The sequence below is a fragment of the Meles meles genome, chromosome 4 (assembly GCF_922984935.1).
Source record: "Meles meles chromosome 4, mMelMel3.1 paternal haplotype, whole genome shotgun sequence".
Classification (NCBI taxonomy): Eukaryota; Metazoa; Chordata; class Mammalia; order Carnivora; family Mustelidae; genus Meles; species Meles meles.
Window position 1 is genome coordinate 87041922 of NC_060069.1, and position 59615 is coordinate 87101536.

Consider the following 59615-nt stretch of genomic DNA (forward strand, 5'->3'; position numbering starts at 1 on the left):
ACCACAGACATTTGCCTGTGCATTCATCTCCCTGGAGCGAGTGGGCATTGTTCTGTACCCCGTGGCAGGATTAGAAATACTGCCAGGGAACAAGTACACAAGTTGTTATAGAAACCAGAATGCTTCAGCTCAGAGTTATTTACGGAGAACTTTCAGGATTACCACATTCACTAAAATCAAATCTGTTTTGCTTCACTGTGTGCCAGTACATTCCAATCACATCTCTATTTTGAAGGGTCCTTCAGTCAGCTGCACTGAGTGAATAGATTCAAGAGTCCTTGGATGATGGTCACATCACAAAAGTATAATTTATGTGTGGCCTTTCTGCAATACTTGTTTGGTGCTTGTTCACACTTGCCCCAACCATTGTCAAGTTTGCTAGCTTCTGTACTATAGGAACAAGGGGCTGTTGCCTGCCATTGGCGGGGAAAACATTTCCGCCAATATAGCTGCTGTCTGTGTTGCCCAGTACTCAGATAGCAGGACTTGTCTCTTCACATTCTCTCAGCTCAACTTTCAAACTAGATGGAAACAACTGCCTCTGGCCATTATCTTTGTCCATAATTGTGAATTTGAATTTTTCCAGCTACCCAATTCTTTGAAAAAAGTTGGAGGGTTGGGGTATTTTGTTCGTTTGTTTGCTTGCTTGCTTCGTTTTGTTTCTTGAGAGAATGAGAATTTTCATAGCCTTTGAGGGATCTTTTGAACCATTTGATGTTGCAACAGATGAAACTGTGGAAGCTGTCAAGCTGATGATAAAGGTATGTACTTTGTCCCCAAGCCACTAAGATGTCTACTAATTTTAACTACGCTCTGGCTTTAAACTATACATGGGGTAGAGATACTATTAGGTACATTTTCAGCAAAGAGGAAACTAAAACTATTTGAAAATATCATTATTTGCTTACACAACAGTTTGATAAGAAGATAGTAACCATGGAGGTGTTAGACAGGAAGCAAACTGAGTCAGTAAATTCTCAGGAAAAAAAAAAATTTGACTTCTCCTTCTGAAGTGTGTGGGTTGTGCACTGTTCTTTTGTTCTTCATACTCTAAACTAGCTAAGTAGCTCATGCCGGTTGTTGGATGGTACATTTGGTGAGCAAGCAACTGTAAAGATACAAAGGATTTTGGAGGTGGAGAGGACTTCAAACAACCCTGAACTACAGCCTCATTATGCATGCAGGGAGACTGAAGCTCAGAGAGGTTGACCAGCTTACCTACAATTACAGAACCGGAATAAGAAATAATTTGGATCCAGTAGCTTTCTCATAAGGAAATAATACAGGAAATTAAGACAAATATTTAGGTCTTGACTCTCAGATGGTATTTAACTTGGAGATGATCATTTCCATCTAGTAAGGTGTGTTTATTGAATCACAGTTACATTAGTTAATAGAGATTACTGTGATTACTGAAACCTAGATCTTCTAACACAGAGGCTCTTAATCTTTCTATGTCTTGAATCCCTTTGGCAGTCTGGTGAAACCTATAAACTCCTCAGAATGTCTTCAAATGCGTACAATAAAATACATACAAAGAAAAGAAAACCAACTATATTGGAAAATAATTTTCAAACATTAAAAAACAAATTTGTGATATAGTACATGTAGGCTTCTTTATTTATACATTATCAAACTTTAGCAATGTATCTAATAACTTGTAATTTCAAAGTAGTGATCTAAGTGATCTAAGATTCAAAGTAGTGATTTGAGATTTTTGCAACAACTATAATGATAGAAAAATAATCTGTGATTTCTACGAAGTCATAGGCATAGCCAACTACTGCTTCTTTAGTTTGTTGCCTACATACATAATCGAAAGAAAATCTCAGTTTCTTTTAGAGTTAATAAAAACAAAACATAGTTTTTTTCCCATCTAAACCCTGTTCATAACCTTCTGGAGAATCTATAGGCACCAAGTTAAGAACCCCTACCTCATACTTCTTCATCTGTCCAAAACACTTTTATAATGCTCAGTGGAAAAAAATGTAAAAGAAGAGAGATTATATTACTGGAGGTCTAGTAACATTGAGATATACTGTTTTCATAATATGCTATTGATTTTTAAGGATTATTTCCACATTCCTCTCTCTGAAGATGAACAAGGCAGGTGGTATCTGGAGCTAATATATGCTGGAGCAGCCCTAAAGGACAGCTGGAGTCTTGCTGATGTTGGAATATCTTTTGGTTCAACTCTCAAATGCTTTGTTAAGGTATGATGATCAGAGCAATTATTCTAGATATCTACCTCATTTTGAATAAAGTTGTGGATAATTCAACAAAAGTCATTTCATAACTTAGGAAGAAGTTTTCTCTTCTTGCCTTCTCCTCTCTTCCATTTGTCTAACGGGTCTTATGCATAATTTCTGATGTACTGGGAAGTAAGGTGCAGAGACTAGAGGGAGTTTCCCTTGTTAACTCCTTATCTCCCTTCCTTCCTCTGTCCCCCTGTTGCTGCCCCAAACTGTCATCCCAGAATATCTCACAAACCAATGAGGGCAGGGGTGGAACTGAAATATTGATGTTGAAAGAAAATTCAATCACTTCCTTGGATCCCCAATGGATTAAGGGCAGGGCAGTGAGGAGAGGTAAGAAATTCTCAGCAACAATAAGAATGAAAGGGCAATTTCTACATCCAAATCCATCCAGAGTAGTCATTCATGAATTAGGTATACATACCTACACCTGGAGACAGCCTTTTCCATTTATAGTCTCCTTAATTAGTGGTGTTTAATTGGGGGTCCCTGGATGGGTTTTAAGAACTTTACAAAACCCTAAAATTACAAAATATGCAAAATTATGTGCCTAGAGATTTTCTGGGTGGAGGATCCTTAATTTCTGAAAATTTCTTTTTTTTTTTTTAAATTTCTGACAATTTCTTAAGGAGACAGGTGACCTGAAGAGTTTAAGAGTTGATTTCTTTTTTTTTTTAAGATTTTATTGATTTATTTGACAGACAGAGATCACAAGCAGGCAGAGAGGCAGGCAGAGAGAGAGAGGAGGAAGCAGGCTCCCTGCGGAGCAGAGAGTCTGATGCGGGGTTCGATCCCAGGACTCTGGGATCATGACCTGAGCCGAAGGCAGAGGCTTTAACCCACTGAGCCACCCAGGCGCCCCAAGAGTTGATTTCTAAGGAAGAAATGTTATTCAATACTAGTTCTTTATTCTATATGAAAACATGAGATTCAAGGAACCAAGTAACTAAGTACACATTCTCTGCTAAATGGGGCACTAATTTTCTCATTTTAGCATTAAAAAAATTTTTATGATAGCCAAAGCTAACTTTTTTTGTTTTTTAATATATTTCATTGATTGACTAAGTGGGAAGTCTATATTTCAAAAAAATCTAAAATAGTTATTACTAACTAGCAAAAACAGGACAGAAAAATTTGCATTGTGTGATTCCATTTAAGTAGATAAAAATAACATATTTTCACATGTGTTTGTAATGTTTTATGAGCATTTATTCATGTATTATTGTTATATTCTTGAAGAATGTTTAATTATCAAAAAGATAAAGACAACTCTGATTTCTTCTTTTCTCCTTCTGACACTAAGAAAATTATAGTATAATACTCCTTTAGGTAGACTAAATTCCATCTCATTTCTTTTTTTTAATCTCATTTCTTAAATGTCTTTCCTTATGTATTTAAATATATTTATATATTATGGTTTTGGTACTGTATAGGATAAACCCTTCAAAATATCCTGGAATTTCCCAGTGCCAATAATGATGTTTGAGACTTTGTTGCTTGCTTACCTGGAGATAGTGGCACAAGTTTATTACTGATATTTGAGAAGCTGAAGGGATGGGATTGAGCCACAGCTATTCAGGGATGTAGATAATGTGTGTTAAGAGTATGAATGGTATACTATTATTTAACTCACCACTGGCTTTCTTTCCCTTAGTTTAAAATTCTAACTTTTATTTATTTTTGAATAGGCAGTACTTTCACATAGATGACAAAAGATATAAAGTATATACAGGAAAAAGTCTTCCTCCCACCTCTGGCCCCCAGTTTCCCTCCCCAGAGGCAACCTATTTCATAGTTTTACTTATAAAAGTATTCCATAAATTCTGCCAATTAAACATCATCTATCACAGTGGTGCAAGCTGTCTTTGCACTGAACTCTGACCTTTCCCTGGAGTTTAAACTCTCAGTGGAAAAAAATAGAGTATAGAGGTAAAATGGGTTTAGTCAAGAGAGGCAGAATATAATTACGCATCACAGAACTGGCCAACACACAGGGTTTAAATAAAAACGTTTATGCTCCATGGAAATCTTAGTGATCTTAATCTTCACCTTTTCCAGTAGAATCACATTTAGAAAATTTCATGTGACTGGCTTTGGGAAGAAAAACAGTATCTTGAATCTGAATGAAGAGAATTACCTGCAATATTGGTTTTTCACCCTGACTTAATTCCTGTTTAGATTAGATGATAAAAAGAGGCCTATTTCAAAAGTCCACACTATTTACTATGTATAGTAGTCCAAAATGGGATTACAATGACAAAAATACCTCGTGAAAATATCCCATGCCTCAGAGAATGCAGTCAGACCAGTTCTAAGCCATCTTTTTATGTAATAAAAGGCTGCATTCTAAGTCATGTTGTTGTTTTATTGCATAATTAAATATACACAAATTTAAGTAGTACCTTCCCTACTTAACTATGCTACTTCATGCAGTTAGTTCTACCTTCTGAGAATCTTGGAAAGTTAGTCTCTTCATTTATTTTGCACAACTTAGACATATCAAGATGTAAACAATATGCTTTTGCAAAGTTTAAAAATTTTCCAAGTAAGCAATTTTCTTTTTTAAAAAATTGTAAGTAGATGGGAGGCTGGGTGGCTCAATCAGTTAAGTGTCTGCTTTCAGTTCAGTTCACAATCCCAGAGTCCTGGGATCGAGCCCACGTTAGGCTCCCTGCTCAGCATGGAGTCTGCTTCTCTCTCTCCCCCTCTCCCCACAACCACCCCCTGCTTGTGTACATGCAGGCCCTCTCTCTTTCTCAAATAAATAAACTCTTTTTTAAAATACAAGTACACATTATGTGATGCAAAATAAATCCAAAGTATTTGGTTTCTTTATTGTGCTTAACCTTTGTGTGAATTACATTTTGCTTGTGTGAAAAGAGGAAAAGACTTTAGATAAATTAAGAGATGACTTGCTCCTAAATACATTTTTTAAATAGTCAATATATCTTCCAGCTTCCCTGTGTATTATGCCTTCTCTTTTAATAGTAATGTAGAAACATCTGGAAAAGTGAACGGGGGCGCAATATGAGAATAGGGGGGAAAGAATATTGCATTATTTGTTCCTTCTCAGGGGAAAAAGTTCTATAGAAACCATAAGAAATATCTTCTATAAGATATATATCCAAGTTCCATTAATGCAGGAGTCAATCCTGCCCATTCATTGCTACTGCTGCCACAGACTGCTATGTTCCTATAAGCCATGGCATGATGCAGTGGAAGGACCCAGGTTATTGCTGGGCATGCAGAAGTACTATCCCATTTGCCTCCTTCATTCTAACAAGTGTCACTGTGGAAACTATTGCTTGAGTTTTGTTCACTGTTGACAACCAGTGCTGAAAACAGTACCTGGCATATAGTAGGCTCTCCATAAAAATGTGATACATGAATAAGTTGACAAAGGCCCTGAGAGGTGGAGTTTGAAAATTAACAAGAAGGTATATGTTGGATATCAGAAACATCATAACAAGGTATCAAGATGCATTTCAGGGTTAGGATTTCCTCCCTTACTGGGATATCTCTCCTCCCTCTGTATCCTCAAGGCTAGGTGCTCCTACATCCTTGCCCTTTTTCCTTTCCAGCATCAGGTTCTTAATTGCAAGCAGCAGTGGAAACAAAGCCTGGACAATTTAAGCAGAAAACAAATGCACCGAAAGGCTACTCTGTAGTTGACAGTCTTGACAAGAAGACTAGATAAGCAGGTTCAGAGAGTATGCAGCCAAAAACAATGTCTTCATCATGCCCCAGAACTAGTCCAAGAAGGCCGCAGCAGCAGACACCTCCGAGCCCTCAAAGCCAGCACTGGACCCTGCCTCCAGCCCTGCTGCCAGACAAGCAAGGCTGCAGATCTGCCACTGCCAGGGACGAGGTCCTGTGTCTGCTGCTTCTCTGCCTTACTGGCTCCTAATTCAAAGTGGGGCTGGTGAGTAGGCCAGCTTTGGAGCACTCTGGTCACATATCCAGGCCCTGCTACAAAGAGGGCTAACAAGCAACTCTCTGACAGGTCATGCCTTCTAAAGTGTGAGGTGGGGGACACTTGGGTGGCTTAGCCAATTAAGTGTCTGATTCTTAATTTCAGCTCAGGTCATGATCTCAGAGTTGTGAGACTGAGCCCTATATCAGGCTCTGCTAGATGTGGAGTCTGCTCAGGATTCTATCTCTCTCCCCTTCCCTTTTTTCCTCCTCTTACCACTCATGGGTGCTCTCTCTCTCTCAAAAAAAAGAAAGGAAAAAAGAAAAATGTATAATTTACAAATGAGAGATGCTTGGCTGGCTCAGGTGGAGGAGCATGTGACTCTTGATCCTGGGATCATGGGTCCAAGCCCTACATGGGGTGTAGAAATTACTTAAATTAAAAAAAATTTTTTTTACTTAAAAACAATGTATAATTTACAAATGAAAATATGTTTCCAAAAACATCATATCTCTCAATAGTTACCTTGAATGTTAATAGGCTAAATGCCCCCAGACACAGGGTATCAGATTGGATAAAAAAGCAAGACCCATTTGCTTTTTTTGCTATCTGCAAGAGACTCATTTTAGATCCAAAGACACCTCCAGATTTAAAGTGAGGGGGTGGAAAACCACTTATCATACTAATGAACATCAAAAGAAAGATGGGGTGGTAATCCTTTTATCAGACATATGAGACTTTAAACCAAAGACTGTAATAAGAGATGAGGAAGGACACTATATCATAACTGAAGGGTCTAACCAACAAGATCTAACAATTTAAATATTTATGCTCCTAACATGGGAATAGACAATTATATAAGCCAATTAATAACAAAATCAAAGAAACACATCAACAGTAATGCAATAATAGTAGGGGACCTTAACACTCCTCACTGAAATGGACAGATCATCTAAGCGAAATATCAACAAGGAAATAAGGACACACTGGACCTCATGGACTTCACAAATATATTCAGAACATTCCATCCCAAAGCAACAGAATACATATTCTTCTCCAGTGCACATGGAACATTCTCCAGAACAGATCACATCCTGGGTCACAAATCAGGTCTCAAGTGGTACCAAAAGATTGGGATCATTCCCTGCATATTTTCAGACCACAATTCTTTGAAACTAGAGCTCAACCACAAGAGGAAATTTGGAAAGAACTCAAATACATGGAGGCTAAAGACCATCCTACTAAAGAATGAATGAAATTCATTCAGGAAATTAAAGAAGAATTTTAACAATTCATGGAAACAAATGAAAATGAAAACACAACAGTTCAAAATCTTTGGGATGCAGCAAAGGTGGTGCTAAGAGGATCTAGATAGCATTACAAGCCTTTCTCAAGAAACAAGTTCTCAAATATACAACCTAGCCCTACACCTAAAGGAGCTGGAGAAAGAACAGCAAAGAAATCCTAAACCCAGCAGGAGAAGAGAAATAACAAAGATCAGAGCAGAAATCAATGAAATAGAAACCAAAAGAACAAAGAACAGATCAATGAAACTAGGAGCTAGTTCTTCAAAAGAATTAATAAGATTGATAAACCCCTGGCCCAGACTTATCAAAAAGAAAAGAGAAAGGACCCAAATTAATAAAATCATGAATGAAAGAAGAGAGATCACAACCAACACCAAAGAAATACAAACAATTATAAGAATATATTAAGAGCAACTATATGCCAACAAATTTGACAATCTGGAAGAAATTGATGCATTCCTAAAGACATATAAACTATCAAAACTGAACCAGGAAGAAACAGAAAACCTAAACAGATCTATAACCAGCAAGGAAATTGAAGCAGTAATAAAAAATCTCCCAAAAAACAAGAGCCCAGGGCCAGATGGCTTCCCCAGGGAATTATACCAAACACTTTAAGAGAATTAATACCTATTCTTCTGAAATTGTTACAAAAAAATAGAAATAGAAGGAAAACCTCCAAACTCTTTTTATGAGGCCAGCATTGCCCTGATCCCAAAACGACAAAGACCCCACCAAAAAGGAGAATTGCAGACCAATATTTCCGATGAACATGAATGCGAAAATTCTCACCAACATAATAGCCAATAGGATCCAAAAGTACATCAAAAGGATTATTTGCCATGACCAAGTGTGGTTTATTCCTGGGCTACAAGTTTGGTTCAATATCCACAAATCAATCAATGTGATACACTACATTAATAAAAGACAGGACAAGAACCATATGACCTTCCAATAGATGCAGAAAAAGCATTTGATGAAGTACAGCATCCTTTCTTGATTAAAACTCTTCACAGTGTGGGGATAGAGGGTACATACCTTAATATCATAAAATCCATCTATGAAAACCGACAGCAAATAACATTCTCAATGGGGAAAAACTGAGAGCTTTTCCCCTAAGATAAGGAAGACAACAGGGTTGTCCACTATCACCACAGTTGCTCAACATAGTACTAGAAGTCCTAGCCTCATCAATCAGACAACAAAAAGAAATAAAAGGCATCCAAATCAGCAAAGAAGTCAAACTCTCACTCTTTGCAGATGATATGATACTTTACATGGAAAACCCAGAAGACCCTACCCTAAAACTGCTAGAACTCATACAGGAATTCAGCAAAGTGGCAGGATATAAAATCAATGCACAGAAATCAGTCGCATTTCTATACACCAACAATAAGACAGAAGAAAGAGAAATTAAGGAGTCGATCCCATTTACAATTGCACCCAAAACCATAAGATACCTAGGAATAATCTAACCAAAGAGGCAAAGGATCTGGACTCAGAAAACTATAAAGTACTCATGAAAGAAATTGAGGAAGACACAAAGAAATGGAAAAACATTCCATGCTCGAGAATTAGAAGAACAAATATTGTTAAAATGTCTATGTTACCTACAGCAAACTACACATTTAATGCAATCCCAATCAAAATACCATCAACTTTTTTTCAAAGAAATGGAATACATAATCCTAAAATTTATATGGAACCAGAAAAGACCTCAAATAGCCAGAAGAATGTTTAAAAAGGAAACCAAAGCTGGGGGCATCACAATTCTGGACTTGAGGCTCTATTACAAAGCTGTAATCATCAAGACAGTATGGTACTGGCACAAAACAGACACATAGATCAATGAAGCAGAAGAGAGAACCCACAAATGGACCCTCAATTCTCTATGGTTTACTAATCTTCGACAAAGCAAGAAAGAACATACAATGGAAAAAAGACAGTCTCTTCAACAGATGGTGTTGGGAAAATTGGACCGCCAAATGCAGAAGAATGAAACTGGGCCATTTTCTTACAGTACCACACACGAAAATAGACTCAAAATAGATGAACGACCTCAATGTAAGACAGGAATCCATCAAAATCCTTGAGGAGAATACAGGCAGTAACCTCTTCGACCTCAGCCACAGCTACTTCTTCCTAGAAGCATCACCAAAGGCAAGGGAAGCAAGGGCAAAAATGAACTATTGGGACTTCATCAAGATCAAAAGCTTTTGCACAGCAAAGGAAATAGTCAACAAAATCAAAAGACAACCAACAGAATGGGAGAAGATATTCACAAATGACATATCAGATAAAGGGCTAGTAGCCAATATATATAAAGAACTTATCAAACTCAACTCCCAAAGAACAAATAATCCAATCAAGAAATGGGCAGAGAACATGAACAGACATTTCTGCAAAGAAGACATCCAGATGGCCAACAGACACATGAAAAATTGCTCAACGTCTCTCGGTATCAGGGAAATACAAATCAAAACCACAGTGAAATACCACCTCCCACCAGTCAGGATGGCTAAAAGTAACAAGTCAGGAAATGGCAGATGTTGGCAAAGATGCAGAGAAAGGGGAAGCCTCCTACACTGTTGGTGGGAATGCAAGCTGGTGCTGCCATTCTGCAACAGTATGGAGGTTGCTCAAAAAGTTGAATATAGAGCTACCCTATGACCTAGCAACTGCACTACAGGGTATTTACCCCAAAGATAGAAATGTAGTGATCCAAAGAGGCACCTGCACCTCAATGTTTATAGCAGCAATGTCCACAATAGTCAAACTATGGAAAGAGCTTGGATGTCCATCAACAGATGAATGGATAAAGAAGATGTGGTATACACACACACACATACATATATGCACAATGGAATATTATGCAGCCATCAAGAAATGAAATCCTGTCAATTGCAATGACATGGATAGAACTAGAGGGTATTATGCTAAGCGAAATAAGTCAATCAGAGAAAGACAATTATCATATGATCTTTCTGATGTGAGGAATTTGAGAGTCAGGGCAGTGGGTCATGGGGACTAGGGAAGGAAAAAATTAAACAAGATGGGATCAGGAGGGAGACAAAAACATAAGAGACTCAATCTCACAAAACAAACTGAGGGTTGCTGGGTGGTGGGGAGGTAGGGATAGGCTGGGTTATGGATATTGGGGAGGGTATGTGTTAGGGTGAGTGCTATGAAATGTATAAGCCTGATGATTCATAGACTTGTACCCCTGGGGCAAACTATATATTATATGTTAATTTAAAATATATATATATATACACACACACACACACAACAACAACAACAAAAAGGCTGATGAATCACAGACCTGTACCCCTGATACACATAATACATTATATGTTAATAATAAAAAAAATACTCAGAAATAAACTGTGCTCAAACAATACAATTCAGTCACAAACAAACAAAAAAAAAAAAGTAAGACATGTACCTCCCACCATGTTTTCTTGGTTTATTTGTAAAAGGGAAAGTCTAATTTTATATATTTTCAAAGATGATCTTTTTTTTTTTTCTTTTTTACAGATTGAGAGAGAGAGAGAGATTACAAGTAGGCAGAGCAGCAGCCAGAGAGGGGAGGAAGCAGGCTCCCTGCCAAGCAGAGAGCCCGATACGGGGCTCGATCCCAGGACCCTGAGATCATGACCTGAGCTGAAGGCAGAGGCTTAACCCACTGAGCCACCCAGGCGCCCCCAAAGATGATCTTTTTAAAAAAGATTTTATTTATTTGACAGAGAGAGAGCGCACAAGTAGGCAGAGAAGCAGGCAGAAGGAGAGGGAGAAGCAGGCTCGCCACTGAGCAGGGAGCCTCGATCTCAGGACCCTGGGATCATGACCTGAGCCAAAGGCAGCCGCTTAACTGACTGAGCCACCCAGGCATCCCTTCAATGATGATTTTTGACGGTATTATTTATTTAATAACATCTGGCTTCCTTGAGTACAACTACCAGTGTTCCTTATTTAGAGTACTTGAGGAGAGGTATCACATAGATAGAGATATGCCTTTTATTATGTGCATAAGGTGAGTTGACAAGTTGCTGTTAATCCCCATCAACGTGCTCCCTCTCCAAATAATCAACGTGAAGAAATGTCTCCCAATTGGTGTGCCTCATTAGAACTTAAAACGCATTTTCTCACAAAAGTGAGATTTATAAAATGGTGGATAGAGTTACAATAGTAGAAAGGGAACTATGTTCCAGATACATCATAAATTAAATGGGCTTGGGAAGTCCCTGAGGGCAAAAAAAAAAAAAAAAAAAAAAAAAAAAAAAAAAAAAGAATAAACTCTGTAGGTGCTAATTTTCTTGCAATTTAAGAACATAACTTCATTAATAACTAATATATTTTCTTACTTGCACTATTGGTTTCATCTAAACATTCCCATATGTTTTGCAGTTCTCCCTTATTACTTGTTTAAGAGTTTTACATATACCTAGTTATAGATGCTTATGTTTATTTGTATTCTGAGACGCTCCTTTTGAACTTACTTTTTTAACATCATGTAGTTGCTAGTTCACTATGAAGAGTGACTTGGGTCTTTGCTACTTTGTTTGCACATTACACATTTAATTTTAAGTATAAATTAGTAACCATACCAAGGGCTAACAAGAAATCAGAGTAACCATCAAAGAAATAAGGAAAAACTGTTTCCTAAAATATAATTTGTCTCTCCACCCCGCTATCTTTCTATTTAGTTTTTGTAGGAATTTCTTCCTGCCTATAAATACCACATGGATTTAGGATGGACTTTAATGGAGCCATAGGAAAGCACAAGCATATTGAAAGGGAAAGAGTGAATCCTATGTCCTTCCAATTTTTATTGAGTGAGTTTATGAGAAGCTGTTGAGAAAAACTGTCCTAAGCACCTTAGACTCAGGAAGCAGAGGGCTGGAACCTGCTTTTGGCGATGTGAGTCACTGAAATGGGCCCCAGATCAAAGCACCACAGCCTAAACTGCAGCTGTAACATTCATTACTCTTTAAAGGCTCTTTCAAAGAGATCTGCATGTTGATTATGTTATGGCAATGTGTGATCTGGGAGGAGGGGAATGAATGTAATGTATTACAATTCTGTAGCAGGGAGGGGGCTCCTGGGGGAATCTGGAGGCAAATTTTGATAGGAGAAAGGAGGAGGATGGAATAGAGCTGAACAAGAGAAAAATGACTGGCTAGGAACGCCCCCCCCACCCCAGTCCTGAAAACCCAGAGGTCTGATGTCCACTTGTGAGTCTTGTTTAAGGCGCCTCTCCAAGACTCCCACATGACAGGGGCGGCTCCAAGCACACATATCTGCCAAGCCGACAAGAGGCCACTGAAGACAAACACGATTGCCCTGAATCCAATGAAGAGGAAGTAAACGCAGTTTCATTTTTTTGGTTCGAAAACTGAAAATGTTAATAGTCTTCTCCTCTCTGCCCCCTTCCCATTTTCCTGATTTGCCGTGTTTCTAGTTTTGGTGTGTCTTGATTCATCTGTTGTTAACAGGAAGATTAATATTTTTCCCAAACTTTCCATTTGAACTTGACTTGAGATGTATCAGTTTCACTTGCTTTCCTATTTATATTGCAAAAGAAAAAAAAAAGGAAAATTTTATCACTTATATTTAGAACTTCCCATTTTAAACAGTAAAAGTAAATACATATTTTTAGGTCAGACCATACGGAAAATGAAAAGCATAAAATGCTAAGTAAAACATCCCCCCTACAACATTGAACTCAGTTCCACTCCCCAGAGATAACCTCTCAGAAAGGATTTTAAAAGTTGACTGAGGGTTTAGAAACCATAGTACTTCCAAATCAGAGCCCAGCATGATGGTAGAGTTGTTTCTCAACGAACACCTCCGTAAGTGCAGCGGGGATATAATTATCAACACTCCTCTTGTGTTTCTGGGTCTGCAGACTAAGAAGAAATGTCGCAAAACCCTGCCAAGCCTCCTTCATTTTACTCAGAGCAGGAGGACTCCTTAATAGTCTCAGGACGGAAGAACAGGAGTCAGACCAGGAGTCGGGAACTTAGCTGGCCTTCGCTTTCATCCTTAGCCCCCATGTCGTGGGAGTTAGAGGCACTCAGAGCCACCCTCCAGAATGTTTTCCCTTGTTTCAACCCCTAGACAGTGCTTATTCCCGAGCTTCCTCCTTTCATTTTCCCTTAGGAAGAAGACAAGCCAACTCTCTATGTGTTTAACGCTGTGACCCAAGAGACAATGCCAATGATGGAGAACATTTCCCTTCTTGGTCAAAAAGTATCTGATCTGAGAACCCTGGTAGCTCTGAGATGTGGCTTCCCTGTGAGTGTCTTCTGTCTCCGGACCCCAGAAGGACTGGAGATGTATGACTGCAACAACCTGAGGGACTACCAGATAGACATGGGTACTGCCCACCATATTCAATACTAGCTACTGCTCAGCACTATGGTTCTTTGGTACCAGACTGGCAAAAAATGGAGGAGTTCCTTCCAAACTAAAACTTCTGAAACCTCAGTGGGGATGTAAATGATCCATGCCCCTCTCTGGTATTTGGGTCTTTAGACTAACAAATAAGAAATGTCCCATAGACCTGCCATGTCTTGTTCTCTTTACTCAAAGCAGGATAACTGGTTAATATCCTCAGGCTAGAAGAGCAAGACCCAGACCAGTTTATGTTTTTCGCTTTCAAAATATATTTCAAGAATACATAGAAGCAAGTTCAAGTATGTATCCTTTTTCTTCCTTTGAACACAGTGGTAGCATATGATACACACACACTGCTTGCTTTATGCAATCTCATTTTAAAACACTATTGGTTATATTAATATTTTAAATAGTGCAAGTGGCTACTGTGCAGTATCCCCGATGGACAGATTAGTGAGTTGGCATTCATCCCTGATGGGCAGATTACAACCTTTCTTTAAATATTCTACTTCCACGTTGTGTCTACTGTAGCCATACACCCTTCAAACAAACTCAAAGGACTGTCTGATTGTTTTAACCCTATTGGAAAATGGTTCAGACTTTACAGAGATTCTTGCTTGAGGTGAATGAATCTTTGCTGACCATCAGCAGACATTAAGGTGATGTTGTGCTGTCACATTTGTTGCGATGGAATTTGAGTTCTCCCAATTTATAGTCGAGCTTTGTAAACATTGTTGAGTTAAGCACTTTTGCTTTTTACAACTGCTAAATTTGCATTTATTGTTACTTCTCCTGTTATATTTGTTTATTCTTTCATGATATTTTTAATTGAGGCTCTCAAAACTTTGACATCATTTATCATCCCTGCTTTTGATCAAAGGAAGTGATGTTCTAGGATTTGTCCCCACAGTACCTCACATAAAGCACATACTGTTTTGCATGCTTGCCAGGGAATCAGCCCTGCCCAGAACATGGTGGGGACTTATGTGAGTAAGGACACACAAGAGGCATTTGTCCTCAAGCAATTTATGATCTATTTTTTTAATGAAACACAAAAGAATACATTAAAAAAATTAGGGTGATGGCTCTTTAGGCCTATGCTGCTCAGATCATGATGTAACAGTTTACAGCTAGAGCTAGAAGACAATATAGAAATGGCTTCACCCAACCCCAAATTTTTACAGATGTAAAGAAAGCAAAAATGTTCCAGATGGTTAAGGGTGTGTGAAGGACAACACACAGGCCTCCTAAAATGACCCTCTAGGAATGAGGGCTTTCAAATATCAGGTTAGAGGCTCAAGCATGACCAGAGTAGACTGCTTTGGCCACCATGAGCATAGGGCATAGGAGGAAAGGCAAAGAAAGAAGAGCTCAAGGAGAAGGGAGGAAAAGTCTTTGGCTGGCTTCATATCTTTGCCTAAAGCATCCCTATCATTCCTCAAGCAGCCAGTCCACCTTTTTTTAACTAGAGGGTAAAGAGGTTCTTGATCAGCCTACCTTCCAAGTTCCCTCTTTCCCAGTCAATGAGTCATCCCTGGTACTATCAGGATTTGAAACTTGACCCCTCTCCAAAAGCAGTGGAAAGTTAGAAGGTATCTGAGAAGCAGTCAAGCTCATATTGAAAATCAAAGACTTGGGGCACCTGGGTGGCTCAGTGGGTTAAAGCCTCTGCCTTCGGCTCAGGTCATGATCTCAGGGTGCTGGGATCGAGCCCCACATCAGGATCTCTGCTCAGCAGGGAGCCTGCTTCCCCCTCTCTCTCTGCCTGCCTCTCTGCCTACTTGTGATCTCGATCTCTCTCTCTGTGTCAAATAAATAAATAAAATCTTTAAAAAAAAAAAAGAAAATCAAAGACTTATGCAGCTCAGTTAGTCACTACATATATTAGCTCATATAAAAACACACAGAACCGCCTCTGCACTCTGAGCATTCATGATAAGGTGGTAGAAATAAGGCCTGCACATATACTTAGTTCTAATAGTAAGTCAGCTCAATGAAGGCTGAAGGGCTCAAGGAAGGCATTCTGGAGAATGCTGGGCATGAGTACACAAAGAGGTGGGAAATATGGTCATATGAAATATGGTCATTCCAGGCTTCTAAGCCGGGAGAAAAACACAAGCCACAGGTTCATGAACATGGGCTTAATCCAGGGAAGACAAATATCAGGAGACTTCTGAAAAGCAGAGGAGACTCACTGAGACCAATCAGAAACACAACTGGGGTCAGATTGAGAAGGGTCTTAGGGGTGAGGCAACAGAGCACAGGCTTCACATGCTGGCAACCAGAGCTATGCACATGCTGGAACAGAAGTGTTTAGCAGAAGTTTAATCTGGCAGCAAGCAGCATAAAATACAGAAAGGAGCTAGGAGAAGCAAGATGTTATGCCAACAGGCACTTTTGAGAATTCCGGTATTAACTAGCTCCACCAGCAATGGAAGAGAGAGGCAAATCTGAGAAACCCAGAAAGTAGAGACAGGATGTCAGGCTTAATCACATTTAAGAGGAGGGAAGCACCAAGGCTCTGATACTAGGACTGTGGTGGTGAAATTGGGGAAAGGAGCTTATGTTTTGGGTCCTAAACTTTAGGTATAAAGAAAGGCAGAGAATGTGTGCTTTCTCTAAAAGTTACTCTGCTAATTAGTGGCAAAGCTGTTAAGTCCAACTGACATCTTCCAATTCTCCTCCACGACAAACTTGGAGTGAGGGCTTAGTGGTGGGTTTGGTTAGTAGATGTTGCTGTAGGCGTCCTGCCATGGAGTCAGGAGCTAAGCCCTATGAGAGATGCTTTGCTTTGAGAGTCTATACAGAGAGGGACACGTCAAGGGCCAAGGGCCAGTAGTCAGGACATGCTGAAGTCAGGGCAAGTAAACAGCTAATAGGAGTCAGAAAATGAGACATGTAAAGCTGTCAGAGGTGGAAGAAAAGGTGGGACTTTGCATTGTCACAGATGACAAAGAAGAGATAGTTTTTACCATGCTGGTAAAAGACCAAAGACAATGTCTGAGAAAAACCTTTTGATTTGGCTTAAGAGTCATTGGTGAACCCAGAAAACAATTTTAATAAAGTGGTTGGAGACAGAAAGATTGCAGGAATTGAGAAGATGAGTAATAAGAGGATAAAGGGATTTTTTTGGTGGTAGAATATTTAATGATTAACTTGTCAAGAATTTATCAAAGCTAAACATTCCCTACTACATGTGATTTTGTGACTTGAGGCTTAGTGGCCCATCATATAGGTCCAACACACACACACACACACACACACACACACACACACACACACACACACACACCTTTTTCTTTTATCACTGTATATGGGACAAATGTTCATTTTAGCCTCATTTCATGTTCTTAAATCTCTATCCTGCCTTTTGTTTTCCTCTTGCTTATCTACATGCTTGTCTGCTAGTTACTCTGTCTATATTATCTATATGTTTGAAAACTGACATTAATCCTTTCTGGAACGAGGTGTGCCTAACAAATGAATGAATGAATGAATGACTTCCCTTTACAGAATGCTGCCACTGGTATACCCCAATGGTAAATGCCTCATGGCATATATTCATGGCTAGAATGAGCAATCACAATCAATCTGCGGGCAGAGTCCTGGGAGTTCAGACCCTGCAATCTCAGCTGGTTCCAAGGCCCTTCTACCAGTCCTTAGGCCCCTTGGAGATCTACCATGCTGTTTTAATTCCTTTTACTAGTGAGGAAACAGGCTCAGAGAAGTTAAGTGACCTGCTCAAGGTCATATTGCTAAGAAATGGTAATCACACACTCAGGATTGGGTTCTTTCCAACAATTTATAGTGCCAACCCAGAATGCTTTTATCAATATCCCAGATGGGGTATTAAAGCAGAATAAAATACAGAGCTTGATGAGAGGTGTCCTGCTGCTGATGAGGATTTAAAACATATAGGCTTCTCTGTAGTTTTCAAAATCAGGGTTCATCAACAGTGGACAGGTTGAGCTAGGAAGAGCTGAGATCCTGAGTCTAGATGACCACTTAGGGAAGGGCAGATGGGCCAGGAAGAGGCCAGGAAGAGGGAAGTTAGTCTCAAATAAGTACTGCTGGTGGGAGCCCCAGGATAGGCAGGCAGATCAGTCTGCAGCTCAAGGCAGGAAGCCAGAGGGAAACCTCAGGGAGATCCAGCAGGGACTGGTGGGTGAATCATAGCATAGCATCAAGGTAGCAAATGAATAAATAAATGACATAAGAGGTGAAAAACTAGATAAGCTGGTTGTTGACATCAGAGGCTCTGACAACATAGAACAGAAGTCTAACCCCAGAGGTCAGGGTTCAGAGTAGGAACTTCAGTTCCAGGCTCAGAGAACAGATGAACCTCAGTTCTGGAACCCGAAAGGTAGAGTAGGATACAGGCACTCATATTCTGGGGCACAAGGTGGGGGCTTGGTCAGGAGGAATCGGGCAAGTTAGTAGAACTGGGACAATATCCAAGCAGGATGAACAGGAACACCAACTTCCCGCCTGAGCCTGGAATCTTAACATATTCCCTCTCAGTGAAATTAAGATTATTCTCTGGGCCTAAAGCTTGGCTGGTTCTTCAAAATGGAGGCTGTGTGGCCTCAGCTGTGAAAGACAAAGGAGGCTGGGGTACAGTGCCAAGCAAGTTTTCAATACTCATCTGTGGGTAAATTTTATGGTAAACTACAAACAGCAAATCACTTTTAAATCAAGAGATGAAATAAACGCAATTTGAACATTGTTTAAAGTCCTTTGCTTCCCGTGCTACCCACAGGAATCAAACCTTTAAATAAGAAAATTAAGTAAAACAAGAAACTTTAGAGAAACTAAATCTATGGTGTCAAGGATAGTAAATACCAGAAAGGATTTATTATGAACCTACTATGTGTCTGAGCCTTGTCCTACTGCCAACACCATCATATTGATTCAAAGGCAGCCAGCCAATCTACAGATTGTTCAATGACATCAGCCAATTAAATTCTTGTTTGGAGAAAAAGATAACATAAAGGATAGGAATGTAGGCACAAGAGCCAGATTGCCAAGGTACAACTCCTGATTCCACTCCTTACTGGGTATATAAAACCCAGGCAAGTTACTTAATCTCATAGGGACTCAGTTTCTTCAACTGTCAAATGAAGAGACTAATACAAACCACACTTAGGACTGTTTTAAATTTTAAAGATTATTTATTTATTTATTTGACAGAGAGAGAGAGATCATAAGCAGGCAGAGAGGCAGACAGAGAGAGAGGAGGAAGCAGGCTCCCTGCAGAGCAGAGAGCCCGATGCGGTATTCGATCCCAGGACCCGGGGATCATGACCCGAGCCGAAGGCAGAGGCTTTAACCCACTGAGCCACCCAGGCGCCCCTGTTGTAAATTTTAAATTAGCTTATTCGTGTAAAGTATTTAGAATAATGTAGAGCATATAGTAAGCATTCAGTGAATATTATTTATATTCAATATATTATTATTATTAATTATTATTAGTCTTGTGAGTTCAAACTGGGAAATATAGAGAGACAAAACTGGTGACCAGTATGGCAGAAAATGCATGGTGCCATGAAGAAAGGTTGGGTCGTGGCAAAGCAATGTTGCATGAAGACCTCATTTACAGTAGTAGAGAAACTGTAAGGGAGCAGCAGGGCAGCCTGTCAGCAGAGAAAGGAAGAAGACACAAAGAGATATAGAGGGCTTGAGAGAGAGAGATCCCAGAGCCCTTGGGAGAGATGGGGAGTCGCCCATCTGGAGAGGTGTCTTTGTTCCTAATGCACAGCAGATCTGGTCATTGTCTCAGTATAATAAATCCCATTTTCTTAAGGGCCTCCTTGCAACCCGAAAGCATAACTAGAACAGAGTCCACAGGCTGGATGAGACATGATGCTTGAGCTGTTTACAAACTAGCAATTCCAAAACAGAAATGCATTTTCTTTTTTTTTTTTTTAAAGATTTTATTTATGTATTTATTTGACACGGAGAAGGAGAGAGAGAGCACAAGCAGGGGGAGTGACAGGCAGAGGGGGAGGGAGAAGCAGGTTCCCCGTGAAGCAGGGAGCCCAACTCGGGACTCCATCCCACCTAATGTCCTACCTAAGGTAGAAGATTAACCAACTGAGCCATCCAGGCATCCCCAGAAATCTATTTTCAATGATCAAGAGTTTCAACATACACCATGGTGGCCAGTTGAGCTATTCCTTTAACTATTTGCAGAGGTGAAACAAGGACATAGTTAAGAAGAGCTTCCCGGAGGAGGTGATACCAGTTTACGTTGCATCATAAACTATTAGAAGGAGGGTGTGGGGAAGAATCACAAGAGATCAGACACCAAAAGAGCAGCAAAAGAAGAAGCCCGAAGGCCAGAAATAGCCTGATGTGTATCCAGAAGTGCAGGAGAGCCGGCTGGGTTGCTAAGGGTTAGGAGGTCAGTACATGGTCAAAATGGATTTGGGGAATAGGGTAGAATTTCATTCAACAAATATTTACTGATTATTTACCATGAGCCAAGCACCATTGAGGAAAGTGGGCCTTTGAGCAAGAGCAGCAAGATGTCCTAACCTGTTGAAGTTTGCAGTTTGGTGGGAAACATAAGCATCAACAGAAAAATAGTGAATTTTAAGAACGCTAAAGTATAAGAAACAAAAACAGGACATGATAACAGAGAATTATGTGGTAATATAGATGGAGGCTATTTTAGATGGTTAGCCAGAGGAGGAGGTGACGTTTGAGCAGAGACCAGAAGAAAGAGATGGGGAGGCTGGTTGTTGGCAGCTTCCAGAAGTAGATGTAGGTGAAAGATCATGGAGGTCTGAAAGAGGGGGGGAGCTGGTAAGATGGAGGCAAGGAAATGGTTCTTAAACCTTGACGAGATAAACTTTACAGGCCTTAGCTATTGTACAGATATAGGGCACGAGAAAGGGAAGGATAAGGATCAACTCTTAAATCTCTAGCTGAGATAACAAGGAAGATATGGGTTCACAAACTGAGATGAAAGATGATGAGTTGCCTTTCGGAGCAATGGGGTCATAGGGCAATCCCTTAGATGGTGATGTCCCCAGCAGGTGGAATCTGGAGCTGCAGCAGAGGCCTGGAGTGGAGGTTTGGACTTGGGAGTGAATGCCATGTGGGTGGTCAGTGAAGCCAGTAGGGTCACTGAGATTGCCTGTTAGTCAGCCAACGAGTATTTAATGAGCACTTACCAAGTGCCAGGCTGTGTGGCAAGTCTTTTCTTTTTTTTAAGATTTTTATCTATTTACTTGACAGAGAGAGACACAGTGAGAGAGGGAACACAAGCAGGGGGAGTACGAGAGGGAAAAGCAAGCTTCCCGCCCAGCAGGGAACCCAATGTGGGGCTCCATCCCAGGACTCTGGGACCATGACGCAAGCCAAAGGCTGAAGCCTACCGACTGAGCCATCCAGGGGCCCCTGTGTGGCAAGTCTTGAAGGAGATTTCTTTTTAGTGGGGACATGAAAAAAAGATCTCCGAAAAAGAAAAATGATTTCAAGTACTGATGATAGGAGCTGGGAAGAAGTTAAAGTAAGGTTATAGGGTAAAGAATAATGGAGTGGGAGGAGCCAGTAGCGGCCAAAACAGTCTTCTGTAAGGACATAATGCTTGAATTGAAAACTGAAGAAGGACATTGTCCTGTGAAAATCTGGATGAAGACTTACGAAGCAAAAGAAAGTATGTCCTCAGGTCTTGCGATGGGAGTGGACTTGGTGTATCTGAAGGACAGGTGAAACGTCAGAGTGGCTGGAATAGAATGAGTGAGACAGGCTGGAGGGAGGTGAGAGGTGAGGGTAGGCCAGATAGGAAGGAGACTGGGTTTTATCCTGAGGGAATGCCTAGAGAAAGAAGAGAAGGCTGAGGAAAGAAGATTCCTGAAAACAACACCCTGAGGAACAAAGGGAATGCGGTGCCACAGAGGACAGACAGACCAGGAGAAGGTAAGAGATAAATTCTCCAGCAGAAATGAACATATTACTTTTGTGTTGTTGCACACAATGGCTATCTTGCGATGATAAAACAAAAGGATCAGGGGTAACTGATTACCCCTGTCGGTTACCCAGTCGGTTAAGCATCTGCCTTCAGCTCAGGGTCATGGTCCCAGAGTCCTGGGATGGAGTCCCACATTGGGTTCCCTGCTCCTTGGGGGCCAGCTTCTCCCTGTCCCTCTGTCTGCCACTCCCCCTGCTCATGCTCTCTCTCCCTCTCTCCTTCTCTCTCTCAAATAAATAAATAAGATCTTTGAAAACAAAAAAACATGAAAGGATCATTTAACTCCACCCATAGCCCGTTTGTGAGCTACAGGCCCCAAAAGCCCATCGGTCCTGCCAGTTTCTTTAGTTTCCTCTTCCAACATAACAGTTTGAGTTTACATGGTGATGTATATATCAGCATGGAATCAATGTCCACAGGACTGTTTTAAGATAACTCCAGAAAATATTTCAGCATTATATGCAATCACCATGCAGATGAGAAAATGGAAGGGCGCAGAACTTAAATGTCTTCTGAAGTCGATGAAGGCCTTAGCTGAAAATAGCATCCCAGTCTACTTATTCCAAGGTTACTTTTCAGTTTGCATCTAGCTTATGCCTCTGGTTGGAAAAAGCTATCTTTAGAAGTTTTATGGATTGCCACACCACAGGGATGGACGGGAACCATTAACGACCTCTCTTGATCCACAGGCACGACACTTCATTTGGATGTCTGGGATGGATGGAAGGAATTTCTGATGGGTTGTCTTCTGGGACAAAAACTTAAAGTGCAACGCTATTTATCGAATGAAGGACCAGTACTCAAGTACGGAGATAGAGCAAACGCTAAATTAAGTACTTTTTACTAAACTTCTATAGGACGTTGAGTCTGCAATTCACTCTGTGGCTGGGTTGCTGCACTATGCTGGTTCCACTGAGAATGTCTCAAGCAGATGTTCTTACTGAGATATTTGCTGGGATAAGATAGCAGGGATGTCACCAGGGCTGACAGCCTTTGGTGACAGACTGCAGTTCAGGCAGACTTTCCTCAAGAAATGCTAACTATTTCAACGAGTGACTTCAGTTTGGTTTGGAAATCAGACTTTTTGCAGAGCTTCTGAAGCCTATCAGAAGAAGTACCTTGCCACCCTCATATTCAATTATTCTAAAAAGCACTAATTGCTAACTGATTGGCTGAAAATTCTAGCTCCCTCTTCGTAAGCTGCCAAGTAATTTTTCAAACTTTTAATACAAGCCTTTTGTACATACTTTTTGTACATACTTTTGCCGTACACGTGTGGCTGGGGCAGTGGGCAGTAGGCTCAGAGAAGCACATGGTCATGTTAGCCTGACTCTGCCATCAGCAGCATCCCAAACATGTAAGCTGCATTACTCTTACGGTTTTAATGCACTGGTATTTTTGGACAGTGCTCCCTCCTAGTGATTTAATCATGCTTTACAGAAACCCACACATGCACCAAGAGCTCTAAGGGCTCTAAGAAGTGACAGATTAGAAAACCAGTTTTTGTAATTTTACATATTCTATTTGGGGATAGTAATAATTCCCTTTTTCCAAGCTCTAAGTCCAAATAAATTGTTATGTTGCATTGGTACTTTAAATTGTGCATATTTATTGAGTACCTTTTAACATGACGCTGTGTTACATGTATTACCTAATCTTATACTTATGACAATTTTACAAGATAATACTCTTTTATCATGTTTTACAGATAAGGAAACTGACATTAAGAAATCTGACCAATGCCACACAGCTAGGCAGGTCACAACTGCATGTGGAATCCCAGTAATTTAACTCTAATGCTCAGATGCTTAACCATTCCACTTGACTTAACATTTTGATAAAATCTTAGGAGCATGAGCAGCAGGGGTGTGCCCTGTCCCCAACATGCACTCCTGCACCCAGCCCAGCTGACCCACCGAGGCCCACGTGCTCACTCTGCTCCAGGCCTTTTCAGCTCTGGTGATCAGTTCCCAGCCTAAAATCTTCCTGCACACACTATCCGTGTTTCTCATCATGCTTAAACACACACACACACACACACACACACACACACATACACGCATGCATGTATGAATAGAACGGATAGAGGCACAAAGGGAGGAGGGGAAAAATATATCAAACAGTTCAGAAAATACACATGAACAAACTAAAAAGCTCCTCTTATTCTATTCTGCTACCCAATCAGCAAATACTTATTGAGCATGCACTATGCCAGATCCTAGGTATATAGCAAAAAACAAGATATGGCCCCTGCCTTCTGCAACCTTGCAGTCCAGCAGAGGAAACAGAAAACAAGCAATCGATTCTTGCAGAAGCAGAATTGCAAAATATTTAGGGGCACAAACTCCAGGGTCCTTCTGTCTAGGTTCAAAGCCCCATTCCTGTTTAGTTGTGTAAACTTGGGCAAGTTATATAATCATCCTGTATCTCAGTTTCCTCTTTGCTAAAAAGGGAATAATAATTGCATCTATCTCATAGAACTGCTTTAGAGATCGCATGACATAGCAATCACAGGAATTTAGAAGGGCGGCTGGCACATGGTAAGCAGGACATAAATGTTAGGTGTTGTTGCTCTTACTAGTCAGTGTGAAAGTGTTAGGACACGGACATAGTGCAAGATGATATGGGAACGTGTGGTGTGGAAAACCAACCAGACTTATGGGTTCAGGTGAAGTATCCTGAAAAAAGCAATTGATGAGATCTAAATGGTTGAGTAAATGGGAGGGAGAAAAAAAAAAGATATTCCAAAACAGATGGAACCACACGTACAAAGTCCCAGAGGGCAAGAGAATAGATTCAAGGAACTGAAACAAGTTCTACATGGTAGATCACCGAGTGAGAGGGAGCTAGTGGCCAGAGGCTAGAAGGATAAGAAGAGGCCAGCTCTTACAGCTACCCATAAGAATGTAAAGGAATTTGGACTTTATATTTTAAATGTTGGGAGGATATTTAAGGTTAGAAAAGCCAGGATGAGATCTGAGTTTTAGAACGTTGGCCCTGGTTGCAGTGTGAGGAAAAGAGGCGGCAGGAGAAAGGTTGACCGTGATGAGGTTGACAGTGGCCGGAACTAGGCTAATGACAGCAGAGGTAGGGCTAAGAAAACAAACTACAAAAAGGTACATTTGGGAAAGAGCATCAATAAATCTTGGTGAAAGAGTGCCTCTAGATCCCATAACTTCAGTGCTAAGGATGAAAGCAAAGGCCAGTTAGTTCATCCAGGAGGGGCTCTTCTCCCCAAATCAAGAAAACTGATCCCATCCAGAAATGCTGATTTGCATTAATGAATTTTGACAAAAACTCATGTGTGAACCAACATGCCAGTGTATTAATGTAATCGCTCTAATTAGTTATAATCTAACCACCACAATTCTAATCTAACTGTAGGTTCCAGAGACACACATGTTCTGGGCAGGTCATCTTCCTTACACAGGAACCCACATACACATCAAAAGATGGTGTGGTGAGCATATAATCTGAGAGAGGAGAGTCGGTTATTTGCAATAGATTTCGGATGATAGCAGGCAAGCTTGTCTCCGTCTCTACGATGGGGTCAGAGATCCAGGCCCAAATATATCCTATATTTATATCACTATATACCTAGCCGGACCCTATCTAGGTTTGCCTCCCTAATTCTTATCTCTCTAAACAGCCTGCACCAGTCATTCAGCTTATGCCTTACGGGGTATTGTAGGGACAGAAGGAAGGCCAGTGTGGCTCTAGTGCACTGACAGGGAAGAGGGGTTGTGGGAACGGGGGCAGGTGCCAGACTGTGAGAGGCCTTGTGAACCAAGGTGAGGAGTTCGGATTTCGATTGCAGTGTGAAGTTATTTGAGGGGAAGAAGAGGAGCTCCAGGTAGGAGACTGCGGCACTGGTGGTAGTGCTGGTGGGGACGCGACCTAATGGTTTCAGTCAGAATAGCAGTAGAGACTTTGAGAAGCCCAAAATAAACACTATTGTTAGAAAAGACAAAACAAATGGATACACAAAATGCTCAAATTTCTATGTGCTGGATTTCTTCCAAAACTTTCCCACTTAATATAAAGCTTGAGGGGTGCCTGGGTGGCTCAGTCATTTAAGGGTCCAATTCTTTGATTTCGACTCAGGTCATGATCTCAGGGTTTTGAGATCAAGTCCTGTGTCAGGCTCTGTGCAAGGCTAAAGATTCTCTCTCTCCCTCTCCCCCTACCCCTCCACCCTCTCTTTCCCTCCCTCCCTCTTTAAAAAAAAATTTATAGGGGCGCCTGGGTGGCTCAGTGGGTTAGGCCGCTGCCTTCGGCTCAGGTCATGATCTCAGGGTCCTGGGATCAAGTCCTACATCGGGCTCTCCGCTCAGCAGCGAGCCTGCTTCCCTCTCTCTCTGCCTGCCTCTCTATCTACTTGTGATCTCTCTCTGTCAAATAAATAGATAAAATCTTTAAAAAAATTATATATATATATACGCACATATATAAATATTACATTATATTATATACATATATAAATTTTTTCTTTTCCTGAGCATTGAGTTTCATAAGAAAGAAAACCACTCTAACTAAGAAAAACATTTTGAACAATTTACCTGTGCATAGTGGGATAATGTGGCTAAGCAGGACCTGTGCAGTTTATTTTTTTTAAGACTATTTATTTGAGATAGAGAACATGTTCAGAGGCTGAGGGCAGAGGCAGAGGGAAAGGGAGAAGCAGACCCCCTGCTAAGCAGGGGGCTCGATCCCAGGACTCTGAGATCATGACCTGAGCTGAAGGCAGACGTTTGACCAACTGAGCCACCCAGCTGCCGCAGTACCTGTGCAGTTTAACCTGTATATTACCATATGCCTTTTCTGAAATGTTTTACTTAAAAGTTAGGAAGAAATAAACATTTTAACTAGCATGCTCTATGGTTATTTAGTGTAACTACATTTATCCATTTGCTGACTTCCTAAACACTCACTTCTACTTTTTTCATTCATTCAGGTATCAGAAAAAGGTAGCCCTGTACATCGCCGCCTTTTATGGGTACATTGAGCTCACTGAATGGGCCCTGAAGCAGGGTGTGCGGCCCGAAGAGGCTGTGGGTGTTCACCCCTGTCGAGCATGGTGCCATGAAGCCCTTCATGCAGATGTCTCTAAATGCCCCATTCATGCAGCTGCAGAAATGGGCCAACTGTTGATTCTGAAGGCCTTTGTCCACTGCAGCGTGCTGTGCCTGGAATGCAAAAATGCAGCAGGACAAATTCCCCTGACCATCGCCTTTAAACACAAGCATAAAGACTGTGTATTGTATTTATTGAGTAAAATGTGGTCCACGGTTTCTTTTCCGAAAATTTCAGTCCCCATGAGGATTTATATTAAAATAAAACAATGGGTCCTCAGAGCCCAGAGTCACAACCTTAATAAAAGCCAGCTTTGCAGAGCAAGGGTCTCTGGGGCAAAAGTCGGAGACACGGTGATGGTGGATGGTTTTAGCACACCAAAAATGACCTCCAAGAGCTGGTACAAGGCTAGGTACCTTGAGGATTCACAAAGCACCATGGCCAAGCTACCGCCTCTCAGGGAAGAAACTGCAAGCCGGAAACCTGTCAATCCTTTGGCAATTTCACAGCACGACACAAAACAACAAATCTTGAAATTGCCTCCACTGGTAGATGCAAGTACATTCTCTGAATTACAAAGACATCGACAACAGCATCAGAAAAAAATTACTGCCACAGTTAGGAAAAAAGAAAAGCTCATAAAAAATATGTATCTCCCTCAAGTCCCCCTCCCCCCAGTTTCCAGAGTGGGCTACTCACACCCATCTTTTTACTGTGCAACACCCAAAGCAGACTTTTTACTCAAATCCTCCTTGGTGTGTTTCTCAGAGCACAGTGGTAAGACTCCAAGGGAGAATGCCATCTACTGCTTAGCTGTGGCCAGGTAATGTTTTCTTTTTAAACATACAAGGGCAAACCTTTAGTAGGGCATGTCTTTGGCAGGGAATGGTCCATGAAGCCCTACCATGCCATATAATGTAGTACAGGTTGTTCCAGTGCATCAGTATCCGGCTTCAAGGACCTCATCTTAGCCTTGTGTCTAGGACCAAATAAACCCATTTTACTGGCCAGACCAATCTGTGTAGCACGTGACTCCTCAGGCTTTCAGAAGGAAAGGAGACACCATGCAAAGAGTTGTATCAAATAGCAAGGTCCCTTGCTTGTTCTTTTTTTTTTTTAACTAATAAGAAATTGTTAATTATAATTAAAAGGAGAAGGGAGAAACTTGAAGTGTGGGAGAGAGGCATCAAAAATGTCATGGAAGACTGGATGGTGATGAAAGTGGAAGGAGAAAAAGAAACAACTATGAAGACTTCAGTTGACTTCTTGGGCAAGACATACTGGTTGGGGAAGATCTATACTGGACAGTGTGATAGAGTTGATATTAATATTTTAGATCATTTTAAAAAGTAATCCATTGTCACATTTAAAGCCAGAAACAAATGTATCAGGAGTGGACTTTTCAGGCATATTCATTTCATAAGATAAACTTTTGCATATCGGTCATCAGAGTTCACTGAAAACACAACTCTGATCAGATCTCAGGTTCCATCCATTACTTATGAGGTATTATTGGATGCTAATATTACAGTAGAAATATAGATTTATGAGTGGCTTTTCCCCCTACTCAGCATAATGAAAAGGAAAGAACAAAACTAGGCGAGATTGTTTTCGTTGCCTCCCTGTATTGGTCTTTGGTTCAGCTCTACTTTATTTCCCCTAAACTGTTGCCACCTAGTGGTAAGAGAAATTTGGGTTCTAAAAACTGAAAATTTAGGACTGCACCAGATTGGTAGAAGATGAAGAAACTGGTTACCAACTTCAATCTTTGTAATTTGTGATATACCTCTGACTAGAATGCATAAAAAAGAGCTATTCTAAAATTCTAGAAAAAGACTAGAAATTGATTGGTTGAAAAAATTACATAGCCATCTTAAAATCAGGTTGTAAATGTAAGAAAAGAAATACTGATTAGTTTTATCAACAGATGCACATTGGAAAGCAAACAATGTACTTTTAAAACATTCTAAAGTGCTTATTATGTCCCAATAAGTGCTAGGCAGAATGCAAACATGCAAAGGTAAAGCAAGGAGTTAATCCAGAACATTAATGATGAGTTAGGCAAACTTGGACAGAGTTCAAATATTTGAAACACTAAAGTACTTCAATGCAAAATTGCTTCTTGTAGATTTAGTGAATGCCCGTTAAATTTAAAGGACTTCGTTAGACAAAAGGAGCCAGGTAGAGGTGGCAACATGGTCAAGGGCAGCTTTGTGAAGGAGTCAGAGAGAGATTTAGTTTTCAGAGAAGTAAGTGGATCTGCAAAAGGCATTTTAGGGGAGAGGGAGAAACTGGCCGAAGGTGAGACTAGCAAGGCAAATTGCACCTACTCTGAGATCTCGTGCGCCCAGGTGGAGAGTCTGCTTGTTAGGAAGTAGGAAGGAAGTTTTTTCTTTTTGTTTTTATCAGGTAAGTCACATAAGCAGTTTATGTTTCTTTTTTGAAGACAAATCTGGTGGAGATGTGTGGAAGAGTCAGTAGGAAGAAGTCTTACTGAAGCTGTGGAAGGCCTACTGTAGATTTAGGAGGCTGTAATAAGAGAAACAAGGAATGATAAAAACCTGGACTAGAGCAGAAGTAGGTAGGAAAGAGGAGGAAAGCCAAATATGAAAGATACTTCTGAGGAATCATCTGCAAAACTAGATCACGAATTAGATGTAGAAGCAGAGAGAGGAGGAGGAATGGAGGTTTGTTTCTAGGTGTAGAGATGGTGAGGAGATAGCAAAGTCACTGTGTTAGAGCAGGGATACTGAAAGGGGGCAGGTTTAGGAAGAAGATAAAAGATGTGGAAATTGGAAGTGTGGGTCAGGATTTAGGAGACAAGGATACATGGGCTGAACCAATCAGTAAGCAAGGCCTTCTAGGATGAGGGTGCAGAGAGAGAGAAAGACAAAGGACAGACTCTCAGAGGGCCCCTCTATAGTAAATCACATGTATACCCTACAAAGTAGGAGTGGTCATATTCAAATCTGCAAGTCTTTATTAGTATATAGCCGGAGAAGAGCTACCATAAAACATAAAGTTTCATTGCATTATGCTAAAAGGGTATTTAATATCTTAACAATGAAAAAAAATGTGTTTTCGTGGTGGGGGAAAAGGAGGAGAGGGAGACACATCAGGGAATATCTGATGTATAAGGATGCCTGGGGGAACAGACAGAAAAAGTTTCTACCTAGAGAATTCTATATAACATTGAGTGGTCTTCTGTTTCCAGGTGTTGGTGCTAAATTTCTGGTATTGCCTTGGTAAAATAGTTCCAATGCTTCACAAGGAACTAGTTTGAGAAAGATTCCTTTTTTCTATTTTTACAACTTACCTTGTGTGACAAGATAAGCTAGCGACAGCTCCAAAATCAACCTGGAGATTTCTATCATTTCAGCAATAAATAGAGACAATATTGGACTTCCTTACAACAATTTGTCTTGTTTTCTTTCAGTGCCTTTAAAGAGAAACGATGGCTTCAGCAGTTAGGAATAGCAAGAGTTCTAGCCAAAAAGAGCATTTCTAACCTGACTACGCAAGGAGGCCTAACAGCATGTGAAACTCCTCCAGAAATTGTGCTTTGAAAAGTCATGACAACTCCAGTTTGGGCAAAGACCTGATCCAACAGAAACTTCAGTTCTCATATTAACATTTCAAGTAACTAATGCTATAATTTCTAATAACAGTCCTAATGCTACACAACTATCAATAGGATATTTAGTGTTGAATATCATGTTTTCTTGAACTCCATCACTGTAATGAACATTTCAGGCATGTGTTTTTTTACATAGCTCATTGAAGAATTCTTAAGAAACTGAGAGGAGTAGTCGCCTACAGTGGTCTTTCCTACAGGGTAGGAAAACTGGAAAAATGGGAAACAGGATGGGGGGAGGGTGAGAATTTTTACTGTTGCTTTCTCTGTTTTTGTTTTCCTGGGGTTATTTTTAATGCTTTTTGTTTTTTAAACCATATGAAAGTAGTACATAGTAAAAATAAATCAATTTTAAAACTCTCTATAGGGAAAGTCCCTAGGGGAGTTACAAATACCGTTTAGGTCAAGTACTTGGTCTTGGACATCTTTTGAACTTCTGTTAAAATATCACTATTAATTTAAATTGATACATACAGTGAACTGCACAAATCTTAAGTGTAAGAATCAACGGTTCTGACAAATACATACATCAGTGTAACCAGTACTCCAATCAAGATGTAAATATTTCCATTTCCCCAGAAAGTCCCTTCAAACCCCCATAACTAAGTCCATCCCGGTCCCCTACAGACATCCACTACTCTGATTTCTGGGGTTTTTTTACAGTGAACTTTACTTTTAATTCTTTTTGTTGTATATTTGCTCTTTCTTATTTGTTTACTTTTCCCCTTTTCTTTCTTTCTTTTTTACAGTTCCTACTTCTCTGATTAAATTTTTCATCGTCACCTAATATTTTGGACATATTATTCGTAGTTATTTTGGGTTCAGTTCAGTTCTAATAACTCCAATATCTGTACTTCATCCAGATCTTTTCTAGACTGTTTTTTATTATCTAGCATATTCCATTGTATAGAATTTATCTATTCAACTGTATATATATTTGGGTTGCCTCCAATTTGTGTTATTATGAATAAAACTGCTATGAACATTATTGTAAGGTCTTTTCCAGGACATATGCTTTCATCTATGCAAATATGCAAATACTTATGAGTGGGATTGTTGGATAAGAGGGTAAATGTACCTTTAACATTATAAGAAATTGCACAACAGTTCTCCGAAGTGGTTTTATGATTTTTATACTCCCTTTAACAATGTACAAATGTTCTCTTTTTAAAAAGATTTTATTTATTTATTTATTTATTTGACACAGAGAGAGAGAGAGAGAGAGAACACAAGCAGGGGAAGGGGCAGTATGAGAAGGAGAAGCAAGCTCCCCACTGAGAAGTTACCCCATCCCTGCAACCTCATGCGAGGCTCCATGCAGGGCTCAATCCCAGGACCCTGGGATCATGACCTGAGCTGAAAGTAGACACTTAACTGACTGACCCACCCAGGCGCCCCTACAATGTACAAATGTTCTGGTCACTCCACATACTCATCAAAATTTTGTGTCATCAGTGTTTTTTATTTTGTTTTTCTAGTGGGTTGAAATGATATCTCTTTGTGTATTAATTTGCCTTTCCTCAATGATTAATGATACTGAATACTTTTTCATTTGCTTATTGGTCATTTGTACAGATTCTTTTGTGAAGTATCAACTCAAGAGTTTTGCCCACATAAAATACTGGGTTATTTATCTTTTAATTATTTGATTATTGGAGATTTTTATGTACTTACGGTACAAATTTCTGTACCGTGAGTATATAAAAATCTGGCTGGCTCAGTGCGTTAAGACTCTGCCTTCTGCTCAGATCATGGTCTCAGGGTCCCGGGATTGATCCCCGCACCGGGCTGTCTGCTCATCAGGGAGCCTGGTTCCCCCCTCTCTCTGCCTGCCTCTCCGCCTGCTTGTGATCTCTCTCTCTGTCAAATAAATAAATTAATAAATAAAATCTTTAAAAAAAATTCTCTCTCAGATATATGTATTGCAAATATGTTCTCCCAGTCTGTGGTTCACTTTTCCATTTTATTAATGGTACCTTTTTGTAAATGAAAGTTTTTAACTTTGATGAAGTACAATTTATTGGGTTTTTTTCCTTTATGGTTCATGTCTTGTTTCCTCTTTATGAACTCTGCTTATCCCAAAGTCGTGATGATATCCTCATATGTTTTCTTCTAGAAGTTTCGTGTTTTAGCTTTTACATTAAATCTGTAATCCATCGTGAATTATTTTTGTGTATGGGATATGAGGTGAGAATCAGGATTCATTTTTTTCTTGTAAGTTTATCAAATTGTTCTAGTACCAGTTGTTGAAAAGAATTTCTTTTCTCTCGTTGAATTACATTGGTATCTTTATCAAAAATCAATTTACAGGGGTACCTGGGTGGCTCAGTGGGTTAAGCCTCTGCCTTTGGCTCAGGTCATGATCTCAGGGTCCTAGGATCGAGCCCCACATCGGGTTCTCTGCTCAGCAGGGAGCCTGCTTCCCTGCCACCCCCCCACCCCGCCTGCTTGTGATCTCTGTCAAATAAATAAATAAAATCTTCTTAAAAATAAAATAAATAATAAATAAAAATAAAAATTAAAAATAAATAAAATACTTTTATTTTATTTATATTTAATTTTGTTTATATATAAATAATTTTGTTTATATATAAATAAAAAAATCTTTTAAAAAATCATTACAATATCATTATGGATCTATTTCCAGACTCTCTATTTTGTTTCATTGATTTATTTATTTATGGTTATACTAATACCACACTGTCTTAATTACTATAGCTGTACAATGGGTCTTAAAATCAGATAGTATGTCTATTCTGGCCTTATTCTTCTTTTTCCAAGTTTGTTTCAGTTATTCTCAGTCCTTTGCATTTTCATATAGATTTTTTTAAAGATTTTATTTATTTATTTGACAGAGAAAGAAATCACAAGTAGGCAGAGAGACAGGCAGAGAGAGAGATGGGGAAGCAGGCTCCCTGCTGAGCAGAGAACCTGATATGGGGCTTCATCCCAGGACCCTGAGATCATGACCTGAGCAGAAGGCAGAGGCTTAACCCACTGAGCCACCCAGGTGCCCCTTCATATAGATTTTTAAGGAAACTTGTCATTCTCTATAAAAAAGCAAAAATAATATCTTAATAATATTGCCTCTTACAACCCATGATATATTTCTCTATCCATGTCACCTTTTATTTAAATCTTCCTTGATTTCTCTCATCAGTGTTTTTTTAGTTTTTAGGGTAGGGGTCTTACAAATATTTTGTTAAATTTTTCTTAAATATTTTATATTTTTTTGATAGTATTTGCTAGAAGATTTTTCTTCTAAGGATTTTTTTTTAATTTGTTATTTGATTGAGAGAGAGAGAGAGAACACAAGCAGGGTGAAAGGCAGAGGAGAAGCAGACTTCCAGCAGACGCTCAACCGACAACCACCCAGGTGCCCCTGCTAGGAAGATTTCTAAGACAGACTTTGTTACAACAGTCAAAGGCACCTAAAACCTAAAGCTCACTTTTAAAAATACTTTAAAGTTTCTAGTTAGATACTATGGGGTTGGGGCACATAGAAGGTTAATGTAAAAGCAAATGCAAAAATGAATGGGGTGCTTGGGTGGCTCAGTTGTTAAGCCTCTGCCTTCAGCTCAGGTCATGATCCCAGGGTCTGGGATCCAGCCCTACACCGGGCTCCCTGCTTGGCGGGAAGCCTGCTTCTCCCTCTCCAACTCCCCCTGCTTGTGTTTCCTCTCTTGCTGTTTCTCTCTGTCAAATAAATAAATAAATAAAATCTTTAAAAGAAAAGCAAATACAGAGATGATATCAAAGAGATGTTGGAAAGCAGCATATGTATAGGTGTTAGTTCACTATAGAGACACAAGAAGGGAGAGTAACTGGAAGAGGACTCTGCTGAGCTTCTGGGGTATTTCTCCATCTGGGTTACTTGGTGTGCTCAATTTGAGGAAATTCAACAAGAAGTTTGTTTTTTTTTTTAAACCTTTCCCAGTTTCTGCTTGCATTTTATAATCCTACTGAAAAAGTGAACTAAAAGAATTTTTTAGGGGCAGCTGGGTGGCTTAGTCAGTTTAGTGTCTGCCCTTCGCTTAGGTCATGATCTCAGGGTCCTGGGATCCAACCCTACATCCGTCTGTCTGCCTGTCTGGCTCCCTGCTCAGCGGGTAGTCTGCTTCTCCCTCTGTCCCTGCCCCTACTCATGCTCAGTCGCACACACACACACTCTCTCTCTCTCTCAAAAATAATTAATTGATTAATTAAATGAATAAATAAACTAAAACAATTCATTAAAAATCTAAAGAACTAATTCGTGCATTTTGTGCTTGCCTCAGATTCACAACAGCACAATTCATGTGAGTAATGGTATCCCCATGCTTCTATGCCCTTCACAGTGTGCTGAATTGAACTGGATCTCCTTGCAGGGGATGATAACATTTTATGTAACGTTGAAACACCATCAAGGAAATACTGGTGCAGAGATTCTGGGGCTGGAATGCCTAAGAAGGAAAAAGGAATGCGGGGAAATTTGAAGGAAAAGGAAAGTGCATGCGGTGGAGGGAGATAGAAAGACAAGGAGAGAATGTGGGAGGACAATTGTTATGAATCCTTGTTCCCCCCCAGAGTCAATAGAAAAAATAATGAGTCATTCTTCTTTCATCACTTTGCCCTAGGAGTGAAACAGCATGAAGTGACTTTAAGACCTTCTATACTTAGTGCTGCACAGTTGTAAATCATTAGTATTAGCAGGCACAGGCATACCCTGGGACACTTATTCTAAACCTGAATCTTATTGGAATCAGAGTTAATTGCTACCTTCTCTATGGTTGCATATCATTTTGTTCAGTCCTCAACTATTATCACTCATCATACAGTATTGACTTCACTTGATTGTCTCCCTCACTTTATTGTCATCTCCTAGATGTCAAGATGTCAAGGCATAGTGTGTATGCTTGAACCTTTGAGTAATTGCTCTATAAATATTTGTTGCATTAAATGAATGGACTTTAGGATGATTATGCACACGGAATTCTCAATGATTTGGGCACATAAAATCTTCTCCTATAAAATACAAATGCTTCATTTTACAAGTCTTTCAAGTGTTTAACACTAATTTATTGTTTCATTTGATAATTAATATCAATTTTTTAAAATTTTACTTATTTGAGATAGAGTGAGAGAGGGAGAGCACAACGAGGGGTAGAGGGAGAGGGAGAAGCAGACTCCCCACTGAGCAGGGAGTATGATGTGGGCATGGATCCCAGGACCCCAAGATCCTGGGCCGAGCTAAAGACAGATGCTTAACTGACTGAGCCACCCAGGTGCCCCTAAAATCAATTTTAATGTGATTTTATTAGTTCATCTAAGCATAATAACAGCCCTGTATGACACATAAAGGCAATCATCATTAAAACACCCATTTATAGGATGCCTGGGTGGCTCAGTTGGTCAAGCAACTGCCTTTCGCTCAGGTCATGATCCCAGGGGCCTGGGATACAGTCCCATATAAGGCTCTCCCTGCTCTGTGGGGAGCCTTCTTCTCCCTCTCCCTCTCCATGCCACTCCCCCTGCTTGTGCTCATTCTCTCTCTCTCTCTCTGTCAAATAAATAAAATCTTAAACAACAACAACAACAACCCATTTACAAATGAAGAGGTTAAGTCTATAACATACAAAAAGAATTTGCTGGAGGCCTTATAGGTAGTAGGTATGAGAGCCAGATCTGGAATCTAGACTTTTGATATTTTCATTCAGGTAATTTCCTCTAAACAACTATATCACACTGGGTAACAAAAAGTCGCCCTGCAAATTATCCCAGAGGGTTTAACTTCCAGGCTGTTTTCACCCAGCTATAACTTGGCTTCTTGACCACCTTCAACCCATTTTGTTTCTCCTATTCCCTATCTCCCTCCCCTGCCCCCATTTTCAGTCCCTGAGATCACAGGAAAGAAACGCTATACCATATTGGCATAGTATTATATCTATTTGTAGATTCATTTCAACATTTCTTATTCTCTATGGATGTATGGTTCTTGAATTATCTCCTTCGTGCCAGTTGAAACTGGTTTTTACTGTAATCTTAGTAATCCCCTCATTAACCCCTTTGACAAGTAATCTTAGTAATCCCCTCACTAACCCCACAATCTTTGACAAGTATTCATTATATATTTGTAAAAGAATCATGGTTTGGGGGCCCCTGGGTGGCTCAGTTGTTAAGCCTTTGCCTTTGGCAGGTCATGATCCCAGGACCTTGGGATCCAGCCTGAATTGGGGCCCCTGCTCAGCGGGAAGCCTGCTACTCCCTCTCACACTCCCCCTGCTTGTTGTTCCTCTCTCGCTCTCTCTCTCTGTCAAATAAGTAAAAACCTTAAAAAAAAAAAAAAGAATCATGGTTTTACCTTTTCTGAAAATTATTCTTAAATAATGGACATTTTCTCAATAATGTATGAATAAAAGCTTCTTCAGGAAACGATGCCATTTATCCTGATCTGCAACTTAAAAAAAAAAAAATTGCACTCTCTCTGCAAATGCTGCTTCATGACCTAACTAACAAGTTTAAGGACACGCCTTTCTGTTCATCAGTGGAGGAAACAATTTCAATGTGAAAGACAAGGTACACACGGTGAACAGAGCTGAAAAACTTCCAATTTTCATTTCTGCCCAAGAGAATCAGAGATTAGAAAGAGTAATCTCAATCCTTAGATAGAACAATAGATATGAAGTATCTCTCCGACCCCCTCCCCTTTCCCCCACCAACTCCCCCACCAAGGGGTTGAGATTTGGAGAGTCATATTCCTACCAGTTAGCAATTCTGTACTCTGGTATCTGAACCACCGCAGGTGAGAAGAGAAAGCTGGGAAAGGAACCAAATTTTCACCCTACTCTCAACATATTTAAAATAAAGATATCATTCTGAACCCTGCAAGCATCAGTCATTGTCATCGTCATCACCATCTTTATCCTAATTCATAATCATTTACAGAACTTGTTACAAACCTTCCGTTTTCAGCCTGCTGTGTAGAATGATGGGCTTTGAAGCAGGTCGTCAAGGGATCTGACCCTCTCTTTCCAGCTCTGTCTCTGGCTTATTATGTAATCTTTGGAGCTTTGATTTTTCATCTGTAAAAACGAGGTCATAGCTATTGAGCGAGTTAAGTAAGGCCAATCAAATAAGGTGACATATACAAAACACGTAACATATACAGAAGCGTTGTGCAAACTCATAGCTCTATAAAAGTTTCGGTTGCTTGACCATTCTCTGTTTCCGTATCTCTAATGGGAACAATAATGGTACCTACCTCACGGAATTCTTTTGAACTCTAATAAATGTCAGAACATTTCCCGACATAGTGCTTAGTAAATGCTAGCTACAGATATTATTAATGTAAGCTCCACAAGGGGGCGTGTCGGATTTTAAACATCTTTTCATCTTCCACAGAGCATAGCACCGTGCACCACCAAGCTATGTCTTTTCAAAAGATTTGCGAACGGAACAGTCTTCAGACCCCAGAATACACCACCCGCGGGCGTTTGCGTGTACGACTGCGATACACCGGAACCCAAAAGCTGGGGATGTTGAGGAGCCGGATCCTCTTTCGCTCGGACGCTGGTCCCGGAAGTGGCGAGGGCGGGATCAACGCTGCCGGGAGAAATCCTCCGCCTTGCGAAGATGCTGCTGGACCTGTCGGAGGAGCATAAGGAGCACTTGGCGTTTTTGCCGCAAGTGGACAGCACGGGTCAGAGGGCACGGCAGCAGAGGGTGGTGTCCTGTGGCCTGGGGGATCAGGGGAGCGCCCGGCGCTCATGGGCTCCTGGCTTCCGTTGCAGTGGTCGCGGAATTTGGGCGGATTGCGGTGGAGTTCCTGAGGCGAGGCTCGAACCCCAAGATCTACGAAGGCGCCGCCAGTAAGACGGGGAGAGTTGCTGCGCGGGCCTTTCTTTGGCACCCTGGAGAAGAAGGGGGTTTTTGCAGCTCCAAGGGTCTTACTTTCATTGTGGTAGAATGTGGTAGGCTAATTGGTTAGGGTTAATAGGGTAGAATGTGGTAGGTAGAGTTGTGGTAGGGCTCTTGTGGGCACGAATCCTTCCTGTCCCCTAAGTAGCTTTGAGATTTTTAAAGCTTCTGCTAAGTTGGTTTTGTTGTGCGTAAAAAGCACAGAATACCATCTGCCAGATCCTATGATGCTTCGATGCACGCAAGGGTGTGGAATAGCAGGGTGAGGCATTAATATCTTGCAAGTGTTTGGTTACAATTAGTTGTTCAGACATCCGCTTTTCTGCAGTATTGTTTTTTCCCTGCTGGGCGTGGGTGGTTTCTGAGATTGTCAGTCCTTGGAGTTCCTCTACTGCCAGACTTGAAAGAGCTGGGCATTCAAGAGAAGGACTGTAGGGCTGATGCTAGTCTCCATGGGTTTGCATTTTGTAAAGAAGGTTACGCGGCGGGAAATACCGAATGCATCTGTCTCGCAGTGGAGAATGAACAGGAGGCTATTACCAACTCACTATTTTTCATTACAGTGCCTGAAAATGTGGAATAATGGATAATACTTACGCCTAAATAAGAATTTGAATAAAGGGATAAATATCACACAGTAATTTATTGGCTTACGTTTCCTTTTCCCAGGAAAACTCAATGTGAGCAGTGACACTGTCCAACATGGTGTGGAAGGATTAACGTACCTCCTCACTGAAAGCTCAAAGCTTATGGTAAGGGGTTCTGTGAACTGTTTTGTATTTCTTTGACCTTAAAAAGGTGCAGTATACTCTACGTCATAGCCCTGGCAGGCACTTGCTCATTTCAGTTATGTTGTTAGTGGTGTAAATGGACTTAGTGAAGCCATGTGTAAACAATATGACTATACTGTGATCTACTGGTATGAATGCCTCTTGCTAGTATAAATTAGACTTCTAATTCTGCATGCTATTAAACCATATACAATAGGACATATCCTAGGAGAAGGAAGAATTAAATGACTTTTATTTTATTTTATTTTGCGTATTAACAATATCTAGCTTGATGGAGAATAGGAGAGAAGTTGGCCATTTTAACAATCCTTTTTATGTTTTAATAAAAGTATTTTTATGTATCAGAGACTCAGATTTTGGAATAGTGGGCAGGAATTACCTTTAAATGTAAGGGATGTTGTTTCTTTTACCAGCCAGAAAGGAATTAGGAGATAATCATATTCTTTTGTGTATATCAAATATTTTCGCAGTTACTAGACAAAAAATTAATGTTCTGTTAAACTTGATTCACCTTCAGATTTCTGAACTGGATTTCCAAGACTCTGTTTTTGTTCTGGGATTCTCTGAAGAGCTGAACAAATTATTGCTTCAGCTTTATCTGGACAACCGAAAAGAGATCAGAACTATTCTGAGCGAATTGGCACCAGATCTTCCAAGTTACCACAGCCTTGAATGGCGACTAGATGTACAGGTATGGATTTTTTTTTCCCACCTGACATAGAATAGAAGATTAATTTTAGTTCCATGTCCTTAAACTTACTATATTCTTTACCACCTTAACTAAACTTTGGTTTGAAACTAATTTTTTTTAATGTTTTTTTTGAGACCATTTCACGAATAGTTCATTTTCTTATATGCTTAATGTGTTTAGAGTAGTTTAATTTGCAAAGTTTGTGAGATACTTACAAATACACTTATTTTGGAAAGGAGATGGTCATGCAGATTTTTTAATTCATATTTGATTTTATGACACTTTTATGCTTAAACATAAAACACACATATATTAAAGTGCACAGGTCATTGTAATGCTCAGTGGGTTATCACATGGTGAAACACGCATGAAACCAACACTCGCCCATGACAGGAACCCCAGAAGCATTCTTTTTGCTACCTACCAATTACTTCCCCTTCCTTCCTTTCCAAAGGTCACCAGCATCCTGGCTTCAGATATATAGATTACTTTTGCCTGTTCTTTAACTTTCAATATATGGAATGATTCAGTAAATATTCCTTTGTGTCTGACTTCTTTTACATGTTCTGTTTGAAAGATTCAGTTGTTTGTAAAGCCACACAGATAACCAAAAGGGAGTTCTCAGACTCTTCGGTGTAGCCCTTTATCAAACAGTGACAGATAAGTTAATAGATGTTTATTGAGTGTCATCCATTTGCTGATTAGAGCTGTGCTAAATGCTTTGGAACAAAGAAGCATAAGACATTTTCTCAGATGGAAAAGATGTTATCATCTAGTTAGGGATATTAGATGTGCTCAGAATAACTAGTAATTAAAGATAGTTGTAAAGTAAATTTCTGGTGGGGGGAAATATAATTGTATAAATAAAGGTACAACTAAGTACTATGTTTCAAAAATCTATAGCTTCAGTAGTTCAGTGTATGTTTGCACAGTCCAGAAAAGCTTCAGCAAAAGGTGAAATTTCAGAAGGATGAATGAATGGAGAAAACCAGTGTTAATATTCTTGGAAAAGGAGGCATTGTAAGTTGTAAAGGGTTATATGGATATGGGAATGAGCATTGAATATGTGGTATAATGCACTGGTCCCCAAACTTGACTGCATATTGAAATGGCCTGGGTAGTTTTAAAATATTTTCATGTCTGTGTTCTACCCCCAGAGATGCTGATTTATTGTTACGGGATTTGGCCTAGCCATCAGGATTTTTTTAAACCTTCTTACCTGGAGAATTCTAGCTTGCAGTTTGTAAACCACTGTTACAGTGGATTCTTCCTGATTGGAATGATGATAAGATGGTCCAAATAGGTTACAGAAATTCAGTTAGAGGGTCTAGGAAGTATAATCCATGTGTGATGAGTGCTTGAATAGGTGAAACACAGATACGGTATAAACCAGACTATAGGCTCCATGAGGGCAAGTACTGTGTCTTGTTCACTACTTTGTCGCCAGCACAATGCCTGGTACATAATAGGCATTCAGTGCTGAATATTAAAAAAGGTGGGGGTGAGGATAGGTAGCTTTTTTTTTTTTTTTTTTTTGAGAGTGAGCAAGAGAGAGAGCATGAGTAGGGAGGAGGGACAGAGGGAAAGGTAGAAGCAAACTCCCCGCTGAGCAGGGAGCCCGATGCGGGGCCCGAACCCAGGACCCTGGGATCGTGTCCTGAGCGGAAGGCAGACGCATAACCGACTGAGCCACCCAGGCGCCCCTGGGTAGGTAGCTTCTTAAACAAGTTGTTTATCAACTATTTCTTGTATGGTTGTCATGTGCTAGTGGTGTGGATTCACAAAGAACCAGACATAGACATGGTTCATGCTCTTGGAAACATCATAAGAAGCAACTCCTGTGGGGTTCCCGGGGAGGAGGAGATCTCTGTTGCTAAGCTTTTATGTTTCAGTCTTCTCATAATAACCAGGAGGTGTGGAGATGGTCATATTCATGAGATTCAGCAGTAATTTATCTTGCACATATTTACCTCTTTCTTGAATGTGGGGTTATTTCTGACTTATGGGTTCTGGTAGCCCTTAAAAGTTGTTTTTTTGGCTTTGTGATTTACTTTGAGTTTTTCCATTATGAAGACGTTTTTAAAAATTAGGAACTTAAGCAATTGAATTTTCTAAAACTCAGCTCATTTACCCAGTGAAATGGGTTTGAATAGCCATGCTATCGCAAGGACTAATACAGTTAAAGTTGAGGGTATGCTGAATGAATATTGCTTCATGTGGTAAAGTGCATTTAGGGCTAAAAAAACTACTTAAAGAACTAATTGATTTTCTGAGCTCATTAGGCAAAATTATTACAAGGGATTTTAACTGGAGTAGATTCTTCTTTCTGTTTATGGGAAGAGGACTTGACAGATGATCAGCTAAATGGCTGGGAAACAAATAACAGGATATAGGACCTTTCATTTTTGAGTAACTGATTTGTCTCAACACTGGTAGTGAATGGACAATTACCATCTAATTATTGTGCAGTTGCTTATTAGAAATACATTAATCATCATAGTTTAGTTTCTAATAGAAACATTTCCCTTCATAAATTGCCAGCACAATTAGTGCATTTAATAGCATCAATAAATTGAAAGCATTTGAGTTTGGTGTGGGAAGATTTACCTTTAGGACTGATCCATTTAAATTGCTGTTGCTGGGGCAACTGGGTGGCTCAGTTGGTTAAGTGACTGCATTCAGCTCAGGTCCTGATCCTGGAGTCCTTTGATAGAGTCCCATATCAGGCTCCCTGCTCAGCAGGGAGTCTACTTCTCCCTCTGCCCCTCCCTCTTCTCATGCTCTCTCTCTCTCTCTCTCTCATTCCATCTCAAATAAATAAATAAAATCTTTGAAAAAAAATAAATTGCTCTTGTTATTTTTGTAAGGACAGAATTTCCTCTCTATTAAAAAATAAGTCCATATCAACAACTCTGTGGCCTACTGTTCTTTTTTTTTTTTTTTTTTTTTTTTTAAGATTTTATTTATCCATTTGACAGAGAGAGAGACCACAAGTAGGTAGAGAGGCAGGCAGAGAGGCAGGCAGAGAGGAGGAAGCAGGCTCCCCGTGGAGCAGAGAGCCCGATGCGGGGCTCGATCCCAGGACCCCGAGATCATGACCCAAGCCGAAGGCAGCGGCTCAATCCACTGAGCCACCCAGGTGCCCCTGGCCTACTGTTCTTTATCCTGTATTGTCATCAAAATTTCTTTAAGAGAAAAAATTAGGTCTGATTATATCTTATTAGGTGTTTATTAGGGATGTTATATAATCTTTATTTATAAATTTTAAAGAATGGTGTGGATATTTATTTGCAGAGGATATTGATTAGATATTATGTTGTCTAAAAATTTGAGGATAGATTGACCTAAAGTCTCTAAACAAAAAGTTCGTGGCTTAGAGCACCTGGGTGGCTCAGTTAGTTAAGCAACTGTCTTCAGCTCAGGTCATGATCCTGGAGTCCTGGGATTGAGTCCCACATTGGGCTCCCTGCCCACAGGGTGTCTGCTCTCCCCTCATGCTCTCTCTCTATCTTTCATTCTCAAATAAATAAATGAATAAAATCTTAAAAAAAAAAAAGTTCATGGCTTAATTACACACCTAAATACATTTGGTCCCTATCTGTAAGGTATATATAGAGAAAAAAGTATAAACAATGCATAAGTGAATCAGTAAGTAGTATTTTCAGCCATCATACTTAATAGTTTACCTGTCTTTTATACCTATAATTTTCTGTACTAGAGAAATGATCGTAAAGAGATACTTTAACTTACAAGTATCTCTGTTATGTTTGGGAGCTGGCTTACTCAAGGGTATCAATCTATTGTTTCCAAGTTATTTTTTACATTAAATTTTAGCCATGGATCAGTATCCTGGGATCTTCTGGAAGCCAGATCACCTAGAATTAATTGAAAGAAGTTATTAGTCAGAATATTCTGTGTTGTGGTATGAAATTGTCGTTTAGATTTGTTACTCACTGGAAGTTTCTTCACTTTGGCTTCTTGTCCTTTTGCCATGACTCTGGTAGTTTTAGGTAACAGTCTTGCCTTGTGTAACAAGATGCTTCAGGTTCATCTTGTACAATTGTTGTCCCAGACCTCTAATCAGCTATTCCTTTAAAGAGGTCCTCATTCCTTTTAAGGAAGAATGGTCTTTAGGGAACAGTCGGTGCTAGAACTAAATGCTAACGCTTCCAAGTTAGCCATTGTTTCTAGTATTTGGATATTTTTTCTTTTAAAAATATGTCAGTAGTATTTTTATTAAAAAGTTTTGAAATATATCATACAAACAAAAGATTATAGCTATTCAGTTTAAAGAATAATAATAAAACAAGTACCCACTGCCAAGCTTAAGAAATACAACAAGACCACATATGACCTCCCCCAGTTACAACCCCTCCCATTCCTCTGAAGGAACCATTATCCTGAATTTTCTGTTAATCCTTTCTTTCTTTCTTTTTTTTAAAGATTTTATTTATTTATTTGACAGACAGAGATTACAGGTAGGCAGAGAGTCAGGCAGAGAGGGGAAGCAAGCTCCCTGCTGAGCAGAGAGCCCGATGTGGGGCTCTATCCCAGGACCCTGGGATCACGACCCGAGTCGAAGGCTCGGAGGCTTTTACCCACTGAGCCACCCAGGCGCCCCAATCCTTTCTTTATAGTTCTTTTTTTACACAAATTTTTTCATCAAACTTTAGTTTTTATGTATCCTTTTGCAGCTTGCTTTTTGATTGAACATTTCACTAGATTTATCCATAACAACTTATATTGCTATAGTTCTTTTCATTGCCATTTAGTAAGCATTTTATTGTATGAGTATTCTCAATGTATCCATTCTGTTATTAAAGAATATTTGAGACATTTTTAATTTTTGGAATTGGAAACAAAATCTTGGAAAAATTACTGTTATGAATATAATGTATAAATGTAAGAATTCAAGGTATATACCTAGGAGTGGAATTGATGGTAATGTATATTGTTTTCCAAAATGATTCTCTTTTCACTCTCACCAGCAATGGAAGAGAGTTCCATGATCATTGCTCACAATGCCTTCATTTGGACAGGCTTTTAATTCTTGACAGGCTGATATGTGTAAAACAGAACTGTATGGTTTTATTGGCCATTTTCCTGATTTCTAAAAAAGTTGAACATGTTTTCCTATGTTTATCTATTTGTGTTACTTCTTTTGTGAACTGCTTACTTAGATCTAATGCACATTTTTCTCTTGTTCTTGTGGGGTTTTTTGTTTTTGTTTTTAATCAGAACAGTTTTTCATATGTTCTGGGTACTAATCTATTTTTTTGTTATATGTGTTACAAAGTGTCTTCTCTCACCTTGTGGTTTGTTTTTCTACCATCTTAGGTATTCTTTAGAAGAAAATGTAATAATTTTAATGTATTTCAGTTTATTGGTTTTTTTCTTTATGGTTTATGTCTTATATATCATGTTTAAGAAATCCCGTATGGCAAGGATGTATATATATTCTCTTCTTTCTTTCCAAAGTTTTTTAAACTTTAGTTTTCATTTTGAAGTCTACGATTCATGTAAAGTTTTATTTTTGTATATGATATAAGGTGGTTACAAATACTGTGTGTTCAGCATGATTATTAAACAGTTATATGCTCTTATTCCATTTAAAATGAAGCTTGCAAGCAGAAGCCTGAGGCAACAGATTAAACCATCAGTGACTGTAAAGCTACACCTTAATCAGAATGGAGATCACAGCACCAAAGTTCTGCAGACAGACCCAGCCACTCTGCTCCATTTGGTTCAGCAACTGGAACAAGCATTGGAGGAGATGAAAACAAACCACTGTAGGAGAGTTGTGCGCAATATCAAGTAGTCCCAGTTTTAAGGATTTATTCCCTTTTAAATCACTCATGAATCGACGATATATAGCAGTTACTTTTCAAAATTAATTTTTTTATTAATTGACAGTGATAAACACATATATTTTCCATGAAATTTCTTTTCCTATGACAAGATAGTGGAGTCATGATCAAAACCTAAAGTAAAGTTCCTGGTGCTAAATGTGGTCAGTTTCTTGACAAATTAAGATGTATTTTATATTTTAAATGTAAGAATTGAATCAACTGGAAGTGAACCTATACTGTTCATATCTTTTGTGTATATGAATGTCTTTTTTTGGTACTTCTTTTGATTGCTTAACTTTATTATTTTTGTCTTTATTGACCAAAATCTGAAAATAAAATTCACAGTGTGATACCATTGCTGTTCAGAATATTTTTAGACAGTTCCTTGTTTTTGACCTTTAAAAGCACCCACAATGTAAATAGCCACAGAATAGCTGGAAGTAAATATGAATTTTTTAAAACGCTGTATTTTTTAGGCAGTTCATGTATTTTTCCCTCCTAGTGAAGGTAATAAGTACTTACTATGTTACTTAAGTTTGAGTTGTTATGGCTAACTGCTTACATAGTACTCAAATTTGTGTGATCATGTGTTGCATTTTATCTAGGACGACTTTTTTCCCCTAGTACCCAAAGCATCTAAGAGATCCTATCATTTAAATTTATATACAATGGATGCAGGAGGAAATACAATCACTTCTTAATTATCTGAATATAAATTACAGTCCCTTTTATACTTTTATTTGAATAAGGTAAAGAGGGCAAAGGGAGGCCATGTTTACTACATGTAAGTATCCCTTTACAAACTTGATTTTTTTGTTTGGGGGTTTTTTTGTTGTTTTTTTTTTTAATTTTATTTATTTGACAGAGATCACAAGTAGAGAGGCAGGCAGAGAGAGAGAGAGAGAGAGAGGGAAGCAGGCTCCCTGCTGAGAAGAGAACCCGATGCGGGACTCAATCCCAGGACCCCGAGATCATGACCTGAGCCAAAGGCAGCGGCTTAACCCACTGAGCCACCCAGGTGCCCTGTTTGTTTTTTAATAAGTAACTATAAGCGATTGGCTTGAAAAACTCAGATGCTGATGTATCAGTCTTATAGAGTACATGGTCACAGGGAGACTTAGAGGGACAAGGAGACTTGAGTGGCAGATTTAAGGAGAAAAATCACAGAAGGGTGGAAATGGGCATTTAGTCTTAAATATGTATCCACAGTCTTATTCTGAGAGCCTTATCTCCACAGAGCGACTCAGGAATGCCTTTGGAACCATCAGACTCTTAAGCTGTACACTCTAGGTTCTGTCAATACCTTCCATCCTAAGAATTAGAGATTTTGATACCATGTTTCTTCTCTCTTAAGCAAAAGCCTAGCAGGGAGCAGAGGCCAGTGGAAGGAAAGCACAAATTTAATTGCCACTGCAAGCAGTTGGGCCACTATTTCCCATGGGTATATGTTCTGTCATTGCAAAATAAGTAATATTTTTTTTAAAAGATTTTATTTATTTATTTGTCAGAGCACAAGCAGGGGGAATGGCAGGCGGAGCAGGCAAAGTTGAGAAGCAGTCTTCCTGCTGAGCAAGGAGCCTGATGTAGGACTTGATCTCAGGACCTTAGGATCATGACCTGATCCAAAGGCAGATGCTTAACTGACTGAACTACCCAGGCATCCCATAAAATAAGTAATATTACATATTAAACTCTAGTCAAATTTTAATTATCATGATAACTTGATTAATGAAGCTGTCATGTTAACTTTACAAACAAAGAGAACATGTATTACATGAAAGAATACACACACACACACACATATAGCATGTTGTCAGGTTTAAAAGCAACATATCTGCCAAGCTTATATGATAAAAATAGCTCTATGAGGCTTCTTAGTTATCCACATTTGGTGGAAATAAGCAGGGCTGACCCTAGCCAAAATTGAAATAATGCCACTGTGTGCCTTCAAGGCAACCTTTCTTTTGTATCTACTGGTCTTCCCTTAATCAAAACAAGAAAGCAGCTGTTAGTCTTCATCTGTGTCAAACTCTCTGGGACTCCTTACTTTACTCCATTATTCTTCACCTTTTTGGGCCAGAATGAGTTGGGAGCAGACTCCCTAACTTCTTTTTGAAGCTGAGGCTCATTTTTTAGTACAGAGCATTGAATGAGCCTCTTTCTTCTCTTGTTTAAACATTCCTTATCCTTAGGGACTCCTCTGCTACCTTTGTTTTATAGCATATTTGATTTTTTTTGTAGCTTGTATATGAACATATTTTCTGCAGAAGTAGTCTGTAGTCACTGTTCCACTCTGCTATAGAAGCAGGTTTCTTGACTGGGTAATGTGCCTTTCCATCTATAACTATTTATTAAGTCGTTTTGGATTATAAGTATGTTGATTTTTCAGGATTGGCTAATGCATGTTTAGACTTAAATATCATATTCTTCATGTCTCAAAGCCAGAATAGTAACGTCTCAAAGCCAGAATAGTAGCATCTCCTCTCTCAAAAAGAGCTACCAGTAGGGAATGACCAATGTATATCATAAACTCTATATACTACTTTACCCATTGGAAGTCTTGTGTTTCAAAAGATTTCAGTGAGCTTGTTTTGTTATTGGTGTTTCTGAGCTTAAGCAAATTTAAATTGGAATTAAGCAAATTGGAAAGGTGGTGGCCATACCATAAAAGAAAATACACCTTTGAAAACAAAAATGAGAACCTGATGCTAAGGCAAGATTGAAAAATCATAGAGTGTCAAGGATGCATGTATGAGAGCTCTTAAAATTTAGAACAATGAGTGGCCTTTTAGGGTACAAACCTTGGAGAAGGTTAAGAGGTTAGTCTTTGAAGCTGGACAAAAAGAATTTAAATTTAGCATAGTAACATACAGATAGCATAGTCACAGGCTTTAGAAAATACTCATGCAGATTTGAGGATCTCATTTTACAGCCTTGAATTACGTTCTGTGTACCTCCTGGTGGTTTCTATAATCCACCCATTTATGTTTGTCATTGTGTTGATAGAAAAAACAAAGCAAATTTTAAAGCCTTTTCTAACTCTTTTAGAATGTTACTGACTCAATTCTGTTAAATATTTATTAAGTGCTTTGAGTGATCCATGTTGTGTGTGGAACAAAGGATAAAGTCCTAATCTCAGTTTAGAATGCTCTCAGGCCATTCCATCCTTGAAAGTAGTTTAATCCATAAACTTACTAGATTTAGAAAGGAATTTCCTAAAGAGGCTATTCTGAAGAAGGGACGTTCCTCTGGGGTGCTGTTTGTTAGAATCCCTTTTCCTTGAAATGCCACCTATTTCTGAAAGGCAAAACCCTAATGATTCAATAGCTGGAGCTCTGGAAGTGTTCGGAGGAAAGAATAGACCACTGAGGAACACTGGGGAACATTTTGACATGGTTAGGATGACAGAAATTGTCCTTCTTCCCCATTAAAGTGAGGTTCCCTGAGGTAACTGGAGGTGTGATGGGAAAAGCAAATTGAATTCTTTTTTTTACCTGCATGCCAATGTTGTGATTGTCATAAATCCAATGAGAAGTGGATGCCTGTGGTTTTGAAGGAATGTGCTTAGCTCGAAAAGGCTTCTCAGTTAATTCAAAGACTAAAAACACACAGATTAAATTCAAAGAATGAGGAAAAGAAAATCCAGGGAAGTCTGAGTTTCACTGGGGCAAGTATGGATGGGTAGGATATGATGTCCTGGCATAAGGTACAAACTGTATGCTTTTATTTAAAAAGTTCTTACAAAGCTCAAGTGATTTTAAGTGCTACAACATCATTAAGTTGCTTGATTTGCAGCTGAGACTGTTGCACAATTCATAGCTTAAAAAGAACTAAGAAAGGTTGCTAGTAATTTTTTAGTAGGTTAAGGAAAAAAAAAATAAAAGAGCAAGTCACCATATACTTTCCCAAAAGGGGAAAATGATTTGTCTCATGATATGAGCAATGTAATTAAGACCTTTATTCTTAATGTTTAGACTCTTAAGGATGTAATTATTGGGTATTCTTTTCTCTGCTTTTTTTCCTCCACTTTTTGCCTTTGCCTGGTTATAAATACCAAATTCCATGCCTCTCTTCGGCCTTTACAACAATTCCTTTTCATGCCAAATCTCATTAAGCATCCTCCCTCCCTTATAAAAAAAGTTTTTTGAGAAATAATTCATATAAAATTCACCCTTTCAAAGCATACAATTTGGTGGTTTTTAGTATGTTCAGAGTTGTGCAACTACCCCACTATCTGATTACAGAACCTTCTCATCACTCCAAAAAGAAATTCATATCCATCTGTAGTCACTTTCCATTACCCCTCCCTCCAGCTGCCCTGCCCCCCCCCTCCACCCCTGCCTTCTCCAGCAACCACTAATGTACTTTCTGTAGATTTCCTTCTCGACATTTAGTACAAGGAGAATCATGTAATATATGACTTTTTTGTGTCTGACTTTTTAAAAAATTAACATATAATGTATTATTTCAGGGGTACGGGTATGAATTCATCAGTCTTAACACAATTCACAGCACTCACCATAGCACATACCCTCCCCAACGTCCATCACCGAGCCACCCTATCCCTCCCCAATCCCTCAGCAACCCTCAGTTTGTTTCCTGAGATTGAGAGTCTCTTATGGTGGGGCGTCTGGGTGGCTCAGTGGGTTAAAGCCTCTGCCTTCGGCTCGGGTCATGATCCCGGGGTCCTGGGATCGAGCCCAACATCGGGCTCTCTGCTCAGTGGGGAACCTGCTTCCTCCTCTCTCTCTCTGCCTGTCTCTGCCTACTTGTGGTCTCTGTCTGTTAAATAAATAAATTAAAAAAAAAAAGAGAGTCTCTTATAGTTTGTCTCCTTCTCTTGTCTTGTTCCATTTTTTCCTCTTTTCCTATGATCCTCTGTCTTGTTTCTCAAATTCCACGTATAAGTGAAATCATATGATAATTGTCTTTCTCTGATTGACTTAATCGCTTAACATAATACCCTCTAGTTCCATCTGTGTTGTCTCAAATGGCGAGATTTCAATTTTTGATGGCTGCATAATATTCCAATGTATTTATGTACCACATATTCTTTATCCATTCTTCTGTTGATAGACATCTAGGTTGTTTCATAGTTTGGCTATTGTGGATATTGCTGCTATAAACATTCAGGTGCACATGCCCCTTTGGATCACTACATTTGTATCTTTGGGGTAAATACCTGCGATTGCTGGGTCATAGGGTAGCTCTGTGTTCACCTTTTTGAGGAACCTCCATGCTGTTTTCCAGAGTGGCTTCACCAACTTGCATTCCTACCAACAATGTAGGAGGGTTCCCCTTTCTCCACATCTTTGCCAACATCTGTCATTTCCTCACTTGTTAATTTTAGCCATCCTGACTGGTGGGAGGTGGTATCGAATTGTGGTTTTGATTTGTAGTTCCCTGATGATGAGTGATGTTGAGCACTTTGTCATATGTCTGTTGGCCATTTGGATGTCTTCTTTGCAGAAACGTCTGTTCATGTCTTCTGCCCATTTCGTGATTGGATTATTTGTTCTTTGGGTGTTGAGTTTGATAAGTTCTTCATAGGTTTTGGATACTAGCCCTTGATCTGATATTTCATTTGCAAATATCTTCTCCCATTCTGTTGGTTGTCTTTTGGTTTTGTTGACTGTTTCCTTGACTGTACAAAAGCTTTTTATCTTGATGAAGTTCTAATAGTTCATTTTTGCCCTTGCTTCCCTTGCCTTTGGTGATGTTTCTAGGAAGAAGTTGCCACAGCCGAGGTTGAGGAGGTTGCTGCCTGTATTCTCCTCAAGGATTTTGATGGATTCCTGTCTCACATTGAGGTCTTTCATCCATTGAGTCTATTTTTGTGTGTGGTGTAAGGAAGTGGTCCAGTTTGATTCTTCTGCAAGTGGTTGTCCAATTTTCCCGACAGCATTTGGGTTTTGCTCAGAGCTCAGGAGCTCTGCTTATGTAAGGGAGGGAGTAGTTGCATCAGTTTGGTACTTCATACATTTTTAATGGCTGAATAATATTCCATTGTATGGATATTCAGTATTTGACTTTTACAGTACTTGACTGATTCTTAAATTCTTGGTTTTACTATAGAATTAATATATTGCATTTTATTTTATAGTGTTTGTAAGAGAGACTCTGACAAATTTAGTCATGTATTTTCTAGAATTATCTTGCCAAATACAAGTGAGAAATGTCAGAGAACAATTTTTTCTAGCCAGTTATTAGTAGAGTTATTCTCCAGTGAACAGAATATTTTATTTTTAGCCTTATTCAAAAGTTATACCAGATGTTATACCAACAGTTAAATTGTTGAAGACTTTTAGCTGAAATTAGCTCCTGAGAAAATTAGATTAATATCTTTTTATTTTAATATAAAAGTTTTCCAACTAAAATGAATGTTCTGTGAACATTTTATACATTTAGAGAAGACAGGAAAGGATCTAAGAAGGATTTATGTCTTCCTGTATTCATTTTGTGTATTTTCATATTAGGTAAAACTATTAAAAATTTATAAAAATCGTCTATAACAGAGAAAAAAGGCTTTCACTTTTGCTTAAATTTACTTCTCAGAATATTTCTTTTTTTTTTAAGATTTATTTATTTATCTGAGAGAGAGACAGAGTGAGAGAGCATGAGACAGGAGGTCAGAGGGAGAATCAGGCTCCCCATGGAGCTGGGAGCCAGATGTGGGACTCTATCCCAGGACTCCGGGATCATGACCTGAGCTGAAGGCAGTCACTTAACACGTGAGCCACCCAGGCGCCCCACTTCTCAGAATATTTCTACACTAATTTTGGAGGATCTCTAGGATGCCACTCTCTGGATAATGCAGCTGCTGCAGCTACTTGCCTTCTGGGGCTCATAAGCTAGTGGACAAAATAGAAAGATACATAAGCATGGGTTCAAAGTGTGATGAGGCATAGGGAGAGATAAAACAGCTCAGGAGCTCTGCTTATGTAAGAGAGGGAGGGAGTAGTTGCATCAGTTTGGTACTTTTTTTCCCTTGATCACTTTTGCTCTTTTGGTAGTTGGATCCCAAGGTGCGTTTGGAAAATAATATCTTTCCAATTGGATATTATTCCGTGGAACTGTCAGAAGAGAGTCCACGCCTTCTGTTCTTCATGCTGAGCTTCTAATCTAAGTCTCTCCTGGGACTCTGAAACCTGAGGAGTCAGAGAGACTGGTTGACACAAATTCATTTTATTTAATTTTTTATTTTTTTAAGATTTATTTATTATTTTAGGGGGCAGGAGGGGCAGAGGGAGAAGAGAATCTCAAGCAGGAGTCCTTTAAGGACCTGGTCTCAGAGCTGCCTTTTTATTCTGTAGGGTACCTAATATGTCCAATAAATTTATTCTCTGTTAAAGCTAGAATCTAGGGGCACCTGGGTGGCCCAGTGGGTTAAAGCCTCTGCCTTCGGCTCAGGTCATGATCTCAGGGTCCTGGGATCGAGCATCAGGCTCTCTGCTCCTCAGAGAGTCTGCTTCCTCCTCTCTCTCTGCCTGTCTCTCTGCCTACTTGTGATCTGTCTGTCAAATAAATGAATAAAATCTAAAAAAACAAACAAACTAGAATCTAAAGAACCCTAAACACTATAGAGGATAATGATACAATTAGATTAACTTTGTAAAACTGCATACTTTATTTCATAAAGTGGGATTTTTGTAAAATAGCTTTGCAAATTGTCATGGTTTAAAAGACATTATTTTAGGATATAGATTGACTGTAACAAACTCATGTTAGGATCTCACAGTCTGATTAGTGAGACAAGATTCAAACCAAAAGTCTTAATTAGCATTTTCCTTTTAATGCTCTACTACTATTCCTTTTGCTTTCTGTATCTTCTCTATTGTGGCTATAAACTGTTTCCTTAGAACTTAAAAAATCTGGTGGTTTCACCATAATCCTTTTAGTTAGTAAGTTATAGTTTGCTTATAGAAATAAGATGAAAACATAAAACAATAATCAAATGAAACAATGCCTATCTTAGTTGTCAGCACATAATAGTTAAATTAATGAACAAGTCAATGAGTAAATAAGTGATGAGCGAACAGTATATACAATATGCTCTATGCAACGTCAGAGTAGGGAAAAAGCACTGTAGCTTGGAGTGGTCAGAAAAATGTTTCTGCGTTGCCAGAGAAGGGCAGGATTTGAGCAGGTATGTTCCTGGGTCCATTTTAGGTGCTTGGAATACAGTGGGAACAAGAGAATATGACTGCTCCCATTAATCTTGTGTCCTAGTGGGGTGATGGATAATAGAGAAAATAAATGTGAACTATAATTTCAGGTTGTGCTAACTGCTCTGAAGAAAAATAAAAACAGATTACGGGTCAGAGTGAGGAGTCAGAGTTGAGAGCTGCTGTTTTTTTAGGGAGACTGGTCAGAGAAAGCTCTGACGGGGTGATGTTGGAGCAGAAACCTGAATGAAGTGAGGGAGTGCACAGTGGACTATTTGGAGGAAGAGCATTCAAGGCAGCAGGAATAGTATGCAAATGCTCTGAGGTGAAGATGAGCTTGGGAGTGCAGAGAGGTTGGTGTGGTTGGAGTTAAGTGAGGATAGAAGTGATCAGAGGACTGGGCAACAGCAAGACACCGGGCCTTTAGCTTCCATGTTTTCTTCTCACCCAAGTCCTTCCATCAAACTGGGTATGTGGATGATCCATCAACACCTTGGCTTCTCATTCTTTTTTTTTCCCCCCCAAAGATTTTATTTATTTATTTGAAAGAGAAAGAGAGAGGGCATATGCAAGAGTGGAGGGGAGGGGCAAAAGAGAGAGGGGAAAGCAGAGTCCCCACTGAGCTGGGAGCCTGATGTGGGGCTTGATTCAAGGACCCTGAGATCATGACCTGAGCCGAAGGCAGAGGCTTAACCCACTGAGCCACCCAGGTGCCCCAATACTCTGTGCTGTTCTTATCATAGGTTTAACAAATATTGGTGTAATTACTAAGTTAATTACCTTTTTTCCTGGATTGTAGGAACTGTGTTTTTCTTGTACTCCTCTGCATTACTGGTGTCTGTCACTGGGACTGGTACCTGTTTAAGCTCCTATTAAATGTTGGCAAGAGAGAGAAATATAAAATGCAGTACAGAACCAAATCTGCACACCTTTTAAAGGTAAAACAAGGATCCAAACAAATTTTGCTTTTCTGTCACACAAGTATGGTTTGCATTAACCTCACAATACAAGTTATATATCAGCATTTCTTTTTTTCCTTTGGTGGGAAGGCATATTTTGAATATTTAGTCTATAGATTCTATTGAATGGACAAAACCAGATATTTACTTAGACCAGTGGTTTTCAGCCTAGGCTGTCCTTTGGAATCACTTGGGGAATTTTTCAATTAGCAATAATCGCGCCTCGGATAAACCTCATTGGCTACGATACTGCCACTGCGCAAAGCTCACTTGGGGAATTTTTAAAAATTCTGTTTTCTGAGTCCCATCCTTGTAGATTGTCTTTTAACTGGACTGAGATTTGTGAAAGCTATCTGCATGATTCTGATCCACAGCAGAAGTTAAGAACATGACAGGTACTGGACTTTTTCCTTTGTGACATGCTTCACTGATTGATATTTGAGCTTGTTGGTGAACAGGAAATTCAACCAATCCAGATTCAACAGTGTCCTGATTCACGCACTGGTGCTTCAGCTCCAATTAAAAATGGCCGAAACAGTAAAAAGAATTTGTTGGGACAAATAACTGTTAAGTCCAGATGATCACGAACTTGATCCAGTGGCCCAGTGATGGCCCCAGGGACCCATTCCTTCTCTTTCTCCTATCTGTCTTGGTGTTGGCTTTCTCATGATTTAGACCCTCCACATGGCCAAAGATGACTGCCAAAGACACCTGGAAGGTGAGCCGATCTTTGTCCCAGTATCGTTATTAGAAAAAGGTTTTAGATTCACTCTGACTGGACTAGTTTAGGTTACAAACCAATGGCTGTGTTCAGTGGGTTGGAATGTGCTAGAACAAGAGTGGAGCTCTCTTACCAGGAATCGTAACAATTCCAAACAAATAGAAGGTCTTTTGGGAAGGAGGAAGAGAGAAAAATCAATGCTGAGACCACCAAATAAATGTCTGCTATAACTCCACAGTGGTTTGGCCTACCTGCAGAATTTGTTCACAAAACTGTAAGAGTATTTTTATAGTATTACTATATACCATACTATAAAGTACATAGTATGTTATAAGTAACATAGATTATTTGTATTTCAGAAACAAAATAACCCAAAAAGATAAGTAACATAGATAGGTTTCCACATCAATTTCTACAGTTAGGGACTACTAATAAACTAAATATGATCATAGTCAATACAAAGCCATTTAGTGAGAAAGAACTTAAGAACAGAAATTTTAATTTGATCCCACAAATGTAAGTTGCCTCACGTATGGCATTTGCTAGTGCCTCGGTGAACAATGGTTTTTTGCCTCATTTTGAAATACAACAACAAAAAAATCTTAGACCCTCCAGAGTGTCTGATTTGTGGATTCCCACCCTCTAAGCTGAGTGTTACCAGCCAAAAAGATTCTGTTGAGCTTTGCTCTTTATAATTTTCATTATGAAAGCAGTAGGGTTTTAATTTCTCCCAAAATATATTATTGAATTATAATATTGGGTATGTCATTCCTAATGACACATGCTAAAACAGAAAATAACACACCACCACCACCCCACACACACAAATTCCCTCTTCCCTCTGCCTATCCCCCAGGGGCTGCTAACTCTCCCTAGTTGGAAACTCACTGTTCTAGAGATTACTCTCACCAAATACCCTTCTAATTATAATGTGGCTTTGCATAAAAAGTTTCCCATAGACAGAAAATGTGCTAACCAGCAGGCATGAATTTGGAGTCTGCTTATAGTTACATTCCCCATTGCACGTTAATTCATCGGTGTTCATCAGGCCTTAGACACCACACACTGTGTCTGTGTGTGCTAACATTTAAGTTTCAGAGTTTATAAAACTAAAGACCACATTCCAGAACAAAAACTGCTAAGACCAGGGATGTTATGGTGGCCCGACAGTAGTTGTTCAAGGCACCCTCACCAGACTCCTTTCTGTTCAAATTGTACCAGTGAAAACCTTTTAAGAGAGTGAGGCATAAAATAGCACAGGTAGAGTTTCTTTGACCATTTAGAAATGCAGTACCTGAATTCTGTCTGTATACCTAGCAAGAGAGTGCACCTCCCTGGACGTAGTGAAGAGAGAACAAGACCCTCTGGTGTCATCATCAACCTAGAAGTTCATGGAAATAGAGTGTTTGTGGTGAAGAACTCAGGAGCTAGGATGTGAGCATTGAGTCAATATTGGCCGTAAAATCTCTGGAAACATCCGTGGAGGGGGAAAACAATCTCGTCTGCAAGAGGTAGAGACCAACCAAATTCATCTGCAGGGCTTCAAGTTCTGTTCTTCTTTAAGACACTTTGAGGGTCTTCCAGTGATGAAATGTCATTGGCAAACCCTCTGCAGAGATGCAGTTGTTGTTTTTAGCTACAGAAGACTTCAAACATATACAAAGATAGAATAGTATAATGAACCCTCATACGCCTATCACTTCATTTTGGTAACAATGAACTCACGGCCAATTTTGTTTCATCAAAACCCCCACCCACTTTGCTCAGTGGCACCTGCTTCCACTCCCACTAATTTTGAATCAAACCTCAGACATTTCTGAGATGGAGAATTTTTTAGTTGAACAGCTAACTTGTTTTGGATGATAATATGAAAATGGTCACTGCAGTTAGGAGACCTGCATTTCCTCAGATTATGATCCCCTTACAGTAATGTATCCTTGCTAAGTACGGGATTTGGCTGCATTATCCCAGTAAAATTTCATCTGTTCTTGGTAGAGTGTGAGGTGCTGTATTTAAAGTGGCTGACCACAGAAAATCTAGAGAAGTCTGAGGACTTCGGAGAGGCTCACAGACCAGGTCCTCCTCCTAAGTCTTAGGGAACCAGCCTGGGTTTGACTCAGCCCAGTGAGCAATGGGAGACTCCTGCTGCCACACATGGTTTTGTTCTACCACTGAAGATTCCAGACTGTGGGAAACATGTCCTGAGTTCAGACTACCTTTTCAGTCAAAACCACAGTTTCCTAAGTGAAAAGGTAAAGGCATTCCCTGAAGGGATTAGACAGTCCCGTTGTCATTTGGAGGTAGATAGCCACAGTGGGATATTAACTGATGTTAATATGCATGCCTTTCTCTCATGGGCTGAGGGAATTTGAGGGCTTGGATTCAAGTTGGAAGAAACAGGCTAGAGGGACACCTGTAAGAGGTAGGAGACCTTGCCCTTGCATTTTTTCGGTCTGGCTGGGAGTTAGGCAGAGAAGGTCTAGGATCATAGGCTAAACATTCTGATAGAGGCTACATCCAGTAAGAATTGTAGGTTGGCTTCTATGTTGTATTTTCCTTCTATAATCTCTAAATCTTCAACAAAGTCATAGTAAAAGTCGTGTTCTGGTTTCACCAGGCTGGTGTGAAATTAAGAAAAGAGGTTGGGTACACACATAGGACAAATCAGTACAATAGTAGCAACAACTTGCCATGAGAGACCAACCCTGACACTGCAGAAGGCATTTGCACAGAGGTCCGTCCCTCACCCCTCAAAGCCAATTGCAATGACTGTGATGGTCCTATGGGACAGTGGGATATTCCTAAGGATTCTTAGGGTCATTAGGAACCTGATGAAGACTGGATTTCCTGTTACCCCAGGAATGGAAGAAAAGGAAATATAACCTGTGAGTCCTGAGCCCACCAGAGATAAATAAATATTACCATGTCATATACAGAGTCGATGTGGATAGCAAATTTATAGGTTACATAAGAAACTGTTGGGGGGGGCAGTGTGGGGGAACCTGGATGGTTCAGTTGGGTAAGCATCCAACTCTTGATCTTGGTTTAGGTCTTGATCTCAGGGCTATAAGTTCAAGGCCCACATTGGGCTCCATGCTTGGTGTGGAGCCTACCTAAAAAATAAAAAATAAATAAAACAACTGTTAACAGGGTTCCCTTTGGGATTTCACTTTGTATTCTTCTACACATTAAAAAAATGTTTACAAAATATATGTATTACTTTTATAATATAAATTAACTAAGATAGAAATGTATATATAATACCTAAAATAATTTTCCAGCTGAGGCAAGAAGTTTATGCTACATTAGGAATTAAATAAGGGAGAAAAATAGCATATTTTAAATATTACCCCAGGGTAGTTTCCATTTGCCAAGGTTCTTCTAAATTTTCCTTCTGAAATTCCATCCCCCCACTTTTTTAAACGAAAAAAGACCAAAAAATATCTATTATTGAACTACAGGCTGTGGAACAATTTTAGCATTCCCCCAGGCTTACACCACGAGTAATGATATTAATTCCTTGCACGCAGCATTAGATCAGGGTTCTTATTCCTGGCTTCACACCCGCAACCCGGCCCCAACATCAGTAAACCTGGAGTAATAGGCTCATGAGAGCCCACCTCTTTTTTTAATGTCCAGAATTCTACAGGTGATTCTGATGTACAGCCACAGTTGAGGTCTTGCATTAGAAAAACTGGGGAGAATGTACAGGGAAAACCCCCAGAGGACTCAACCCAAACTTCTACACAATGTGAGTAGGCATTAGTTGACTGGTCCATCCTGAAGATTCCCTACAGATGAGCAAATGGCAGAGCCAAACAGAAACTGAAGCTTGAAAAAGAAGCATGGATACCCTGATAGTTAAAATATACCTTTAAGAAATTATTTTGAAGCCGAGCAAAAGAGGGACAAACAGCTACTGGACCACAAGGGGAGAATTCGAGAGATAAGTGACACCATAAGACAAAACAACATTAGAATAAT

At 39.6% G+C, this 59615-nt stretch overlaps 2 protein-coding genes and 1 non-coding gene across 3 annotated transcripts; 2 read left to right on the top strand and 1 right to left on the bottom strand.

The window, feature by feature from the left end:
- The first annotated feature begins 671 nt into the window (after positions 1-671).
- Positions 672-27752, top strand: ANKUB1 (ankyrin repeat and ubiquitin domain containing 1). Its single transcript, XM_046001362.1, has 5 exons — positions 672-761; positions 2070-2213; positions 13638-13854; positions 22542-22656; positions 26807-27752. Exons 1-5 carry the CDS (start codon positions 672-674, stop codon positions 27750-27752), a joined length of 1512 nt encoding a protein of 503 aa, XP_045857318.1.
- Positions 27753-38119: 10367 nt separating this feature from the next.
- On the top strand, positions 38120-46151 carry COMMD2 (COMM domain containing 2). Its single transcript, XM_046001352.1, has 5 exons — positions 38120-38237; positions 38329-38406; positions 39125-39207; positions 39764-39937; positions 45558-46151. Exons 1-5 carry the CDS (start codon positions 38171-38173, stop codon positions 45753-45755), a joined length of 600 nt encoding a protein of 199 aa, XP_045857308.1. The 5' UTR covers positions 38120-38170; the 3' UTR covers positions 45756-46151.
- An 8881-nt stretch (positions 46152-55032) lies between these two features.
- On the bottom strand, positions 55033-55177 carry LOC123940989. The gene has a single exon (XR_006818128.1). It is a non-coding gene; the product is annotated as a U4 spliceosomal RNA (small nuclear RNA).
- Positions 55178-59615: the final 4438 nt, after the last annotated feature.

What these genes read in the sequence shown, in the direction of transcription:
- COMMD2 (XM_046001352.1), top strand. Translation starts at nt 38,171, where the DNA reads ATGCTGCTGGACCTGTCGGAGGAGCATAAGGAGCACTTGGCGTTTTTG. An exon ending in GCCGCAAGTGGACAGCACGG is followed by an intron (nt 38,238 to 38,328) that starts GTCAGAGGGCAC and finishes CTTCCGTTGCAG; the next exon opens with TGGTCGCGGAATTTGGGCGG. An exon ending in AATGGCGACTAGATGTACAG is followed by an intron (nt 39,938 to 45,557) that starts GTATGGATTTTT and finishes TTTAAAATGAAG; the next exon opens with CTTGCAAGCAGAAGCCTGAG.
- ANKUB1 (XM_046001362.1), top strand. Translation starts at nt 672, where the DNA reads ATGAGAATTTTCATAGCCTTTGAGGGATCTTTTGAACCATTTGATGTT. An exon ending in CTGTCAAGCTGATGATAAAG is followed by an intron (nt 762 to 2,069) that starts GTATGTACTTTG and finishes TTGATTTTTAAG; the next exon opens with GATTATTTCCACATTCCTCT. An exon ending in CTCTCAAATGCTTTGTTAAG is followed by an intron (nt 2,214 to 13,637) that starts GTATGATGATCA and finishes ATTTTCCCTTAG; the next exon opens with GAAGAAGACAAGCCAACTCT.